At 35.5% G+C, this 72,089-nt stretch overlaps 1 protein-coding gene across 1 annotated transcript; it reads left to right on the plus strand.

Moving 5' to 3' along the window:
- The first annotated feature begins 8,036 nt into the window (after positions 1-8,036).
- LOC148835753 (interleukin-1 receptor accessory protein-like 1) lies at positions 8,037-56,721 on the plus strand. The gene is made up of 5 exons (XM_088913947.1): positions 8,037-8,163; positions 18,384-18,529; positions 33,642-33,785; positions 49,799-49,969; positions 54,721-56,721. Exons 1-5 carry the CDS (start codon positions 8,102-8,104, stop codon positions 55,443-55,445), a joined length of 1,248 nt encoding a protein of 415 aa, XP_088770073.1. The 5' UTR covers positions 8,037-8,101; the 3' UTR covers positions 55,446-56,721.
- Positions 56,722-72,089: the final 15,368 nt, after the last annotated feature.

Raw genomic sequence — 72,089 nt, forward strand, 5'->3', positions numbered from 1 at the left:
ATATATGAAAGAATCTGTGGTCCTGCTCATGGTCTTTAGTTGGGCTTTCACGTGCACTTGCATATGCAAACCAATGTAACACGTTTTTGGATTCATAGAGAGAAACACACTGGCATGTCCTCTGGGACTTGTGGGTTACAACTGCTCGGTCAAAGCTGCGTTTCTATAGAAATATCAGTTCAAGAGTTCTGCCTGAGTAAGTCTGAAAGGGTCATGCAAAGACCTTTTCTTGATTTCCCCCCACAGGCGTACAAAACACCAACAGTTACCCTAGTTACAAACAGATATTCAGAATGGGGAGTTTCAAGGTGAACCATGATATTTTTGTTCAGTGTTTTAAACAGCACACAGTGTAGGCTAAAAAAAGACAAAGTTACTGTTTACTATGGTATAAAGAGCATTAATTCTAAATAGCACAGCTGTCTAAAATTAGCACACTTAGAGAAAAACAATCAAGCAGATAATGTACATTAATTTTCAACTACAAAATCAAAGTTTTTGGACATTGATTTCCAGAATCTTAATATTCAATTAGTTAGTTTAATACGTGACTAAAGAGAACTTTTTGTATCACTGCACATTCTGTAGACTGTCTATTTTCTTGCTTTACTTTCATTGAATGCCTTAGGAAGGTCTTAGGTATCTCCTGATGTGGCTTCTGATTTGGTAACGTTTGCATAAACAGTCTCTAAAAGCACTTCAGAAGGTTTAAAGAGAGGAAATACACTATGCAGTATATCATTGTGATTTCATAATGTTTTCCCAATACCAGCTACTTTCCATGTAATCTTCTTTTCCATTTCAGTGGGGCTACTTAGTTAAGATGGGCAGTAATGCTCCACACATAACACAGACAATGAGGTGGATGTCTTCAAAGAGAACTGAATGTGAAAAAAGCCAACTCTGGCTCATTTCTTAAGTTTTATATTGAGCTTGGCACAAACAAGCATCATTAATCATTGCCACTTTCATTCATTTCATTATTTTATGTTTGTATAAGTAACATCGTCAGTAAATTTAATCAATCTTTAATGTGAGAGGTTTCTTGAAACCAGATGATGCACTTAAGGTAATCTAAATCATAAAGTAGCTGGACATTTATAAAGATAATATAAAAATAAATAAATGAAATGGTCTCTAGGAACTAAAGCTTTGAAGACATGTACGTGCCAGTGATGAGCACTACCTTAAAATGTATAATTTTTTCTGTTCTTGGAATTGTTTGAGCTGTTCAGTTCTTTAAATGGATATTTTACATCAGTTTCGTCAACATCCAAAACACCCACTTTATATGTACAGTAAACACCCATTTTATATGTATAGTATGTACAGACTGTTACAGTCTCTGTCCTCAGATTTAAAATATACCTTTTTTAGCAAATTAAGCCCATGGGTGAATTGGAGTGAAAAAATGCCATTATCCCATTCTGTATTACTTAAGGTACTATATATGATAAGATATTGATTTTATCAAATGTCTCCATACATACAGTATAGGTTAACTAACATACACTGTAAATTGAATTTTCCAAATGTTCTCTACAACTTAATTAAATCTGTTCAATTTTGCAGAAAGAAAATTAAAAAATGGCTGGATATCATAAGAGATTTCCTTTTAAACAATGTTTTATGTGTACTTAGCTCTCAAATGGAAAAAAAGCTGTATGGGTTCATTAAAAGCTACAGTATACTTCTGTTGCAACAGCTAAATATCAGCACAAATAAGAATTCCAGTGTACCTGTACATATGGCAACACACTCCTCTACGATATACATATACATCAGGATGGTGCATATGCATATTATAGTGGTGAATTCTTCAGGTGACTCATTCACTTACCTCTGTATAGGCATGTTGATTGCTTTGGCCTGGGAGTTCTGTAATTATGTCAAGACAGCTGCACACGCTATAGTATTAATCAGATAATGGAAGGACAGTGTTGTAGGCAGTAGTAGGCATTTTTAGATATTGGGTTTACCTTACAATATCAAAAATGTGACCAGAGTCCATAAAGCAATAAAGAATACTGCAGGTGCCATTTAATTTCACATTTACAGTAAGTGTGCAGCCAGTCACCTATAATACGAATTAGTTACTGTATGTACAGGCAGAGGGCAGCATGCATATTAAAGTCAAAATGTTTTAAATATTAACAAAGGATTTAGCTAAAGTTCCTCTCTGCTCCCAAGCAAGTAACCTGTTTGAAAGGGTGATGTTTCAGCCCTCTTTCACATGCTACACAGTGTGGTTCACTACTGTATAAGATGTGTGTAAGCAATAAATGTTTTAGCCTATATGCACTTAATATGATTTCTTTTTTTCTTAATGCATTCATAGTAAAGTAAATATTATAAAAGACAGCATAAATATCAAGTACTTTTTGTTTCATACCTTAGGAATTAAATCAAAAAAGGTGTTAAGATTTCATATTGAGGGCTGATTGTGCAGAATCAAATTGATTAGAAATTGATAGTTTCTTGTGGAATTTTAGTATTTTATGTTGCACATATTCCTGGTAAAACTGACTCTATACAAACATTTTCAGTCATTCATCAGTATGAGAAGAAGATGACTTCCTGGACATTTAGATTGAACCAATTGTTTTTAAAAATCACGAGTTTATCTCTTACTGTTATCGGGAGAGCTCTATTTCTGTGTTCTGTACTTTGTTTCTCCATTCATCCTGCAATGCCTATAAAAAGTAACTGATGCTCCTGAGGATTTTAGCAAGTTGGAACTTATACAGGAGGCACAGGGTGTTAGAAAAGGCTGAGGGCTCATGGCAGCTCTACCTCGGCATGGGACATCAGTTCATTGCATGGACCCAGAAAGAGAAAGGGATCATTTAGAATCCCCAGTGAAACACAGTCAATTTATCTTTGGGAGGTAAAAGGAAACTGGAACACCTAGAAAAATCCTGCATGAGCACAAATGATACCCAAAGCCAGAAGCGAACCAAGGATCTGTTTGGGAGCAGTTAGGCAGCAGTAATAAACATCCCTTCATCACGCTAATTTGAATCCTGCTTTTCAAAAATTAAATTCCATGTTTCTTCAGGTATTATTTTATGATTACTTCTTAACTACTGTTTGAGTTTTTTTTCCCCAAAATTCCCAGAGAAGAGTTTCTGTCTGCCATGTTTCTACCTGGAAACATATTGTTTGCTTTTTTCCCCTCCTTTTAACAGACCTTAATTAATAATGCCTACAGCCACAGATAACAGGAGATAGTGTGTGGGGAATTGATTTAATTTTAATCTTCTTTCTATGCAACAGTCACACCATTTTATCATTCATTCTGTTCTCCCTTTAGCGAGTAAACAAGCACCTATCTACCGCTCTTCTCTGAAGGCAAAATTGCCAAGGCTACAGCCTTTTTCTGTTGCTGAAATATCAGCTGTGATGGGGAAAGGTTTGAGGGAGTGGTTAAAAAGTGTGAAGAACCAAAGGGGACAACACATAATCAATATGACCCAACACATAGAACGATGGTATCCAATGGTCTGTTCTGCTTTTGAATTGCTTGATTCACAACATGATCTGTGTCAGAGAAAATAAAGTTTGTAGTGGATTATGGTCCAAATCTAATGCAATTTTGTCACAGAAGACCAGAAGTCTGCATTATAATGGGTAAAGATTTTACAGACAGCAAGCCATACGTCTGACCTTGGCTTATATTGCTTTAATCCCATTTTTAAAAAAAGACACCAGATGATAACTTTTAAGTTGAGTGGAATGACATTATAGATCATGTCCTACCGAGACAAACTTTTCTGCACGGCACAGAGATGTAAAATTTAACAGAGGCATTATGACATTTCTATTAACCCCAAAAGAACCTGTTAGGGCACAACATATGTTGAAAACAAATTTACATCTGGGATTTTCTTCATTTTTCAAAGGGCTTCTTGAAGCCCATTAGTGGCCCCTTGTGGAGTTTCACAGTATTGGTTTGTATGGATAGCATCTCCATCTGTGACATTTCACCTGTTTTGATCAATACTTTACAAAATGATTAAAAACTGATAATAAAAAACTTGCTTCACAGGCATTTATTTTGATCAGTACTTTCGTAGCTCAGTGTCACTGATAATAGTCTGAAATTAATTTTTAAGTGTTTATAAAGAATGGGGTCAATTTGATTCACCTACTGTATGTGTTTTTTTTATATTATTTTGCTTCCTTTCAGATCAGTTGACATATTTCCAATAGAGTTCCAATAGAATGGCACGTTTCCATTTCACTGGATAAATCAATGGGCAGTGTTTTTCTGACTAAACTGTGTAATTTATTTCCAGAAATATACTGAATTACTAGAGTATACTGGAATTTTATTTTAACAATAGTATTATATAGAGTGATCCTCATATTTCCATCTTAAACTAGTCTCTTTTTTTCAGTGAAAACTGCATCCGACCCTGTCACAACATGATTTATTGCGTACTCTCATAAACTATTCCAGTGTGACGGCTGTGTATCTGTGATTGCCCGGCTTTCAGATCGTAATCCACTTGTTTAGTACAGTAATCTTGACAGACACACAATCATGAACATCGTCCTACTGTATACCTTGTTAATGTAACAGTGTTCAAAATGTTAGTGTACTCACTAGGTTGGTATGGTGGGCACAATGGTCTAATACACAGTATAAAAATTTAGTTCAACTAAAAAGTACATATATCCAATTAGTCTAGCTACTCCCAAAATAGCATGCTTTTAGGATTTTAAGATGTAAATGGTTTGTAGTTAGCATTTAAAATCTTCAGCGTATCAAATATGGACTTATTTACTGACTGTTCAATCTGCACCCACAAAGCATACACAACCTCTGTCATCAGGCACTCAAAATCTATAAATCAATTTGGAAATAAAATGTGATAGTTATCAAGAATATTACCAAGTCCTGATAAGGACCATTCCAAATGACAAGTATGTAGCTGGTACTGCACAGATAATCTCCTTATTCACTATAACCCCAAGTGTGACTTCCATTACACAGCTCCGCCATACTTGGTTGTTTGTACCTTAGGAGGTTATTGCAACTCGTACCTCAACAAGCTGAAGTCACTGTGCAACGAAATCTTCCACACTGGAGCTCGGCCACTGCTCCATGGGGAGCACAATGCTGGACCAAGAGAAAAAGAAAAAGAAAGGAAAAAGTGCCATATTAGAACAAGATCTAATCTACATCAAAAGGATGAAGAAAAAAGACAAACGTGTTTTGTTTCACAGCCTGTATCAGATTAGCCAGTCTCAGCTGCAGTATACTTGTCATCCCATTCACCATATTAATCACACTACAACATATTACTCTTATCGTGTTAGCTCCTCAAACAGCACAGAGGGCAACTCCTCTTCTAAAATAATCTACTGTGTTATCTGTGTATCACTGACTGTTTGTCTGAAGCACTGTGGAGGGAATTTTGTTTTCTGGTGCCAGCCAAAGTAATTCTCATTATCTGTCGGCAAACCTTGAGGTTTTGGAGGAGCACTCAGAGTTGGTCTGAATAAAACTGGACGGTGATAGAGTAGGAGTATGGATTTGAGGGTTGATATCAATATTGCATTTTACATTTTTGCATTTGTGAGAGTAACTGCTTTTCTTTTTCCAAACACCTGCAAAGCGCATTGATCCATTATTTACATCACTGCTAACGTCATGCTTGTCATGAATAGATTCCTGTGCAAAGGCTGGCAGTGCTTTCATTCACTTTCTCAAATCTGCAGAAACCAAGAGGACTTTTTAAGATGACTGGATTTTAAAGCATGTCCTGTAGTGATAAGAATGATTAAAGAAGAACTTATGTGTAAATGTGCATGTCTGCAGGACCAAAGGAAATCCTGTATTTTCCAAAATTCATAACATTTACAAAATATATGCACTGTATTGTATTATTGTATATTGTTCCATGTAATATTCTTTCTTTTCCCTGAAAAACCAATAAACAAATTGAACATAAAAAGATATGCACTGTTACAACAAGCTGATGACACAATCTATTTCATAAACACTACACTGTGTAGTTAAGGGGTGCATCTTTCATTACATAAAATGTAGTTTAAGTACTCTTTGAGTACTTACTGCACATACTATACAAACTATCTTACTCTCTAGATTATTTGTCCATTCATTGAAATTTTAATTTATTTTTTCCAATGTGTTTCTCATTTGAAAGATTAATTAATTGTATTATAATTAATTAAAAATAAAAAGTATAAATTCTATAAAAAAGTAAAAAAGTGTATACTAGGAAATGTTTAGGATCTGTGAAATGTAATTAAGTGTAAACTCTAATCTTAATTCATGTTGATGTACAGAGATACCTATACAGTGTGTTAAAAATATATAAGTATTTGATAAGCCATACTTTTTTGAAAGGAGGGTTCTTCCGTGACTGCAGAACATCATGTACCTTCCTTATAGTATACTATAGATTAGTTTATGGTTGAGTAGTCCAGTCTCATTGCAATAATCTTCATATAATTCCCCATTTGACAGAAAAGACAGAGGTTGGATTAAAGAATTATGTCCTGTTCGGGAAGTGATTTAATATGTATTGCAATAAATAAACATCCAGCCTACAAAGTCATTTATTCAGTAAAATACAATATGTTAAAGAAAAAATGTTTAGAATGGAGTATAAGTACAGTATCTGTTTGTGCCTTGTGATGGAATGGCATCCCACCCTGTATCCTTCCTTGCTCCTGCTGCTTGCTGGGATAGACTTAGGCTCCACTGTAACCCTGAATTCCATCAGAAAATGGAATTGATGGTTTAGAATGTTTATGAAAAGAAATATCTTTAGAAATATTAGTTTCTGACAAATTATTAACAGTCAAAATAAGTCAGAATGTGTTGGATACAAAATGTTGGTCAAACCAATAATGAATTAAATTTGCTCTGAACTTAATAAAATTGTTTCTTTGTTTCCAAGTAATTATGTGAATATTTCCTAATTTAAGGTTAAGCTTAATTGTATTGCAGTTATACAATGTATTTCATAAAAGCCTTTAAAGATAATAAAGATGAAAATAAATAATGTTTTGGGTTATTCCATACTGATTTCACAAATGAAACTGACAAGAACCTTTTAAAATACACTTTAATGTCACTTTTATCTCAGCATTCATAACAAGATAGTCAAGGATTTTTTTTCTTCTGTCAGATAGAATCAGTAAAGCCATTAGCATTGTTAGTTTGGATACAATCTGGAGTCGCATAATAGTGCCAAGGTATTGGAGACATTCTTGCAACACTAAGAACTTTCAGATATACCTGCATGTAAATGTGAGTTTTTTCATTGGCTGCCAGTGGGATTTGCCTACCCACAACTAAATGACCTGATGGTTGGAGATTATAGTCTTGCAACACCCTGTATTTAGAGCTGTCCATGGGGCTGGTTTCTTTACAAATTATAATCTAGGACTGTGAGTAGTCAAGTCATAAAATATCACAAAAGACTTGAAAAAAGTGCTGTACTCTTGCCACATATACTGTACTAGTGTCAATAAAAGAGTTAGATTATAACTGTTATACTGCAGTATTGAATATTTATTGTTATGCTGTTTGACAGTTTATTTCTTTGTACAACCCAGAATTTGCATGCATGTCTATACTGAATGGAAAACACACTCCAGGCGTATCTATCTTCTGCCTCTGATCTTAATAGTGGCGCAAACTGCTGCTTTGTAAATCAGATTGTTTTCAAAAGCTATATTTCTACCCATGGTTACGGAGAGTAATGACACATAGATGGGCTGCAAAGAGGCTGCAACCTTTTGAAAAGATGGATGCTTTGTGCTAAAATCATTTTACTGCTTGGATTTGAGAGGAATTAACTTTGAGTGTGATTGTACAAGGCTGATTTATTCTCCAGGCTTTGTAGGAATTACAGGTTCGCCTCTCCCTACAGCGGATGTTAATGTTATATTTCACCTCTTAACAATTCTTTTCTATTTCCTAGAGAAAATTAAAAATAAAAATTATTTTTTCAAATGAATCAGTAAATTGTTTTCATTTTCTCTTACAGGTAGCCCTGCTAATCTCACCTGTCGGGCCTTTTTTGGCTACAGTGGAGATGTAAGCCCCTTAATATACTGGATGAAAGGTGAGAAGTTCATTGAAGACCTGGATGAAAGCAGAGTCAGAGAGAGTGATATCAGGTAGGTTAAATATAAAATCCATTCTTTCATATATTATAGCCTTACCTGATATGTAGTATAGAGTCCGCTTACTTCGAGACTTTATTTTGTTTCATTAGTGATTGAGATATATTAATCTTGTTGCTTTTCTTTTAAATGTTTGGATATGTACAGTAATTCTCAGTAATTTTGTGATGTGCAGAAAAAATATATGACAGAAAAACAAAAGTCTCTTACACATTTTTGGTTCATTTGGATAATAGATATTTATATAGACGGCAAACAAGGAAGCAACTTCTGATCTTGAAGTTTACAATGTTCCAGCTTTTCTTCGGATTATTACAAGTCTAGTCTTTAAACAGTATTTCATTTGTGACTGATGGCAGGGTGCCATAAACTGTTTGAAAGCCATGAAATATGATACTGTAAAACCTAACCCTATAAATATTGGATTGAGGAGTGACACTCAATAAATAAAAAAGGATATTTAAGAAGTAAAAGATACAGTATACAACCACACATTATGTGTGTGTGTGCATGTGTGGGTTTAAGGGTCTCAGGAAGAATGCTTATTTTGAACAATGAAAGGAAAAAGAAGAATGATTGTCATTTTTTATGTTGCTTAATAAAATCTCGATATTAAAATTATTCACGATTAAGAGAAAGAAAAAGAAGAACACAGCTGAATAAGAACTTACTCTCTGAATTTTTATTACTTGATGGTGAATCTTGCTTTCATTGTTATGCAATATGAAGTGTTTATTTAGACAGTGTTTCGATGACTAAATTACAAACAATATTTGCAGTTTTATTAACACTTTTTAATGCCTATTTTAAATAATCTGAGGCAGCTCAGGGTTCATTTTCAGATACAGTACAATGTACAATATAACATTTTTGCCCAAATATACTAATAATTCAATGGAGCTGCTAAAGCAAAATAATGTTTGACTGTTTCATTCAAAGAAAGATACCCACCCAAAGTTTGTAGCTCATTTTCTCTCCGTCTCCACCTCATCATATGTATATCTGCATGTCATAAGACAAGTGTTAGAAAATTCCCCTGGAAATCAACAGCTTTTGAGCGCATCAAGAATCAACCTTGAGCAATGGCTGTTCTTATTCTGAGCGAAGACATGAGAAATTCCAACAGCCTACACGTGCAAGGTCCACAAGATTAATTTTGTTAGACACCTACAGCGCACACAGCTGCAGATGCCGTTCATGGTGTTAATTTTATACAGAGGAGAAAGGCAAATTCCCGCTTCCTCGCTATGATCTTGGTGATTGCAATTGTAATCATTAATGCAGCTTACATTGGACTAGCAAATGCCCCTGGAATCTGCACAGCTGTTTCTTTGCTGTGCTTTTTTTTCCCATGCTGTAATCTGTATAAAGCTTACTTGAATGTCATATTGTCTTCCATTTCACTTCCTTTAGTGACGCTGTTGGGGGTGTTTATGCTGTATTTTTGCTCTGGAAGCTCAAAAAAGTATAGTGTTCATTGCCAGCATTGCTGTAACCTACCTTCTATCTCAGTCAACATTCATCAAGAAATGAATGTTGGTTTGCATAAGCTACAGTATGTAAATGTTCAGAAGTGGCACTTTCAGTTTACACCAAATTTAATCGACCATTAGAAACAAACAACATTCAGCAAATAATGTTGAAAGAACAACACCCTAAAATCTACAAAGTAGTGGGGCATCATGCACCTAGAGTATGCTTTCTTGTTAAACCCCTTTATTTATACTTGTGTAACAGTTTGAAGTTTCAAACTTTATTATTGTTTTGTGTTGAGTGACTTTGAATCAACGCATTTTTAACATACGAAAGTCAAACTGGTTAAAACATATGTTACACGGAGTTCATATGAAGACATCGTTAAACATTTTCCTATGTATGACATTTATTTAGGAAACATTTTCTTTTTCACACTTTTGCCTAGAGTACAGTATTAGCAAGGTAACTGAAATTTCGTGGTATCCTTCTATTCAGCTTTTGTCCCTGGATGTCTTTCTCATTGCACTCTGCTTCACACAGTACAAAATATTACCATCATAAAAGATGGAGTTTTTTACCTGTTTTCTGTACGAATGATGAAGTCTGTTTGGCAGCAGAAGGTGAAATTTGGGTTTATATCTAGTGTCTGCTAGATTTATATTGCTTCTGATGTTATTGCTGCATTGATGCCGCATCTCAGATCTACAGATTTGAATGGAGTTTTTTTTTTAAATTGCTTTTTAAAAAGTCTGATTAAAAAATACTTGGGCGTGTTATGACACATTTCAAGATGTACTGCTTCAGAATGATGTCAATCCTGATCAAGAAGACGACATCATCCCCTTCTGTAGACTGCAATGAGGGGTGTACAGTACATGCAAAGCACCATATGTCATGCTGCTAGACACTGGATTTCACTCATACTTAGCTCAGATTACTTTGTACTCAGTTTTCTCTGTTATATTTCCTATCAAGAAATAACTGCACATACTGTAATATAGATGTTAATATAGAAACATTATTTGTATCACATATGGATTATAATCAGATTGTTCCATTTTAGTTTCAATTGCAATGTGTATGTATCATGCAGTACAAGAAAACATTGATAAATAACATCACGTTAAACTAACATCTAAATAGTATACAGTTAATCTATTATATATTGAAATTAAAATGTATAGTGGAATTGCTCAGTTCTTGCTCCACAATTCAAAATCTTCAAAATCAGCCTCCATGTCAATTTGTTTGTCATACAGTAGCTCAAGGCTAAGCTGTCAAAATTCGGCTGAGTGTTTGTCTGCTCCATTTTGAGTTTGGTGTTGTGCTTCACACAGATATCCTTTGTGTCAGGGTTGTAATGTATCATCAGAGTAACAGAAAGTGTCCGCCTACTTTAGAACGGTGTAAAATAGTTGTTGGTATCACAGCACTCATCTTTTCTTCAAAGTAGACTAAGATGTACTTGGATCCTGGTGTACAAATGAGTCATTTGGCTTCCAGTCGTCAGCTCTAATTCTCTGAGACAAACAGTAACTAATGATGCATTAATTTCATAAGATTTAGAATATGAACCCCCACCCCCATAGCAGCCACACACAATGAATTAAAGTTCTTTTACAGGTTAATGTGAACAAGAGAGCAGCGAACATAAAAATTAGTGACATTTAAAACAACTTTATTAGCTGTGTGAGTTTAGGTCACTGAAGCATTCAAATTGCAGACACCCAATGGAGAATAAAATGAAGAAAAGCAATTAGAAAAATAATAGGAAAAGCAAAAACTGTTCTAAAAACGTTTGCTATTGTGCATGTTGTGTTTTTCTATGTGGTAATAGGAAGATCTTAGAGCTGGTTGCCTTTTTCAAAATTGATAATGAAGAAGCTCACAATACCCTTGAGTATAGATCGATGAAAAGGTAGAATAAGGGCAGCTGATGATACGAGCACTTTGAGGAATCAAAGACTTAGCACAAGATCATGATGAGATGTGTTTTCAAAGGTATGGAAGCAGCTTTGCCACTTCAGATTTACATTGAGCCAAAATGCTTTAAGACAGTCCTTTCAGCTTTAGCCATGCAGATATTTTTCTTTTAACTCTCAGAGTATATGGGCCAAGACTTTTGCAATATTTTTTTTTCTGTAATGCATAATATGGAACAAACCAAACAATGAACTTAAATTTCTCTTTTTATTCAAGTTAATTACATATGCATCCATGGTTACGTAGGTCTATATGTGCTCTGCTAAGTGTCTCTGACTGAAGATCCATTAAAACTAGTTAACTGTATTGACTGTACAGTTAAACTCATATTTAAATAAACTGTATTTCTTAAACTCATTGCTTAAGAAAGCTAAGGCCATCAATCCTAATTTCTATTACGAAAACAGTGGGGCATCATTAGCAGTGGGTTCTGAGTTGGAAATGACCTTAGTAAAAATAAATAAATTAATGAAAAAATATCATTCAGTATAAAATGAATTAGAGTAACGTAGGCTTAATTTAATGTATGCTTTTTCCCTCTGGCTGTAGTAATTAAGACAATTGCAATCCTACATTTATTTCTAACCTACATTTTTTGCCCAGACTGAGCTCAATGTATACTGCAGTCAATTTTGAGTTTTAGACTACCATAACTTGTTGAACATCAATTTTGGAATTATAATAACTGAGTTTTTTCATCCTTTTCAACTTAATAAGATAATAAAGTCAAATAAAATGAAATTGTATTTGGGCATCTTGAAAGTGTGAAAACAATTATTAAATATTATTACATACTATATTACATGTATTAACTAGAAATTATTGAAGTCCCCACAATTATAGCAAAAAAATCATTATTTCTGTTGATGTTCCAATGGACAAATGTTGAAATTAGGTGAAACATTACCCATTATCAAGAGTATGTTAACCTTTCAATCTTTCATGGAAACTGATATTCAGCCCATTTACCTGGGCTTTACAAGTGGGAAGACTTGTTGTTGCACATGAAAGCTCCCCAGAAGAATTCTAAACAAACTGAGGAGAGATGTTTTCAGTACCTGCAGACATTCAAGTGTATTGGGTGAATCTCTTGAATCATTCATCTGACTCTGTTAAAGGGCTCAGGATTATGCAATTTGGCTAATTAATACAGCAAACAACTAATAATGGAAGACTAGACTGGGGGACACTACTGTCTTGCAGTGCTGGGACCCTGGGTTCAATCCTGGGATGCTATCTGTGTGGAGTTTCATTTTCTCCCTGTGTTTGCTTGGGTTTCCACTGGGCTCTTCATTTTCCTCCCACAGTCCAAAGATATGCCGGTAGATTAATCGACTCTGGTGTGAATGTATTCACGTCTGTGTCTGTGTGCACCCTGCAATGGACTGGTGTCTCATTCAGGGGTACCCCGCCTTGCGTCCATTGCTCCTCCTTCACCCTGTAGAGGATAATGGTAAGAAAATGGACAGACAAATGGAAAAACACTTTGGCAGGAAGAATCCAGTCACAGTGCAGATTTTCTGTCTGTTCATACCTGCTGATGATAATTCTGGGTCAAAAGAAAGGAACTTTCTTAATTAATCAAATGTGATTTCATATTTTTTTGCCTTACAAAACGGAGAAAAAAAGTTAGATACACCAAATGGATTTCGCAATAGGTAAAAAATATTTTCAGAGTCTGTTTCAAAATCCACAGAGACGACATTTCGAATGTCGTCGCTTTGAAATCTTATCTAGAAGTAAGTCTTTTGCTGGTGAAAAAAGTATGCATATGGATTTTGAGAGCTTGAATAGGATTCAAGATTTGCAATCCATTACTATGATATTACAATAATATAACTTGGTAGGAAAAAGACTGATTATTTTATTTGTTCCCAAGTGCTAGAGTAGGCTCTGGCTCCCCTGTGACCCTGAAATGGATGAAACAATTAGAAAATGGATGGATAGATTAGGCTCCAAATTGCTCAACCAGCAGATGATTTAATTTAGATTGCACTAAAGCTAAGCTGTGACCCAAACATCATAGTTTGAGCTGGGTCATATCAATGACTGACTATGACCAGAATTTCCCAAGCAGCAGCAGAGAGCTGCCTCAGCAAAAGGGTGTCATCAGCTCTGAATTATGTTAGTAAGAGAGTACTACTCTTCCAATCCATGCTAACTCTCCTGCCAGGTGCTTTTGTACTTGCAAACATATGAAATGATGAATGAACTTTCAAGTTCAGGCTGCATATTAAATAGATAAACATACAGTATTTGATATTTTAGCATACAGGCACATTGAAACTGAACCTTGTCCTCTCTGTTTTAGTTAACATGAAAATGTACTCATTAGTGAGAAAAGCACAATAAAAGAAAACAACCCTTTAGTCAGCAATCCTCAGAAGTACTGAATGTCATTTAAAAGAATAGCTCACTAAGAGAATTCACTTTAACAAATCTCATAAACTTACAAAGGGAGATAGCACTTAACTAGATTGAATACTTAAAGGTCTCTATATTGATAGTTTTTTGTAGTTTATTTTCTGAGGTTTTTATAACATTACAGTATTTTTGGTTAATGCAAGTTTTGCAAAACTGAATTGGCTCATCTACTGTACCTTTCTTATTCAATGGGCTATACTGCATTCTTGCAGTTAACATAAGATGTCCATAGTCCTTGAAGGCTTCTTAAAGTCATCCTGAAAGCCTGCACCCAGTAAATGTCAAGAAGCTCATTCAAAACCATTCCTAGGCAATCAACTCTATTTGATGTAGATTGGAACATCAAAGGGAAAACTGGCCCCAGGAGAAACAATGTTTTTTACAAAACTCTCAATCATTATTCCTACAGCTCCAAAGGCTGATGGAAGCTTAGATTTCAACCAACAATCAAAAAACCTTCAATTTAAATCCTGCCTGCTTTCAGGGTGGTACTGTATATGATATTTTTATAATGGCTCAGCTGGTTATGATTATAACGTGATATCTAATTTTTTTTTGCACAACTCACATTTTTTGTGTTTAAAAATTATTTTCTTTGCCTTTTTAGCAGTCTGTTGAATCATCTTTAAAGCGCATGCACACACATGCACACGTAATTGTTCTGTGTATTTTGTAAATATTTAAGTATAATACATTGCTAAGACATATCAAGGCAAAGAGAAGTGGATAATAGAAGTATTGTTAAACCAATTCCCATACTTTTTGATTAATAAATTGTAACAACTTTGCAGATATGCAAATTAAGGTATTTATATAATTTATTCAAGAAATAGATTGAAGTCAAAATAACTCAATTTTTAGTGCCATGGCAAATGAACAACTTTTAAATTAATGGATATGGGAGAAGCATTATGAGGGCTTCAGTTCCTTGGCTCTTCAGAATTAAGATACTCTGTCTAGATCTGCGACATTTTTTAGAAAGACAAAATCTTATTCTTGTCGAAATGTCCTGAATGATTTTCATTTTTGTCCAAATGAGATTTGATGTGATGCATTTTTTATACATTGGAAATATACAGTGTGCATGACGTTGATAGAAAAAACATAAAATAATGTAATAGTTAATAGATTCCAAAATATGATATAAATATAATTTAACCTATGATATTCAATTGTCCTGCTTTCACCTTCACATTTTACTCCAGTCATAAAATACATGTTAAGACACACATGGCTAGGCCTAGTCTTTAAAAAGCTATAAGTGGAGATTTATCCTTTTTCTTTAAGGCCTTTGTATCTGCCTGACTACCCAGAAGATGGAGAAGTATGGCACTAAGATAATGCTAAGAAAGTAAAAAAGGGGTAAAACTGTGCACTGTTTTTTTTCCTTAAGAGAATAAAGATTAGATTATATCTGACTACTTTTTAAACCTGTCTAATCAAGAAAAAATGTTACAGAATTTAAATCAAATGTGTGACAGACAGAAAGTGACATATTTAACACAAAGTACTTAGTGGCACTTCAGTTTTTTTTTTTTAAATTAGAATGAAACACACATGAATTCTAATTATCTAGTATGACATCCCCTTCACAGTCTTTTTCTCCTGCAATGATATTCAACTTGTCGAATGTGGATGACCTTATAGCACTTGTGCAAGACTGTAGCCCTTAAGGGTCACCATCCAACTTATTTTATTGACATCTTTAAACAGCAAGCTGCTCGTTGTTTAAAAGGAAGGGAAGGGTGTTTCAATGGTTCAATTACGCAATTAATTAGTTCAGAGCAATAATGTACGGAATAGAGATAGAATGAACACAAGGAAGCTCTTCAGTCCCTTGAGAGATAGACATAGATAGATGTGCACCACTGGTATTTGGCGTTGAGAAAAAGATACCTTAAGGGAAAAAATGATAGAAGGGGTTTTTGTGGAGAGGTTTTGTTATTCATTTGTTATTGATGGCATTTAAATTGTGGCACTTCAGAGTCTGAGATGTGCAGTGTTGTCTTTCAAAAGATCACTCGTCTTTTCAAGGATCCATTCCAATTCTTCTGAATGCATGTCTTCCTCTTTTCCTGTCATTAACTAAATAAAGTGAACGAAGACAGTTGTTTTTGGCAAAGCATTTGACTGACTTCCCCCCAGGGCCTTTTCCAGTATGATTGTTCTTACATTAGAGAGCAATGAATTTGCAAAGCAAACAAGCCACATACAGTACAGGTCACATTTTCGGTTTTCTGTACATGGAAATATCAGAATGTTTACCAACTGTGATATACAGTAAGTAATACTTTGTGCTATAACAACCCAAAAAGTCAAAGCGATGACTGTTTTGATGTAAAAAAAAAGAATTCTGCTCTTTCACGTTCCATATTTTTAGTAATTAAGCCTTAAAATATCTACTTCTCTAAGTTTTAATTTCCGTTTTACAGTTGATCCCCTTGCATTATTAAAAACTGATACAAAATAATGTTCAGTCAGGCTTTAGAGTGAGCTGCAGGTATGTGTCTTTCCAATGGTGAAAGAATCTAAAATAACACATACAGGTTAGTCCTGGTGAGTAGGAGTTGCAAAAAGCACTTCAGCTGGCTTCGTGAATACCTTCTCTGATATTTTACATCTATTAAGCTCGAGCAGTCAGTTAAACCTTGTGCTTTGTCTACTTTATGTAAGTGTGTGTGATTCCCCTAATTACTGTGAAAACACTAATTGCTCCTTGAGCAGAGAATACAAGGATGGATTCTCTTACTGAGTCTCAAAAATGCATGTATTTGTTTCTGCCTTCACCTCTGAAGAGTCTGAAAATTGGTTTTCTCAATTGTCACCTAAGGAATTCTCTGATGTTTCTAATTTTCTTAATCTGCTCTGCCGCCTTTATAGCTTATGGATGTTTAATCAGTGAAACAGCAATTATTAGACATACATCCAGTTTCTTATTTGGGGCGGAGCATTGGCACTGTGGGTAAGGATCTGCACCTGTGGCTGGAACGTTGCTGGTGTGTATCCCGTGGCTGGCAGAGGAATCCTACTCCGTTGGGCCCCTGAGAAAGTCCCTTAACCCCAACTAACCCAGGGGTGCCGTATAAATGGCTGACCCTGTGCTCTGACCACAAGCTTCTGTCCCTGTCTGTGTGTCTCATGGAGAGCAAGTTGGGGTATGCGAAATTACAAATTCTTAATACAAGAAATTGTATATGGCCAATAAAGTTATCTTATCTTATCTCTTATCTTATATACACATAAGTTTGACTATTTGTTCATTTTGTAATGTGTCAGTTACAGTACTAGCCATGATCAACCATTATTAATCACATTCTGATCCTTAAGGAACATGATTATCTTTACAAAAAAGCAAACTATTCACTTTATTAGTGACTCTTCCATTATATCGGCATTTGTGATTTACAACACTGAAAATATTGCTAAATGAAAAGGGAAGATAATCATGCAATGTATTTTTATTTCTTTGCTGCATTTTTTGATGGAGACATTGTTTACTTTATTGAGAATAATCTTTCCACTGCTACTTTGTTACCATGGCAGCAACTATAAAAAGAGTGAGTGCTGTTGCTATGAAGTGTGTACTTTTTGTTTCAGAAGGTGCAGGAAAAACATTCTTATAAATAATTAAGTTTGAATATCTATACTGCCTAATGTCTATTATCTATTAACAAGTCATCAAATAACAATTTTGGTTTGCTTTAGAAATGCTGTAATGATATTCAGTTTGTTTCTCTGCCTGCTTCACTCTGTAGGTTGACTTTTTATTGAGTTACATATTACAGGCTGTTGATATAAAATATGTAAGCGCACATTTTTATTATCTTTTTCATTAAAAAAATAATTTGTGTGAGTGTTCCTGTTCAGAAATATTAAAAATACCAGTGGATATTAGGGATGGTACTGTACTAAACTAAGGGATTACAGTGAAGAAAATTGAACAGTATGATTCTCTCCCAGTCTCTCCGTACATATAAATTATACAGAGAGATGTAATCAAATTATTGGTTTGATGAATGATGAAATATTTATTTTTAGAATTTCATAAACTGCATGAGATCCCTGATCTAACGGACATCTATGGGTGTAATGTTCTCCATAGCGGTTTTACTGTTTTATTTCAATCAGATCAGTCACCTGCTCCCTCTCTCCCCCAGATGTTGTTTTCTGTTCTCTTCATAGAACAATTTCCTTAAAAGAGCAAAATCATCTTTGAAGAATCCCTCAGATTTTTTTCTAAAACTCCAGCTAATTTCCAGTATACATTTTGTAAATATTTAAACAATTGTACAGCACATGTAAAACTTCTGTTTTTCTCCTGTCTTTTACAGGATTATTAGGGAACATCTTGGAGAGCAAGAAGTGTCAATTTCACTCACAATCGACTCTGTAGAAGAAAGCGATCTAGGAAACTATTCTTGTTATGTGGAAAATGGGAATGGAAGACGTCAAGCCAGCATTCTCTTACACAAAAGGGGTAAAGGAAAATCTGCTGCTTTTCTTCGCTGCCAAGCTGTTGTTACATTTTTTCATGTGTTCTTTGACTTTTCACTTTTCTTGTGTTTGTCAGACGTTTTTTTTTAAGGTTATGGGATAGATATCAATGTGTTACAACACTTTAGCTAAGGTGCTTCACAATTTGAAGTAGATGGTAGTGATGCAAGAGGTTTTTCTGGACATTGTGAAACACAAACATCTTTTACTTATATGTGTTTTAACAAACAGTCTAGTTTTACAAAAATAGGAATATTACAGTACTAGAAGCACACTAATGAACAGCTTCATTTCTCACATTTATATTTTAATATATGCAAATATATGCATACAGTATATTAAAACTCTATGATCTTACAGTTAATTTTTAGTGCATGTTACTTCTAGGAGCAGTTGTATTATATAACAGTTTTGGGAGTAAGCACTGTAGGTTTATTTGTTAGAAATAAAATAAAAACATTCTTTTTGGCATCCTCTTTACCTCTTCATCTAATATTTCAGACATTTCATCTTGATGACAATATATTTTCTACCTAAATAAGGAGGAGCTGTGTTTAGCACACAGGATACAATAATAACAGTTTTAGTAGTATTTTCACACTACTTGTTAATAAAATAAATCAGATGCATTTTTGCAATGAAGTCAGAAGAGAATAAATCACATGCCCTGCCTTTGTAACTATAAAAGGGTTATTAGTTAATCAAAAGACTTGATAACTATCAAGAAATGATAAAAGTTACAATTGTTACAATTGTAATGAGTTTTTCTAACTACCCCTCATGGAGGTCACCAAACAGACAGCAGCTGCCAAATGAAACCTTAATTCAGAAGAAATAAAATGGCGTTTCATTTTGATTACAGCTTCACAGAAAATGGTAGTAACACCTTTCCTAATCATTTTTATTAATTAGTATTGATATGTTCATGAATTCTCTTGCAGAAGATTTAATCCAAAAAAAAACTGCCTTTCCTAGCCTCTGTTTCCCATTCTCCCTGGTCTTTTTTTCTGGTTCCCTGGACTCTCTGGCTTCTGGTTCCCTGGCCTACCCGGCTTCTGGTTTCCTGTCTCACTGGTCTTTTTATGTGTCAATTTGTCCCCATGGATTCCAAGATTTTATTAGTTGTGGATTATTTTTTACGTGGTGTTTGTTCCCCTGTTCCGTCAGGGATTATTTATGCTGTGGGTAATTTTTTTCATTTGCTGGTTGCTTCGGATTCCCGGGTTATTTCTGTTGTACGTTATTTTTTACGTGTTTTGTCTGATTTTTGTCTCTGGCCTCAGAAGCCCTGCCCGGCTCCCTCTTCCTTTACTTAATAAAGGTTTTCCCCGGAGGAGGGGGTTAGCTCTCAGCTGTGGACTCCTGGAGGTTTCCTTTCAGTTAAATGAGGTTTTTCCTCCCCCCAGTCCTGTGCAGCTTATTATTTTTGAGACATCCGGAGCCACCCTTGAAGGGGGGGGGGTACTGTCACGACACTCTTCCTACCTCTAGAGGGCACTCCACCTTTCTGTCCTATTCCTAGCTTCCCTTTGCCTTTTCATGGTCTTCCGGTGCGTCTGGTGGTGGTATGCTATTAATATCCGGTCTGTCCAGTGTTCCTCGCTCGGCATTGGGATCGGATATCGTGAGACTTGTCTCTCCAGGTCGCCCCACGTCCGCTGCCTGAGGGCCCTTGTCTTTTCCCCGACTCCGCCCGATACCTTGAGCCCGGAGCGAACCCCCGTGTTTGCTCTGTTCCTGCTGCTACGCATAGGGTCATCCCATCCCGCCGGTCTCTCCATGGCTAGCCACTGGCTTCCATGACAGTTTCCATGTAATAGAAGCCTGAGATATTTCTCTAAAATTACTCAGGTTATTTTTCTCATACATCATATGGATCCATATTGCATTACCAACTGACTTGTCCTTGAATTACTACCTCTGTCTTGTGTGACTGTTGAAAGAGTTGCATTAATTCTTTTTGAATAACTTTTGTTTGTCCTTGAGTATAATTGGTAAGGTGCCATCAGGCACAAGAAATTTATTTATCCTGCTAGTACCTGAAATACTTTTGCCTCTTCTATGCTAATACTGTTTATAAAGAACTTTTGCCTTCTGCTGCCTGAGGCATGTTGTTGACTTCTTCCTGTATGAATATCTGAGTGAAACATTTGTTCTGTTCATCTGCCATTTCCATTTCATCATCTGCAAGCTTACTATCATTGTCTCTGATACATTTTACTTCATCCTTAAAAGAACATAAGAACATGAAATTCTCCCTAAAGCCACTTCATATGTTCAGATTTCATTGGATTGATGTCATATTTGTCACAAAGCACAGGGCAGATGTAGTGAGATTAATATACAGGCACATCATGGAGATCACTATTTTTTTCCCCAAAACTCATGTTAATTACAGGGAAGCTCCAAAACACTGTACAAGGAGAATAACAAATAAATTAGGACATGTCATGATCTTTTCTCTTACTCTAATAGTTTATAGTTAATAGGGGAGATGACTGCATTACATTCTCATTAAATAAGGGAAAGGTTTCAGGGTGCTCTGCAACATACTGTATCCTGCACAATGTCAAGATTCCCAAATGTATCATGGAGTTTGTTGGTCTTCTCCCTAAAGCTACTTCATATGTTCAGATTTCATTGGATTAATGTCATATTTGTCACAAATACAATATTTGTCATTGAATGTCACATGGCACAAAAGACTATTGCCCCTAGTGTCCTGATGAAAATCTGTCGATCGTAAAATCTTCACTTCTTTTAATTGGTGAATAATTTTCCACCTCCCCCATCTGATCTGCTGCATAACATAGTGTAGAAGCAGCTTGTCACCCAGGTGGGTGAGGCACATCAGTGGTGGGTGAAGTGAATTCCCTCTAATTGCTAAGGACTCTGAGATCCTTGAAAAACTCTGGCATTAAAAACTCTATATACAGTAAATGCAAGGAATTATATCTACAAATTATTATTCTGTCAAAATAATTACAGTGTTTCAATTTACTGGCTTAGCTGTACAGTATATGATTTTATAGCTTGTTTTAACATCTCTAGACGGCAAGTACATTTTCTGTTTGACATTAGGTGTAGGTTTCAGCATTAAAATGTTTCTCACAAAATTGAGTATGTACCCATTTGTTGCATGAAATCTCTGAACCTAATGCTTCCTTTACTGTTAAAAAACATATTCCTCCTTTACGAGTGAGGTATTGTAGTTGTTTGAAGTTGTTTCTAACAGTTATGATGAGCATTGTTAATTGTTATTGTGGTATTTTCCTGTGCAATATTTCCTAGGCTTGTGTTTTTGTTGGTTACTGGTTATCTAAGGAAGGAGGCTTTTTGGCAGAAAAAGAGCTGGCAGTTGTGCATACATTTGCATAGTAAGTTATTTCTCTTTTTAAACTTCAGCTTTTGAGAAAGCTTTGAAGACAGCCCATTTCCATTTAATTTAGTATATGAAAGGATTTATTCTGAGCAGCGTATCTTGGACTAAACTTTTGGAGATTATTCCAGCCTCTAGAATCGAAACAGTTTTTCCTGGGCTTAGCCTCAGAGACCACCATATTTGTGATGTGATGTTTATTTTATGGGGTTATAATTCAATATGCATGACTCCAACAGAAGTGGAGCACAGTTGCTTCATAATGTGAGCTGCTTTGTTTTCTGTTCTTGGTTTAGGAACATATAAACCAGTATGAAATTATGCATTAGACCTTTTCTTTGCCTGTATTTTGACATCTCTCTACACAGCAGTGCGCTCCATTATGTTTTTAACTAAGGACATCTAATATTCCATCAAATGTCTACAACTGAACCCTCATGCATCAAGGCCTTGACTGTGTCCCCAGCAGCTGTCTGAGCCTGTACCAGTCCCTCATCTGCGCATGGATCCCAGCAGTTGAAAAGCTCATACAGTAGAAATAATTACAGCCAAGAGAGGCCAGTATCCAGTGATGCCAAGAGAGGGGATGTGGAGGCTCCCAGCACAGTGCCAGCAACTTTTTCACTGCAGTCCAGTCAGCTATCCATTGCTGCTACAACAAGAGGTCCAGATTAGTGGGATCATCTCACAAGAGTATCAAGCGCAAACAGTAATATTTCTTAATTAGTATAATATACAAACAATGAGAGGTCAGAACTGTACAAATAAAACGTATTTTGATATGATTATGTTTTTCTAGATCTATACATATACACAATAGATGCAGAAAATATAGAGAGATTTACTATTGTGCTTATTGACGTTTATGTTAAAAATATGTATTCGTGGAAGTGGGAGCACAGCTTGAAATAGTATAAACTCGAATTCAGATAACAAATGCCAGAAAATATGCATCAGTATTTTTTTATGCTTGATGTGACTTCTAACACTTTTGTATACTTCATTGCATTTAAATTGAATTGTTAATGATCTCCAGCTGTTGTAGGTTAAAAATATTTAGATTCCATTCTAACTGTATTTTGAATTTAAAGCCACAAATATGTTTTAGATGTTAAACCATGGAATATTAGGTTTTTATTGAAAATAAAGAACAGAATAATTAATACAATTAGATAACTAATTAGAAACAGATGCTTCTGATAGCTCAAAACACTAGAATTCAGTACTCTTTACTTATCTTTTGTTAGGTTTGTTCATTACCTTATAAAAGTACTATTTACCATACTGCTTTTACTAATTCTATTATATAGGCACTATTAAGAAGTTACCATGTTTTTGTCTATTATGCTTATCAGTTACTATAAAACATAGTATTTTTTATAGCTAGAAGGTGAGCCTTCCAAAAAATATTTTGTCTTTATTCTTTAAACAGAACAGATTTCTACTGCAGACAAAAAGACAGTTATTTTTACAGATAAAATATAAAAGTGAAGAAAATAAAATTATATAATAAACATACCTGTACTGCAATACTGGAATTGCTCCTTCAAACACAAAGTGTCACAAATTGCTCTTCCCCCCTGAGTTATCCAATTATGCACTCAGAACCAGTCTTTTATCAAGTACCAGTTTCATTTAACTGTAGTAAACAACTGAATTAAAGTGGAATTTTTAAAAATGCAAAATTACTTGTTAATTTACATTACTGTTATATCTGGTAAGGTCTATTTCAAAGATTCAAAGACTCTTCTTGACAACATAAGAGAAGAATAATTTCCTAAAATCTCACAAAGATCTTTTTGTTTCTATAAATATAATTATCATGATACAAGGGGTATTAGTGAAAGAATTTCATACAAACAGTTTTTCTTTGACGTTTCTAGTTTGCCTAAAACAATCTGATACTTCTTGTAAATCTTACTGAGGAAAATGTGGATGTCAATTAATATTCTTCAATTGTAATATGCATATGCTTATGTATAGATAAATTGCATAAATGCTGAGTAATGACTACCTTCTTCTGTTGCTGTATCAAGCCACACTAAGGCAAGCAGGTGTGGGAACCATTAAAAAACTGTTACTGTAATATAGTATCATTTTGAGACAGAGTTTAAAATGAACAGCATTTCAAAAAATAGATATGAAATCAACAGAGGATAGCAATATTTTAAAGATATTCTGGCGGAAGAAAAGAAGAGAGTCATCCCAAAAGTAAATCAAATTCTAAAATGTAGTGTCCTAAATAATTTTTAAAAATCAAAGAGAATATAAGGAGAAAGAAAGCACTTTGTAGAATGATTAAAAAATAACAGCTTCCAATTAAAGAAAATAAGTGTGGTGAATCACAAGCATAGGTTAAGAAAGTCTATCAAAAAGTAAAAGAGAGAGAAAAAGATATTGCAATAGGATCCATATATTTTCTATCTACTTTATCCAGTATAGGGTGACTGGAGAGCCGGAGCATAATGGCAAAAGGCAGGATAAACCCTGAATGGGACAGCAGTCCATCTCAAGGCACTCACAGACACAAACACAATTAATCTACACATATGTCTTTGGACTGTGAGAGGAAACCAGAGCACCCAGAGGAAACCCACATAATTATAGGGAGAACATACAAACTCTAGGCAGATAGCACTCTGGGAATTTAACCCAAGGCCCCAGACCTGTGAGGCAACAAAGCTTCTACAACAGCATGAAAACAAAAGGATAAAGTGTAGTGGAGCTAATAATTAGACTACTCATAACTAATAATCATTTAGATATTTTTAGATATTAAAATTGACTTAACGAGTGTATTAAATGAATATTTTGACTCAGGTGTTTACCAGTGAATAAACTGACAAGATACCTCAGGCTTACTGAAGGCACTTTTCTGCAGTAAGTAAAATTACAATGATAAAGTGATTAGTGCTATATATACAGTATGCTACAAGCACTCAAGACAAACAAATCTCCAGGGCCTGATTCTATTATTTGTATTCTACCAGTTGTACTTCAGGAAATTAGATTATATTTATAGATGAATAAAAAACAACTTTTCAATGGTCCTTTAAGGCAGGGATAATACCTGTTCCTAGACAAATTGCTAATGTAGCCATCAATAAAAATGGTGACAAAACTGAACCAAGTTCATTACAAATAATTAAGTTTTATATTACCTGCCAGGAAGAGGTAACAATTCTAACTTAATTAAAAGATTGTCTCTATGGCTAAAGAATATAGGAAAATTGAAAATCAATTTAGAAAAGGTTGGTCTTGATAAACAAATGGACTTCATTAAACAAGCAACATCAGTGATGGATACTAATAGAGCATATACATTTTCAAAAGGCTTTTGATAAATGTTATTTTTGGATAACATTATTACCTGTTAATGCAGGCGTTCACAGTCCTAGTGGTAGAGGCCCACGCAAATGCTGTTTTGTGTTCCAGCTGAGCTCTTTACCGATTGAACTTTTTTTTTCCTATTTGAAAGCTGGGAAATGTCCCTGTCTCAACAATTACTGCCGTTCAAAGGCAACAATCGAAATGGTTAAGAGCTAAAAACAATTAAACAAGTCAATCTACTTTTCTTATTAAATAAATTAACAGTTCAATTTTGCAACAGATAGAACAAAAAACAACTGATGTCTGGGCCTTCAGGCTCAGAATTGGGAACATTAATGGATAGAAAACCAATAAGGGGTGAATGTTCAAACTGGGGTGATGTCATTAATGGTGTGCCACAAGGATCTATATTAGGAATGCTGTGCTTCTTCATTTATATTAATCAAAGATTCTGTTATTGTTAATAAAGAAGTCACATTGACAGATCATGCCTAAACAGGAGGATTAGCAAACACTGTAGAAACCACAAAGGAAATTGAACTGTAGAAGAGAAGAGATGTTTAGTTAAAATTGTACAATGCATTGATATGACCACATTTTGAATATTGTGTACAATTATGCCATGTTCCAAAAAAATATATTGTTGCTGACACACCAGTTCAGAGTGTGACCAGTTACTTTTTGGGATTTAAAGTCCTATACTGAAAAGCTAAGTGCTAATTTGTTTTAGAATTTGTTTCAAATAAAGTGTCAAGGGATTTTGGAACAACATATCCCACATTTCCTACAATGTTGTTGAAGCAGGAAACCCTGTTTTCTTTCAAAAAACCTCTGAATGAGATTCTTGGATCAATTACCTACCAGCAAGATTAATGAACAAATGTTCTCCTCTCATTTGTAATTTATGCTCCATGTCTTTATATTATTTCAACAAAGTTACAAAATATGCCACATAAGAATAATTTATGCAATCAATATTTTTATGGCAAGACCTAGAGGCATTTTAAGTGCTTCCCCATCTGCTCTAATGAGCCTTTGTAGAATTACCTAAAAGGCATGTTATCCGATAAATGTATGCATATACAGTACAGTACCTTTATATTATTATACAGATAGAAATACTGTAATTCTTATGCAATACTTAATCAGTAATTTGTTGTTAATATGGAAGCATACATTTGTCCTGTTGGTGAGATGTCCTATTTATTTAGGAACCAGCCTTCTTTTACAGCAGTAATCAATGTGTTTCCCTGATGGAATGATTGACAGTGGCTAATCTCCTTTAAAAACGTGGCTGCGGGGTTCTCTTTCATAGGTAACCATTTGGTGCCTGATCCTTAGCTTTCTACTACAGGCTTCACAGTTTCTCCTGTTATTGTTCTTTTATTAAAACTTGCTGCCACATTTACTATATTTACTTATCAGCTTTCAATGACACCTTAGCATGAAGTTAATTTTGGTTCAATGCCTGAAAGGACACTTCATCAGTTTTTTTGGTATTGGAGCACACTGGCAGAAAAATCTTTGTGACGGCACATGCTGTTTAAAATGTAACAAAATTAATCAGTTGCATAATACTTTGTACAATTTTAAACTCTAAACATTGAGTGTAATATGTTTTTGAAGGGTTTGGATTTAGACTTCTCAGGGTTATGTAATGCAAATAAACTTATCTTCATTATTTTTAATCCTTGGGGTTATTGTGCATCACTTAAACATGGGGATTTTAGGACGCATTTGCTCAAAGCCCATGTTATTTACTTCTTTCAAAGGCAGTACAGAAAAGTATATTTCAGTGGATGTTTAATAGCTAAAGTGGAATTCTATGCATTTGTTTTTCTTCCCATGGACATTATGCATTATTGAAAGTTAATTCAGTTAATTAAGTTCCAGTTTTGAAAAAATATTATAACACAGGAATGAAAACCAAGTGAAAAAGTACCTCATTTGAGAAACATCTACAGTATGTAGCTGTATCAATTCTCACTCAGATACTTTAGGTTCAAGTGGGAAATATGGATATGTGTATTAAAATATATCATTCTACTAATTGTATCAAGGAGTTCATTAACTTAAGAATACAGTATAGCTATATGAAACATAGGTTTTGTGCAATGATTCAGGCCAGGAAGCATGCTCACTGAAATACATTAGAAAAAAAATCAATATCACATTAACATGTATCTATTTGTAAGGTAGTGGATTATGGATTAAAAAATTACAGAGCTAACAATGTAGCTCCTGTATTCTTCTACTGGAGAGAAAAGCCTTTCGGGCTGATTAGAGTGAATGTGCTGCATGAGTAGACCTAGAAATGGATATAAAGAAATCTATAAAGTGTAGAGGATTTGAAGTATAGCATTTTGTCATTATAGGATTGCTCCTCACTAGACAGCTCTGACTTGGACAATTTACTCGTCTCAGTGCACTGCTGCATAGCTCATCCACTGTTGTACAGTATTTACTTTACATGGGTATTAGGTACATAAGCAATTCCCAACTTAACTTCTTAGAGAAATGTATCACAGTAATAACTTATAATGATTTTTACATGACTTTTTATAATGAATCAGTGGCTTAAATATTTCCTTGCAACCAAGGAAAAATGTGCCATATGACATATAGATAAACAATAAGATAAAGCCATTCACAGGAGGTATGAAAGAAAAAATAGGGAGCAATAAGTGTTGTGTGTATAGAACATTTAAGGTTATGGCTATTAAAATACTGGTGTATAATAGGTTTTTAGTAGACAAGAATGCAATGATACACCCCCTGTCCCCATGTAAGGAGTTGGTTCTTATTTTGTTTTAAATGATCTTCCACTGATTTTGTACTTTTGATTTGTGTGTGTTTCTATGTTGATTAAGGGTACGGTATATACAGCAAGCAACGCAGTCGTGTGGTTGAAACTCTTACCTTGCCTGCTTTCAAGAAAAGCATGAATGAGATCTTTAGGTCAATCTGATGTGAACTGCCAAATTAACTATAGTAATTGGGCCTAAAGGCCTCCTATAATTTGTAACCTTACTTGTGTTCTTACTGTATGTTCCTAAAACATCTGTTAGATATTATGTCTGACTTTATTTATACCTTCGTGGAATACTTGTATCAGTATTAAGTATCAGGTCCCTTTGTAATCTTCTTTGTTCAAGTTATTTTAGACTGTCAATGTAAGACACTTCTTTGAACAACATCTTTTTGGTTAACACACTGACCAAAAATGTACATGATATTCTCTGGAAGGTCCTACTAATGCATTGTACTATTTTAACATAACATAGATTCAATTTCTATAGTATTAACTATATATCTCAACATCGTTTATTTGTTTTATGAATAAAATGAAATACATAGTCTGTATCATAAGTAATCTATATTTAAATTTGGTATTTATCATTTTGTAATTATATTTTATGATTCTGTTACCTTGCAAGCAACATCCTGCTCTTTTCTACATTATCTATCAGGTATTTGACCAGTTCTGAAATTTGATCTTTTTTTAGGACTTCACAGTTTTTGGCTGACTAGATCAGAATCCAGTTCATTGAGTGTATCAGGAACTGCAGTGTTTTTCAATGTAGACTCCTGTGGCTCTTCACGAGGACTTTATCAAAATATATATCAAAAATATAGCATAACAAAAATCAATTGTTGATATTACAGATATCTATAAAAAGTGCTTAAGAAGTTATTTAGGCAAGATCTAAATCCATGTTGCTACCCCTTAGAATCCTATTACCACAGTCATGTAAAAGTATGCAGACCCTTTCTAAGGTGTCTCATTTTGTGAATTCCAAAATAATGCATACATTTTCAAACTTAATATTCAATTCAAAACCACAATGCTCTAACTAAAGAAGGTCATATAAGTTCCAATAAATCAGCAAAAACTAAAAAGAAAAAATGAAATACACTGATTGCAAAAGAATTCTGACCTTGTGATCAATGTTTGGTGGAAGCACCTTTGGCAGAAATTATAGCCACACGTCTTTTAGGATAAGTCTCTACTAATTTTGTGCATTGACTTGGTGAAATTTTTGCATATCATCTAGGCAGATTCAGAAAAACTCTCAAATTGCTTAGAATAGAATACTAGTCTGACCTGACTTGCTTGTTTAAAAAAATAAAAGATTCAGGATCAGCTAAATCTTTGAATAAGATTCAAATTTGTCTGGGCCATTCAAAGATATTTACTTCTTAATTCTTAGGTCAGTGCAGTGAAGCTTTGGCCTTGTGCTTCCCATCATTATCCTGCTGAAAGATTATTTTTTGTCCCAGTTTTAGGTTTCCTCTAAGGGTTACCAGTACTTTACTTAATAATATAATGCTGCCACCACCATGATTGACAGTAGGGATGGTGTTGACTGAGTGATGTACTATGGTGTGTTTATGTCAGATGTAATGATTTCAATTTTGACATCGGAAAGGTTCCAATTTTATTTCATCTGACCACAAAATCTTTTTGCCATAGGGCTTCAGTATCACTTAGATCCCAAGTGCAAACCCCGTGTGGGGTTTTTCTAAACATGCCTCCTTTGTAGAGTAACCAGGATATTGTTGACCCATAGACATTTTCTCCCATCTCAGCCATTGATCTCTTTCAAAATCACCTTTGACTTCACAGTTGCATCCCTAATCAGTTTCTTCTTTGCCTGGCTGCTCATTTTGTAGAGACAGCCTGATATAAGTGTCTGGGTGCTTTCCAGCTCCTAATCATCAAGTTTAACATGCTCAAAGGTCTTTGATATGTTTTTATACACTTCTCTTCATCTGTGCTTTCCTACAGCTTTATCCTCTAGTTGTTTTTAAACCTCATTGGTCTTCATGGTTGAATCTTTCCTTGAAATTCACTGCCTGACTGAGGAACATTACAATATGTGTATTCTGCAGTCACAAGAACTACTATTATTGTTCACAGAGGCACCTCAGATAATTGTGTGGCTTGTTGAGGTAATTTTGTGCACCTACATTAATTTAGGTTTGCCACAGCAAAGGATTTGAATACTTATGTAATCGTGACTTTTAAATTTTGCTTTTAAACTTTGAATTTTAAAATCCTGCTACTCAAGGATGTCACGACTGCAAGCTTTAAAGCAGTAAAAACTGAAAACTGTGTAAAGGATGTGAATACTTTTACAAAGTTCTGTACCACGATAAGCCGTAGGTTTAAATTCTTAGTTTTCACATTCTATCAAAACCAAGCAGATGAATATAAGTATCAAATCATTAGAGTGAAAAGGGGGCAGATTTAAAGTAATATATTTTCAGATCGTTCACTGAACTGCACTACTTCAGCACAGTAATGATAATACTTGAAAGAGGCGTGCAGATTCTTTTGATGGAGGGAGCACAGAGTCAGGGAAGATGGAGATGCCTTATCTTCTACAATAAGATAAAATGACAACACGTAAGGTACATTGGTTGTCAGGCAGATAGATTTGGCTACATTTGTTTGGATTACCTATGCTCTGGCATTGAGCTCCAAGGGAATGAATCCGATCCATCATTTCCTTCTCCCCTGTGGTGCACGGTGGCAGATGAGACTTGTAAGACGCCTGAATCAAAATGTCATGGCTGACAAATGGTGATGATCTGGCACATCTAAACTGAAATTTGCACTAGTTAAAAAAAAATGATGAATCGCAAATCGGCAAGGAGCTTTGTCTAAAATATTGGCATATAAGTGAGGCACACTTTCTAGTGTTCATAGATAATTTGTCTTAATCTCCCATAAGCCCTTGTATTTAGATGGTGAAGGAAGAAAAATAGTGCTCTTTAGTCTAATCTTATGAGACTGACAGAAACTCATCAGGAAACAAGTCTTTATCTGATCTTTTTTGGAGTGTGGCATGTTGTGAGGCTCCTAAAGAAACAAAGCTCTGAAATTCAGAGTGGTAACTGCGATAATACTCCTTTGCATTGTAATGATAACAAATCGTATTTTTAAAGCTTAGTTTATCATTAGTTTTTAACTTTAAATATTTCACAATTCAGCCGAAAATGTTTCTCCTTTGTTTTCGTGCTGCACCAGTGAAAAATAGATAACATCATAAATTAATTTTATGTACATTTGTTTTAATATATAACAAACTACTTTATTCATTGAAACAAATTTTAACTAATCATTTAAGCTTTAAAGAAATCTTTCCCTTTCTTTTTTAGTTATGTATTTTTACATACATTTCAACAATGTATGTAATTCAACAATTCAACCTGCACTAGACAAAAAATAATATATACAGTATATATATATCACATATACAGTACTGTATTTATCTAATTTATTATATGTAATATATTATTTAAGAAATATAACATATAATACTGATGTATTTATAAATAGGTTAAACTGCAGTAGATCTACAGTAAAGTAAGTTTACTAAAGTAAATTTGCAACAGTTAAGGACAAAGAGTCAAATTATTTGTTACCCAACATCATTCAACCTGTGTACCTAAACAATCTTGCCTTGGAGGGACTCATTTCTTAATTGATTTTTTCTGTATTTACATCTGTCCGATTTTGGCTTCTTAGTTTACCTCCTGGCTGAATCAAAAGGTGTCCACATTTGTAATGAACTGATGTACTTAGCTGTATGGTAAATTACATGACATGATGTGCTTAGTAAGCTAGACGACATCCACTGCCTTTGTCTCGCCTATGGATAAGTGGGGATGGGAAACTACAGTAGATCACAAGTAACAAAGAGTAATGAATCATACACTTAAACCCTGTCCCCACCAAAGATGACCTGTTCATAACGCAGGGACAGGCAACTCAAACATCAGTCCTCCAGTGAGGATTTTCTGCAAGGTACTGTACCTCTCAGTTAAGATAGAACTGATTTAAAATCTTTTAGTTACTATGCATAATCACATTTGTAGAGGATGCCAAAAGTCACGGCACAATTCAGCGAAGGTTTCAAATGAGTTTTAATTTGTTGCGAAAAAGGCAATTTTCAAGAGAACACCCAAGAAGACACACACAGATAGTGTATACCCCTTGGTGCTCCCCAAAATATGAAATAGTGACAATTTAGGCACAATTTAGAGCCCTTTTAGTAACAAATTAAAACCCATTTTAAACCTTAGCTGAACTGTGCTGTGACTTCTTGCATTTTAGCATCGCAAACAGGATGAGGTGATCAGATGAGGAGAGAGAAATTCTCTGTTGGTCTGATACTGGGAGAATAAACTTTTTTTCAGACCTTCACTGAACCGCACTGTGACTCCTTGCATCCCTACCAATCCATTTAATTAGTTAAATTAAGTCACTACAGTTTGGAATGAAAACCAAAAACACACAGGGCACTTCAGGCCTGAAGTTACCTAAGCCAGCAATAAGGTACAGTATGTGATGCACACAACATTCATGATGTCGGCATTAATTAGTTTGGAAATTTAGGTCTTGTTAAAAGGATCTGCAGTTAGTTTGGGAAGTTCCTTTGTATTAGACAATGTCTATTCCTATAGAAACTTACCACAATTATAAGATGACACATCAAAACCAAGGGCATGCTTTCAACGTTTTGGTTGAAGAAAGCAACAAATGCTGAGTTGTATCAGCATCAATCATTCATAGGCCTTGGCTTCAGGTGTTCAGTACTTTTGAGTACATCAGTGCATTTTGATGTACTGTCTAGAACAGAAACTACAGTCTCTCATTGATCCAGCCATAGACCAGAAGACCATTGTGCCAGTATCACAGTACTGAAATTGTTTTCCCTTTTCCCTCATAAATTCATTAAAGAACTCATTGACATTTTACTAAAACTTTAAAATTCATTTTCGTCCCAGCTACCTGTACCACAGCAAGTACAAGATTTTATGTTTTTGTGTACTGCTCCACATTTGAAAATATATAAATCTGGATGGTTATAAATGTTTTGTCAAAGTACATCATTGCCATAAACCTCAAGCCCCTTTCTCAGAGAATCCACCTCCTCTATCAACCACAAACAGAAGACAGAGAGTATCTGATGCAACATGGTCTGTGTGCAATCCATTTTGCAGTGGTCCTGCAATGTATACTCTGTTGACATATGCCTTTTGTATTATTTATTCATTTATTATTTGTAAATAAAACCGGGGTTTAGGTGACATATCAATTTGAACACGAGATTGTGGAAAGTTTTGAATAAATGCTTGTCATCAGGCTTAATGAAGCTTCACTGTCACAGCAGCAGGAAAGGCATTCAGAATGAGCTACATTTATACAGTACAGCAGCAGTCGTTATCTTACCTGTTTAAGCTCTTTTCAGCCTTCAGGTTGTTTTCATTTTCTGCAAAGTGCTTCTCTAAGTTCCAGTGAGGTGAACCAGATAACATGTTTTCGAACACATGTTTGGAAAAGGATGAATGCATCTGTTTTTCCCCTCTTTTTCAGAGCTGATGTACACGGTTGAACTGGCCGGCGGTCTTGGAGCTATTCTGCTGCTGCTTGTGTGTTTAGTGACACTCTATAAGTGCTATAAAATAGAGCTTATGCTGTTTTACCGGAATCACTTTGGAGCTGATGAAGTTGATGGAGGTAAGATCGTAGTAACACTTAAACAGCACACCCTGACCCTTATTACAACTTAGCTTTGTATACCATAATATACTGTGAAACATGAGTAGGTAAAATGAAAATGTGATGATAAAGGTTCTGCTATTGTTTATAATAGTTTTTTTTTATTTTTTGTTTATGTTTTGTGTCTGTGTTCATATTATTATGGCTAATAAACTCAGGACTTGCCAGTACCCTGTAGAACTAATGTTTACCATAAGACTAAAGCTCATATACTGTATCCATGTGAAATACTGTATGTGAATAATAGTTTCAGGGAGTGAGATTGAAATAATGTTTGTTTTTCTGCAGTAAATTAAATAGTTCTCAAAGTTCATCAATCAACTTTTCCCTCATGAGATCTTAAGAAATGTTTCAAAATGAGAGGAGGTTATTTGGCCCCATCCTGCTCATTTGATAGCTAGTAGCTACAGTAAGTGATTCAAGGATTGTATCCATCTCTTGTCTTCTTCAAGATGTTATCTTCAACAATATGACTGGGTGGCTTATCCCTATTATATTTATAATACAGTATTTCAATAAGTGTCTCCTGATCTTTTGTGTTTTAAACGCACATCAGTTTTCATGTGCGATTTCCATGTTTCCAATTTGTTTCAATTTGATGAGTGTGGCTCTTAAAACCTTACAGTAGAAATACTGTACAATTAGGTTGCATTGAGGTTTTCTTCAAACTTGCAAAATCCTTAAACATACTGTACACTTAAATTAAATGCAAAATGTAAGAGAAAGAGAAAGTAATAGAATATATATTGAAGAACATTAAGTAAATAATATTTAACAAAAAGTCATTCTTACCAAGTGCAATTGTAACATTAGAGCAGCGTTTTGAATATTCAGTCTGTCACTGTTTACCAGTCAACAGTCTGTCTTTAACAGTACTTGTATGTTTTTATTGGGTGATTCAGCAATAGTGTTCGAAATGTACTGAAGAACATTCCAGTTCATCCTTTTATCTAGGCTTTCTCTAATTCCACGTAGTCTCAAGCTGCTTTGATTAGATTGACATGTGACCTCCACAGAACCCATAACATTAAATCCAAAAATCCCCAGCTTGATTTTTGTTTAGCTAAGTAGTTCTTTGCTATTATGACAGCACGCTCAATATCTTTGTCATGCTAACAAGTGAAGCATCAACAAATGCTAATCTCTCTCTACTTGATATTGTGCAGTGCTGGATAATCAACTTGAATTTTAACTTTGTTGTGGATCTTTCAGTTTTTAATATTTTTTTCCACGCCTTGGAAGATACAGTATACAGCCTAGAATAGTTACACAAGGTTTCACTGCAGAGTGTAAATATCTATCTTCTAATATCCACTTCCTTTTCTTTATCATATGTTTTAGCATACAGTATGTTTCTTTGCAGCAGCTCAATGATATTATAAAAGTTAATCACCCATGGCAGTTGCTGACATGCATTGCTTTACTTTCTTGATTACACTTCAGAATATTCAAATCACCTGGACAGCTATAAATCGTAGGCTATTCTTATGGAGTGGTTATCAAGGTTTGGTAGACTCCATTGATTTCCTGGCTTTCTTGCTATTCTGCCTCAGTATCCAGTATTTTTTAGATCCCCTTGATCACCCAAGACAAAGTTTATTTGATACCAGTTTCTGAATATTCCTCAGCTGAACAAGCTTTCAGGTATTGCAGCTATTCCTGAGCAGTTCCTGTGGCTGCTGCTCCATTAAGGGGTAAACTGCATTACCAATTTCTCAAACCCATTCATCCATTTTGGTAATCAAATAAATTCATTGATGCTACAGAAAAAAAAAATTACAAATTTTAAATCAAGCACTGCGGCAGCAGGGAAAATTTACTTTTGTTCTTTTAATACTGCTAGAGGTCACCACTAGAGGAATATTTGCATTTCTGACAGACGGCTGTCCTTCCACAGTGAATGCACTCTTGTTTTAACACCATGGGGGGCTTTAACTGAGAGCCCTATATCAAATGCTCACGTGGCTGGTGTGGTGGTCCATTGCTTAACCTCACTGAAAGCTACAGTATATAGCTTAGGTGCTAAAACCCTCTTATCTTTTCTCCTCTTTCATTGAGCTGACCTCACCCCTCAATCAACACTTGAATACTTTCCACGGCTCGATTCCACACCGGCACTCTAGTTCCTGAAGAGGGAAGAAACTGTAAGCCGGTGGAAAAACGCACGGTCACACCCTGCGCAGCACGAAATTGTGAACTTTGTGGAAGTACTTCAGAGTCGCCATGTTGTTGAAAACCCCTGGTCTCGCCACGAGAGAAATCGAGAGTTGGCACGAATTGCAATGGGTAGCGGCCTTTAATGCTCCTGAAGTCGAGAGCAATATTTATATTTGATTTAAAGAGATGTGCTCACAAACCTGCTTGTTTACAATGTCACAGGGCGTTTCACCACACCAGAAGTTTTGCTGGCTCGATATGAATTGCAGAATATGGTACAGCACATACCTGGAAATTTTGTCTTGTAGCAGCCAAGGCGTTCGTGTAGGGAAATAAAGCACTGGGACAAAAACGCTTTCTTCATTCTCGGGACTTGATCCGATTTCGATTTTTAAGAACTTTATTTTCTTTTCACGACAAGGAAATTGCAACCATATTGACTCTACACAACAAAATGTTGAGTTCACGCGGGCAGCAATAGGGACAAGTACACAGGGTCAGGGTGGACACAACTCTCGGGAGAAAACAGGGCTAACAACAACACACTATTTACATGCCCTCGGCCCTTCCCCTGGCGGCGACTTCCAGCATGCACAGCGGCGCATTCATTATCCGGGTGTGCTTCCACTACTGCACCCGGCGAGGGCGCTACACTGCCCCCGCCTGAGGCGCCCAGCGTCCCGCCGACGTCAAACAGACCGTCTCCTCCGGCGTTGGCGCTACAGTATATTTTGTGGTGTAAACGGGAGGTTTTACAAGTTACGGTGTACATCTTGTGGTTGAAATTGCGGTTTGAAATGCATTCATCAATGCTGATCCTTTCTAAGCTCGAAATATCAAACTAGCATTGCAGATCCCTTTAAATGCTCTAGAAAAGCAGTTGTCTTATCCAGTTATGGAGAATCAATGTGTTTCTTAGCTGGTGAAGAATTGAGAGCAGAGATTTACTCCTCCTGCATCCCCACCATTTTAGAGAAATCACATGCACAAATTAAATAAATAGCATAAGACAAGTTACTGAACATACAGCCATTTAGACCATCTATCCCTTTTCAATAGAAAAATGAATAAAGGAGCCATTCCATCTGTTTCTTGAATCCAGAGTAGCAGCTTCTGCAATGTGGCTGGGTAGCTTGTTTCACACTCCCACAGCTGTTTATATCAAGAGTGTATCCTCTTCTTGGCTTTAAATATACTTCTATGTAGTTCCCACTTGTGTATCTGGTTTGAGTTTCACAGTTTAATTAATCATAGATGAGGAGAACAACGAAAATAAGAAAAGAGACAAGTGGACAACATGATCTTTAACTAAGATATCAACCTTGTATATGGGTCACATAATCTCTATCCATTTCAACTTTTTTTTTTACCATGGAAATTTGGAGTGGTTAATGTATGTATTTGTTATCTGGAGTATATCAAACCAGCCTTTTCCAATTATGTTTGTTGTGTCTTTTCCAATAACTCCACATTTACAGTATAGTGTTCCGCACAACAGAAGATATACAAACGTTTTAGATGTTTCTGCATCTTTTGTTAAGACGTAAAAATAAAAGGAATTCTGTGTCATGCAAACCCTTTGAACAGCCTGACATTTTAAAGAGATTTAGATTTTTTTAATTCCCAGTGCAACCAATGTTTGCAAATTTAGTTGAAGCAATGGTTTTTTTCCCATTATTTTTTCAATATAGTCCTCCATGAACAAGGGTAAAGTTTACTCAAAGGCTAAATTACTTTTAAGAGTCTTGAGGCAACTGCTCAGCAGATGTCACTGATTGTGAAATCTCTTTCATTTTTTTGTGTTGCTTTACCCTGCAATGTAGATAAAAAATAATAAACCCTAATCCAACGTGATGGTTTGAGAAAATATGCATTAAACATTTCTGTGAAAGTCATTACCAGATGTCTTGCAGTAGACCAAAGCCGGGAGAATTCAACCTGAAAATAATAGATTGGGCGAAGTCTGATAAAAAGGCAATGTTAAGGCCAATGTTAGAGGCTCATGCCTAATGATAAGCAGCAATTGTCTCCTTTAATTGTGCTACCTGGATAGATGGTGTTAGAAGGAAACAGATTTTCAATTTGCTCCCTGTTTAAGGAGATCGGTTTCAATAAGATAGAGAGCGTTACTGAATCATCCCAGTAGGCTATTTACTTTTCTCTGTGTTTAGAGTATTATTCTTTACGGTTTCCATCCATTACCCGTGTTGTGCACTGAGCTGGTTACAGATTCAAGGGAAGGTCTATCAATTTATCATGATTACGCTTTCTTACATGTGAAGGCATTTTTAATAAAGGTACATTCTCCTGTCAGTTTTAGTTAAAGCAAAAATGAGTTCATAAACTAGCTGCCTCCACTTTTAGAATCATTGGGTTTATGTATGCAGGCTGTAGATACCACTCAATGGTTTTTAAATGACAGTGAAGTGATAAGACAAGGACAATTATTGTATTATGAAAGGACTGAACAATTTTACAAGTTACATAAAAGAACAGAAAACTGGATTTTGAACTTACATCAGGTTACATCATATAATTATTACGAATTTCATACATTGTTTTTTTACTTATACGTACCACATCAGTGTGTACTTAATAGTACAGTACAGTAATTAAAGTACAGTAATATAGCATTGCTAATATCTATCAAATCAGAGCCAACATCACAAAGAACTGGACTTTAGCCAAAGGGGGGAGATGGAGCACAGTCATTAACTGGGGCAGTCAGTTAATGACACTATTACTGTAATACATTTTAACAGACAGATGACTTAGGGTGCTGTAGAGAAAAAGAAAATAAATTACTGAGCTCTTTTGCTGAATCAGTTACTTTTTTTTTAATCAAGTTCACGTCTGGTCTCTCATTTTGTCCCACTAAGGAAGTTTGTAAAGCCTAAAAATAGTTGAATTAAAGGTAAAATTGAACATACATATTAATTAATACAGTATCACAGCAGTTAAACCGAGTTCAAAATATAACAAACCTTTAAATACACCCTTAAAAAAGGTTTGTTAACTGTAACTTAATTGCTTTTACTGCATTTTAACAAAGAACAAATATATTGCCAAAATACATACCTAGCCTGAAGTGTTCTAGTTTACTGTTGCCTCTGGGGTATTTCCACATAGCCACAATTTTCATCCCTGTAATTAAATATTATTATTAGCATACTTTTATTAATTATATTATTATTAAATAATAGGTGCAATGAGAGGTCAGCTCTCCTAAAAAGCTCAGTTGGTAGTTATTCCATTTCTTTTTTATTTAAATATTCTGAACTCGCAAAAAGTTAGTTAACAGAAGCCTATACTTGCTACATGGCTTTTGATATGTAGGTTCCTATACTGCTTTTTTTAGGCAGATAGTCCATTTCAGTCCTCAAAATAAAATAAATGCACTGTATAGAGTAGAAAAATGAAAAGACGTATAGTTTGAAATGTAGTATGAATTCCATCAACACAGAATAGTGATATTCCCCTCAAGGAGTTATTTGGCAATTTCATTAAAATCGGGAAACTGAGATGATCTTAATCTTACAGTAGCTGAAATTCTTGGTAATGGCAGTGGCTCCAAGTAAGTGCTGACTCAGCAGAATCCATAATGTGTTTGTATTCACACACTCTTCAGAAATGTACATTCATATAGACATATAGTGTGCTTTTTTGTGCATTGCAACTCCGGGACATAAACAAATCATGGGGTGCATGAATAGCACAGCTCCCCCTAACTGTTTGCTGCCTCAGGTATCTGATTTGCAACTACCAAAAGGAAATCCCCTACCTTATTCAACTGTTTGCTTCTGCAATATTCTGACCATTATCTATTACTAGATGAACTATTGGGTAGCCAATCAATTTAATTAGTCATAGTAAGTGGCCTTAATTACAAAGTTTATACACTGTAAATCATCAAGACTAGAAATGCATAAAAGAAAACATAAGAATGTAGAATAAACCACACATATATTGTATAAGAGTGCTACAAGAATGATACCCCCCCCCATACAAAAATTGTTTTTTTTTTTACTTACTCTGTTGCATCATTTTAAGTCCCATGCTTTTATTAGAACCCCTTGTTTCTTCCTGTTCTAATCAAGCGAGGGAAAAAAAACATTCATACCATTTACATTACTCACATGTTACATAAACCACAATTTAAAGTAATTCAATAAAGTGCATTTCTAAAACTGCAAAGAACTGTCACTCAGCAGGTTTTGTTAATGGCTTCCACGGCAACAAATTTCTTGAAATCTTTCCAAGAAGACCATTGTCTACATCTTGAATCGAATATTATAGGTTACGTCCTTAGATTTTTAGATGAAAGCAAGCCATCCTTTTCTGCAAGTAATAAGTTATGATACTTAGCTTATCTTTATTATTTAACTCCCAGTAGAATAGAACAGATGTCATTAAGATAAGATTTAATTATATCATAACAGTAACAGAATTCAATTCAGGTGCTAGTTTACACAATACTTAAATTCAAAATGCAATTTAACAAACTCCTTAAAATCTGAAACAGACAAAGAGCACAAGCAAATCTTTTGATTAACTGTAATACAACACAATGTTGGCTGTCAATCAATATACATGGATAGAAATAGGGAATTTACTTCATGTCAAATATTTGTGCTGTTATAGAAAGTATAGTAGAAATGACATACAGTACATGCAGTTGCATAATCTAGAAGACAGTTGAGCCAAACGCAGTTGCTACCCTATTGAAATTTGCATTCCATTGGTGTTATAAACTTGCTGTCAGGATATTCTACGTACAGGTATTTGAAATGTTGTCAAGAAAAGCCTTAGGATTGCCTTGAAATAAAGTAATCTTGTGATTAAAGTGATTACTACAGTAGTTCTCAGTCTTGGTCCTAGAATTTTCCTGTGTCTGCTAGTTTTTGTTCCAACTGAGCACTTAATCACTTTTGCTGATTACTGCCTTTAAGTGATCTGTCTGTTGGATTTGACATTTTTTCTGCACTCATTCCTTGGTTTAAAAAAAAAACATCATTTAGGCACAATATTTCCAATTACTTCAGCACAAGAATTTACTCAACTATTTCTGACCAAAGAGCTTTTAATAGGTGTTGAGCAGTCAGCTGGTGATGAGAAGACACAGGTGGGAATGGCAATGTATCCCACAGTGAGTCTGCATTTGTTCAGTCTGATTAAGAAAAAGTGGTTATATTTCACCTGGCACACCTGAATGAGGACAGTCCTTAAAAATCACTGATTAGCACAGGGGTCATCAACTCACATATTAGCATAGGGTTCACAATTTCAAGTCTCATTTCAAGAGAAAATTTTTAAACAAAGGCTGCAAATACAAAACGGAAACAAATTAGTTTGAGATTAAGACCCCAACAGGAACAAAACCCCGCAGGGCTACTCCAGGACCACTGACACAAAGAATTGGAAGAAAACTGATTTATTTTTCTCAGAATGCATCTGTGGGCCAGCAGCCACAGTTGCTTCTACGCAATACATGACTGTTTTCAGTGGTTACATGTCCTGAGTGTAGTCTCTAATTTTTCCAAGCCATTCACAATCACCTGACTTACAGTACATTAGGTGGGTAGCTGCGTCAGCATGCGTAGGCTGCAAAGGAACAAGTAATAGGTTTATTCCATGCTGAAAAAAAGAAGAAAGAGAACACAACGTTTCGGCCGTGGAGCCTTCTTCAGGTGTGAGAGAGACAGGGCAGTAGGCAAAGGTAAAGTAGCCACTTTACCTACTTTACCTTTGCCTACTGCCCTGTCTCTCTCACACCTGAAGAAGGCTCCACGGCCGAAACGTTGTGTTCTCTTTCTTCTTTTTTTCAGCATGGAATAAACCTATTACTTGTTCCATTTACAGTACATTATATGTGCATATTTTATTGCTCTGCAGACAGGTGTACTTGTGCATCTATCTTCCTTTGCTCAAGTATCTCTCACGTTTTTCTTCTGTTCTTCAGTGATTTTACCCACAATACACAGTAAACCTTCTCTGGAGATTTTGCTAAAAAATATGTAGGCCGTTTGTGCTGTTGTCATGTAAAAAAATACTGTACTGATGGATTCCCAAATCATCCATTTGCATGGTGCACCCATTTCCTTTTCCTGTTATTTTCCAATATGCCAGTGTTAGATCAATGTAGGTGTTGGTTCTGTACTTACTTTTGTGTTGTGACACAATCATCATAAGTTTGAATTCAAACGCAACTCAGTGACAGTAAATCTCTTTTATCTTGCATTTGGTTTGAAATCTCGATTCGGGTGCTATTGTTTTCTTTAATTGTTCTTTTCTGACTTAGTGTTACTTGGATGACTTTTGATCATTGGAAACATTATAAAATATTCACATGATGAGTTCTCAAGTGTGTTTTGGTGCAACTATGAAAAACTTATGAAAGACTGAACATAAACCATGCTTTATGTTTTTGTGCTTATTTCCAGTGCTGATTGTTGCATTTTGAGCAAACAATGAAGAATTTGTCAGTGATCATAGTTTAGCAATACATTCAGGCATGTGTCTTATTTATATTAAGAGCAGCAAGGTAATATAAGTAATTATTGTGACTTTTTTTCTTACTGCTGAATGAAAGTATTTTTTTTTAATTGACCTCTTTATACCATACAGTATCTATAGATATCTATGAATATTTTGCTGATCATGTCTAACAATGTACTGTATGAGAGATTCTTTGCAGGCTAATGCGCAAGTTGATGCTTTTATTCTCTTTTGTTTAAATAATGTTTCAATTCTCTCTTTCTCTTGCATTATGCATATAAAGTAGATAAGGAGGAAGCAACTGCATGTTGTGAGACACTACTTGCTATCATTTTATAAGATTCAGTTCACTTCAGAAAGAGTAGGCAGAACTTCTGGAATTGATAATTCCACCTCCAAATTTCACCCTTCACCTGCTTTCCGTCTGTTACCTAATAACTTTGTGATTCATTTCAATTGGATTGTTTTCATTTTGCATACATTTCTTCTTAAAGAAACTAGCTTGGATTTTGAGCAGAACACATTATTAAACCATAAATCAATGCTGGGGCCAATGTTGTACAGTATATTTATATAGCATTGTAATTTAGATTGAACCTGTGTTACCTCATGATGGATCACAGTTCTATTATTCTCTTATTAGTCACTATAAGTGGTAGATATAGGCTCTATTTTTTAATTTACTCTTACTGCTATTAGTCTCTCCTTCATATAGGGTGATGGAAGAACCATTATGCCATGAAATATTGTGGTTTTACCCTTTGCAATTGTAGTGATAGACCCCATTTAATAAGGTTGCTCTGGGAAACTGAGCACATAAAAACTCATGTGGACTGTAGAAGTGAAGTGAGGTTCAGGAGACTTTATTACTGCATTTCTTTTCATGTCTAACAAATGAAAGACTCTACAAAAGAATCATCTCCTTCTATTACTAAGCTCAGCATCATCTCCTTAACTGCATCCATCACAAGCACTACTAACACCATGCAAGGCAAGTCCTTTATACACAATAACACACCTACAGTAATTACCCCCTTAGACCTTAATGCTACAGCCACAGAGTCTTTTTATAAGAAATAATAAAAATCATCCAGCTCTTTTATGGATATTCCGAGTGTGACCTTGACCGGGGAGTTCATTTCAGATAGGTACTAATGTTTGTGAATTGCCAGGTATTAGCAGACCCATATTTAACACATCTGAATTTTTAAATGTAATCTCAAATAGTTTTGTTGTTGAGCTTGAAGTACTCCTTAAGGTCCATATAATCAATACCTTGGAGGAGTTGGAATGCTTGAATTAATTCTGCTCACAATCTTCGTTGTTCGTTGCTAAAGATTCCTTTCAAGTCAGGAGTTATTCTGGTTCCTCTTTTATAAAGTCTTTCCTGAACTGCAACATCCTTTTTCTAACATGACAAGAAACCAACACACTGTTCTAAAGGAGATCTTACGGGTGTATTGTATTTAATCATTGCTTCCTTCTAATTATAGTCTACTATTCACTAAAAAGTCTGATTTTTAGGAGCACCTAAATGTATTCCCTGCATTTGGTTCTTGTCAATGTTGAAGAACCAGGAGCACTACTGGTGCTATCTAACAGTGATTGAATCATTGCTCTCCTGCTTATTCTCACACGCAGAGACAGCATTTGTTTATCTCTGTTCTGTCATAGTCCCTTCTACCACAAAAATTCTCTATTGGCAGACATCTTCTGTGTTTGGAGCTACAGTATATCCTATACATCTCAGAGGCAGTGGCCTTTGCTCTTCCTGACAGTTCTAATGTCTTTCCTAATGATGTTCCTGCTAGTCAGGCACACAGAATGATAACTATCTCAAAGTCACTTCGATCATTAGTCTTTAACATCCTGAAATCATTCAGTAACTGTTTACTGTGTGCTACATATTTACATCATAGGTCACTTACTATAGCCGTATGTCTCATTTTATTTGCATTGCCTCTAGACAGAGGTGGAAGAATCAATTCTGTTTGAGAGGGGTGCCTAATACTATGGCCAGACAATGTATTCTGTTGACCTTTTGTGAACCTGGCCTCATTGTCTAATTAAGGACATTGACATTGATCTTAAAGTCCTGAAAAAGAACAGGTTAGAATAGACATATTATAAGTGCAATTATTTGAAGAGCCTCAATTTAAGCTCTCACATTACCAATTAATGAACAAGCTCTATTTAGTACGTAAAGTCTTGTGCAACAACAGCAAATCAATAGCAAAGATCCATTTATTAATTTATGTGAAAACCCAAGAACAGGATATTGTTTCTACATTTAATGTGTTTCAAAATATGAATAGTACTAAGGCATCACCAAAAAAGTTCTTAAGGAATGGTTGAAAAATCTTGTAATATTCATGTTCTTAGCAAAAAGCATATTATGAATGTAAGACAGCTAATTAAACCCATGATAAAGCACAGTACATTTCACACTGCTGGAAGTCAGAAATATGTTTACAATATTATTGTTCTTCAGCTCTATTCAGCAGGGTGCATACCTATCAATTTGTGGTGCATTGGACTGTTTGGTTGAAAGCAGCTTCTAAACTGTTTATAAACATCTTGAAAATAGGTTTTCTTCATTTTAAGGTTGATTAGACGGTGTTCCCCCTTTTATTCTCTGTGTTCCTATGTTCAATGTGTGCATCAGAGTGTTACCTGCTTGTCATAATCAATAAACTAAAAAACAGAAACAAAAAGTCACGGAAATGTCCTTATTACAAAACTGCAGGCTGTGCTCACACTCTGTTCTACATAGTGTTCTTCACAATCATGTTTTTTCATTAGAAAAACACAATTGGAGTATTTTGATGGGGTTTTCTTGTTGTAACCACATGAAAGAATGACAGTATCATCTTAATTCTTTAAGATATGTCCCACAAACTAAAGATATTAAATACTTGACTATTAGTAGGTTTTAATTTTATGGTGCAATTGAGTAGAGTTTTTAGTATGTGCAGAAAACTATAAATCTATCTATAAAAGTCCATGTAGAGTGGTTTCATATCCTCCTAGGATCTAGAGTAAATCAGGAAGCTTTAAAATAACCTTGTGACTGTTATTGGCTCATTAAAAGTTTTTGCACAATATTTTTTATATCCACAATATAGGATAAAAAGCCTCCTCTTTTATCTGCAGAAATCTGCAGAGATACTGTATATAAATGTAGTTAAAATGTCTTTTTCCCACTTCAAAAATGGATCTTGCTTCCTTGAGTTTGCACCAGTGGCTTACATAACTCTTGGCAAAATTATTTTTGATATTTTAGTAGATCTTTGCTGTAATATTAATGCAGACATGGTAATATTTGTATCTTTTTTTAATACTGTTATTTAAATGCAATGTCAGTAGCACATTGTAAGAGAACACAAAGGGGCTTCTTTTCCACATCTTAGGATGTTTTCCATGTTTTCCACAACACTTTCCCCTTCTTCCACTCCTTTTTCTGTATCTCCACTGCTGTTCTGTTGTACCGTACAGTATATAACATCACTTTATCAGGCTCACTGATCTCGATGTGTAGCTAAACCCAAGCCTGTCAGTGGTGATGCCTTCAAAACTGTACTGCTCTGAGCTATTCTCTGCTTTTTCAAAAATTCCTATAATCATCTCTGTATCCCTTTGGGGCCATACTGTATATGGAAGCAAAATGACTAAATCCCCTCTCGACTCTTTTGAGCAGCTTTTTGCCTTCATAATGACAGAGACACCTCTACAGCTTGTGGAACAAGTCTTGTTGTGGAGGATAAAGGACATTTCAGGATTATACATTCGTTAGAATAATGAGAACACCAGCACTGCTCAAAACCTTTGTGTTCTTAATTAGTTTTCCTAGGGGAAGGGGACTGTAAGCTTTAGGTATCTGGAGGTTTCTTCTTTTTAGTCATCTTTTTTATTATTTCATTTCTTTTGCACCTCACGTTTTTGAATATATTTTTAAATTTTGTGGGTTGCTGCTTTTATATCTCTTTCCAGAGGTCGATAAACATGTCTGTGCTTTGCCTACAATATTATATTTTTTTTATCTCAGGATTAATCCTATTAAGTGCTGCCTTAGCCATTTTATTTTGTGTTTTAGACAGAAAGATACAGGTTGCTATTCCTTGTATGTACAACGTGTTTCGAATTTTATTTAGTCTGTTTCAGGTGGCATAGGTTGGAAACTAATGTACAGTATGAATAGTAATAAAATTTAACCAGTAGCACATACTGTACAGTCAGGTCAGGGCTTTGCTTTTAGTTATACTAATTGATATACTCCTCAATAGGGCTTTGCTTGACATTAACAGGGAATAAGTACAGGGATGGAAGAAGTCACAATGGAGTTTGGTGTACTTTTTGAATAAGTTTATTATGGAACACCCCCCAGAGAATAAAACAAACAAATAAACTAATTCTGCCTAATTCTGAAGAACATATTGTCAGGTATCCTTTTATACATACAGTTAATGTAGAAGTAGTATACCTGTTGTCTTACCTTATAGGGCTGGGCAGGGAACGATGCATCAGGAAGAATCAGTTGTTTTGGACACCAAAATGATAAGTTCAACAAAGTGAATGTCCAGTTGTCAGACATTACCCAGGCACCCTGGTCAGTCTAAATAAAGATCCATACCTGACCAACCAAACATGTGGATTTCCTGCCTTCTTAAACATGAATGGAAGAAGATGAAGTCTAATCTAATACATAAGTATCACCAACGTCAGGACTTGGGAGTTGTGTTGTTACTTTTGTGGGTTAATCTTCTTATATTCCATTCAGTGGTTACCAATGGTATACCAAGTATAACAGACACAATTAGCCATGGAATACATACAGTAGATACTTACATACAGTATATAATATATATGATCGTGTATAATTGAATGAGCCTTTAATAGATCAAATGTAACCGCCCAGACATATCTGAAATACAGTACATTGCAGACTAACCTTTAATATACTTTTCCGTATGTTTACAAATTTTGCATTAATTTAGTTTAATAATTTGATAGAGAACAAAAAATCCGTGAACCTTCCTTGCCTTTGGTATCAATGGTTGTCATCTATCTATGAGTTTGGCTGCCATAATTTTAAAGTTGAGTTAAAGTTTAAACCGTTACGTTATGAATGATGTGTTCTGCTTTGTATTTTTTGTGTGTACTCTGTGTTGAATGTCACATTTAAGAGAAAGAAATAGAAAAGTATATTAATAAAAAAGTGGAATTAAGCAGTTTAATTTAAGATTTTTCTAGTGTTTACACATTTACATTGGCAGAAGGAAACAATCTCCTAGATCATTCACACAGTTGAGGTTCTAAAGAGCATCTTTTTAAAAAAAGATAAATCTTGTTGCTTGACCCTTGGAAAAATCTAATCTCAGTACAAGTAGAATACTTTTTTTATTAAAAGCATCACATAACTACAGATTTCCCTCAGCAGCTGAAGACTGTAAGCTAATACTTCATTAAATACTTCATTTATACTTCATACAGGTATTATAAGCACTTAACAAAACAAGTCTTCAGGGCTTCATGGCATTCTAACTTTTGTAGTTAAGGAAACAAAAGATATTATTCATACACTTATAAAGCAGTTGTATTGCAAAACTCACTCAAGGCAAGGCTAATACCTGCTGTCTGAGAAATTTCCAACATCCATCCATAAACAGGGGTGGCAGTACTGAATGAAATAATTATAGACCAATAACTCTTAATTCAATTACATGCAAGGTCATGGAAAAGATAATTAGAACTTCAACAGAGGATCATCTTTTATGGTAGTAAGATTCTACAGGATAAGGAAAAGACAGGTCTTGCTTAACTAAGACATTAGTGTACTTTGAGCAATCCACAGCAGTGGCAAACGCACTGGATATCAAAATGTCCCAAAACTAAAATGTTTAGAAAATGATGCACCAAGCATGCCAAAAGACATTAACATTTTTCAAAAATGACAATTACACTTTAATAGTAGTTTGGTTTCCTATATACAAGCATCATTGTTGGAGACAATTTTGAAAACAATCTTTGATGAAATACAATTAAATACATTAAACACTGGCACTGCTCTTCTATCAGAGCAGTGTAAGTTCAAAATGTGAAATCCAGCCCACCCCCTCTAGATCCCAGATGGATAGTGTTCTCAAATCAAAAGTTCCCAAGTAAAGGAAGACATTTTAACAAAAAGCTGTCATTTTGATACTTCTACTGTATGTTTCAGATAACCATAAAAAATGGAGACCATTTTCTAAATCAACAAATAAAGCTTCTTTAACTGCATTTTCCCAGAGATCGTGTTATTTCATTATTCCATGGCACAACATTAGGAAGACTGTGTAAGCCTCTTAAATCAATACCAGGGAGCTGAGGTAGACTGGGATGCCTCTGTGGCCAAAAGGAGATGATGTTACTGTTTACCTATCTGCTGTTAAAAATGTTGCAACCAGAGCCCCTGTGCAGGTACTGTGTGTGGGCCTGTATACTATGTAAAACCTACAAATACCATTATTTTCTTCAGCAGATACAGTCCATTGAAAATGCTACAGTTGACGATGAGTACAGTATCTCAAAGACAACACAAAGTCAAAATACATGATCATAATGTATCTCAGATGTACAGGAATAAATCACCAGTAAACCAACAAGCGACCACATGATACAGTTGTTGAAGTTACAGTAATTACCATAATCACAACAGCCATCTGAATAAATATTCGTTTTTATTCAGTATTAAAAGGAAAGTCCCTTGGGCTTTCAAAATTGTGCTTTCACCCTGCATAATCTTGTGAAGATTTCCAGTGCTTATTCTGAAAAACTTACATGAATATATACTTGCCCAAGTAAGAAATAAAACGGATGTGTACCAAAGGCACAATTTAATTCCAGCTTTTTGCAGCTCTCCCTTGGTGGGAGTCTAAACCTTTTGAAAATGCCAAAGATCAATGCCACACTCTGACTCCGTTCAATAGCACCACTGGGAGCATCAGCAACCTTTTGAAAAATCCCACCCCATCAAAGTGTTAATGTGCTTCATGGGGTAAAACCATTGAAACAAGCCATTTGCGTTATATTCCATTTGGGCATATATTCCATTGAAAAACATTATCAGTGTTCAGTATCAACCAATTCCTCCTCCTTATTTCAGTTTTTTTTCTTTGACCTATCAGCATGAGCTGTATACCCCAGTGCTCCAAGCACTGGTTTTTCACAAGCATCATTCATAAAAATAAACCAGACAATCAATGCAAAGGTGATTGCCTGTTTTCTTTCAATTTATTCAAATAAATGGAATTGTTTTTTTGTTATTGTTTTGGTATCACCAGAAAACAAAGACTATGATGCATACCTGTCTTACACCAAAGTGGACCCTGAACAATGGGGTCAAGAAACTAGAGAAGAGGAACGCTTTGCTCTTGAAATCTTGCCTGATGTCCTGGAAAAGCACTATGGGTATAAACTCTTCATTCCTGAAAGGGATTTGATTCCAACTGGAAGTAAGTACACTATGTGTTTGTGTGGGTATGATGTGTTGAGATTCATTCCTCTTTAATGTTTCTTTAATGTTGCCACCAACTCATGCAGCATATTTAAAAGCTAAACAGAACTTTGTTTTATTTTTGGAGAAAAGTGTAACTCAAAGAGCCTTGAAATTAAATAAACAATTTTAATGTACTATTCTATAGAATTAATGTAGAACACCAAAGCAGCTTGCTTTTTATGCCTTATACAGTATACTATGCTAAAAATGCTCATTTGTAGCCAAGCAATGTTCCAGTCAAATGGGAAATGTCCAACCCTTTGCATTCCTACAGAAATTTCAATTATTTTGAATACTAAAACAGTATGCATATTATTTTGTGTAATTTCTACTTAAAGTTGCTCAAAAGCAATTCTGTACACGTTTGATTGTTGATATTGATTTTCTTAAAGGGCCTTTGAGTATAAGAACCATTCTATTTTTTTCAAAAATAAAATGTAAGCTTACTTGCTCAGAATTCACTTTGTAAATTGCCATCACTACATCATTATATTGTCTCTGTCCTTAAATGTGGTTTATATTGTGTAAAAGATGCCTTTTTTCCACAGTATTGGCATTTTGAATATTGGTATCCATGAATTTTACAAATAAAGCATGTATAATTCATTGCAAGTCAAACTGTCCATGTCTTCACCTGACAACATCAGATCCTTTTTTAAGTTTACCTACAAAGTGCCTTTGTGCAGTTCAGATTCTTTTTATTACCATAATGGGCTTAAAGCAGGTAAGAGCATGCAATCTTAGGAAAACCATGTACAGTAACATGTTACAATATAGGTACAACTGTTATTTTTTAAAGAAAACTGAGATATATATTTCAAAAACAAATGCATAGCATACGTCTTACATGTGGAAGAATGTGTTATCCTACAGTATGTGCTTCAGATGATGAGTAAACCATTATCATAACCTATTGTACATATAGTAGTCAGACCAGCAGTTTTTATGTTGAGTAGCAGTTAATAAAATATAAAGAGTTTTGTCTCTTGTGTTTATATACTGTACCTTAGTACTTGCCTAGCCTAAAATATATGTGTTTATGTATTATGAAGTTTATGAACCGTAAACAAATCTCATATGTGAGTATACTGGTTTATGTTGCCATCTTCAGGAAAATTCTCTTTGTAACACCCCCCATGGAAAACTATGAGACTTGATGAAACACTAATTCCATTCACAACTGGATTCTGTTGCATTTTATCCAACAATAATAAAACCCTGTATGAATTTTAGTTATTTCAGAATTCACATTAGAGAATTCACATTAGAGAGCCAATTAGACTTGATCCCAAATCTTCTATGAAGAGATCCAGCACTGCATCATCTTTTCTGTAACAACTATGCTTTAACTGCAGCTGAAGCTTCGCTATCTTGTCTGCATTGTCTTATATTATGTTAACAAGGATGCCCATTGCAGGGTAGCTGCTTAGCTCTCCTTTCTCACAGTTATCTCGTGATTGTTTTTGTTATCATCCTTGCCTGTGTGTAACCTTGCCTGTCTCTGCTTTATCATGCTTTGTCATGTTCTACACTGCTTTGCCTTTATGCAAGTGAGTCACAGTACTTGCTACGTGACTTATTTGTGTGGTTTTCTGGGGACAGTTATTCTTAATGCGGGATGTGTGGTTGCAACACCCCAGGTGGGAATAGTGTGTGAAGTCTTTATTCTAATAATGGGAAGAATGATTGGTTTACTTTTACAAACATTCTAATTAGAATCCTTTCAAGAAATTTGTTTGTCGGAAATTTGATTTGGACTTTGAATGATATTGTTAGGATTCAGTTTACTTACTGTATATTCATTAAGTCTTCTGTGTATTCATGTCTCACTTCCAGAGACAGCTAAACGTACAAAGTGGTGCTTACACTAAAATAACGGTAATCAGATATTGATTATATTATGCATTGATCTCAATCTTCCAATAATCTATCACATGAACTTGAGGTAAGCTATACACAATCAGCCAGTATGAAGAGTCATAAGAGCTAGTCCGTCACATTTACCCATCAAATCTAATTTACTCATTGTCATCATTGACTTTTCTCTTTCCTCTCTACACATCACTAAGGCTACTTTTTGTAGTACAAAGTTCAGATCTATCAAAATAAAATATCAGAACTGTCAAGAGCTAAATAAAACAAATGACCTTCTCTCATCTGAATACTTTAACCATTATAACCATTAGCTTAAAACAAAATGACTAAGGCTGCCTTAGAACTGTGTTTCTGCATAAAGAAGAAGAAACACTGAGTAGGAGAGTAGGAGAATACAAAATGTCTAAAACATTTGCAATGGGGTGAGTATTGAATCATAAAATATATTACTCATTATTTAGAACTTATCAGAATCACTTGCATAACCAACCTAAGCATGATGGAGCTGAGTTTTTCACGTCACTGAGACATACTGTATTGAGGGTGTTAGTTCAGCAGGTAAACAAATTTACTAGCATGCATGATAAGACGTGATAGAAGACACATGAAATAAGTATGAACCTGACATTTCGATGTTTAATAAATGAATAGCTTCAACATTGTCCTTTTCGGAGTTTCAGAAAAGAATGTGAAATAGATATGCTCAGACAAAGGGAAGAATGAAGGTAGATTTTATTTAATATATTTTATACACTACATTTATACAGATTCTAATTTCATTCATTTTGAATTCCAAAAATACAGCACGGTAGTTTAGAATACAATTGGATATTAAAACCGTATATTTATCTTTAGAACAGTTGTTGCAAATCATCCCACATTAAGCAATAAATTGGCATGGCTGTGTGCTTGAGAAAGAGAAAAAGGAACAAGAAAAAGCATAGTTTATTTCAGTGTTATGTAAGTCCCCTTGCTATTTCTCTGATGCACTTCTGCAATCTTCTGATCATAGTTTGAATGTTAAAATATTTATGTTTAGGTTTCACCAATGATCATTACGAGGATCCAAGACTGCTTAGAGGTATTTTTTCCCCAGCCTTTCTGACTGCCTGTGATAAAATTTTCACTTGTGTCAGCAACCGTAATGTGCTTTCCCAATAAACAGATAATTTGGGACCAATGTTCCCCACTGAGTTTAAAGCTGAACAGGGTCCTGAATTACGTGTTTGTAAACATAAGGTTCAATTACACGAACCAGAGATATTTGACTTATTGTTTCAAAGTGATTCCTTTGTTGTTGGCATTCATATTCATCAGTTTTCTTTGTACAAAACCAAACAGCTCAGTAGTCTGCAGGGATGAAAAATAAGAAATCAAAAATTTGCTGCTTGAGAGTGCCCCCAAACTATGTAGTACAAGCTGCTGAAAAAGCTATGATTTCCGAGAACAAGGCATCTCATTTGAAGTATTCTTTGATTGAACAAAACAAAACAGAAGTGCTTTTAACCTGTTAAGGAACAGGCATTTGCCTCTGTTCTCTATATTCCCGAAATGAAACAATCTCTAGAAGCCAATTTCTCAGGGCAGACAGCTGGAAATAAAGCTGTGTTTGATGGTTGAACTCTCTTTTACCATCTCCACTAACATTGCTGTGATTAGTCTAGAAGCAAAACCAATTATAGCAATTTCAAGCAGAGGGCTTAAATAACTAAATGTTCAGCATTTTTGTATTGCTGGAGAAATAAAAATATATATATTTATCATTTTATTGTAGCTTATAAATACTTAAAGTATTTAGTTTTGTAAAACTGACAAGGTAGCAATTAAACAATAAAGAATGATTTCATCTGAAGGCATATATATATATGGTATTCAGTGCAAAAAATGTTTTTACATTGGAGCTCTGATCAACTAGCTTAAAGTAGCTTTTTATTCTATTTAAACTTTATTTCAGTTAGAATATTTGGGGTTGGAATCTATCATTTCTTTGGCTACGTGTTACTGTATATGTCTGTTTTTTCGGAATTATCTGTACCTCAGAATGAGCTTGTGACATAAAAGACACAGCTGCACAAAACCATTGGTCACTAGAAACCACTACTAATTTAACTAGTTAGACTGTATTTCCTATGAAGAGTAACTGTTGAGAATATGTTGTTTTTTATTAGTATTTCACCAGGCTAGTATCTAAATAGCATGTGTAGTTGCTCTTACTGTTGCTGTTATACAGTATATTTTAAGAATCAATGCATCATCTCTGATTTCAAACACCACAATAATATATTTTCTTGAAACACATTACTATTATATGGTATTGAATAGGGTGTTACAGAATGCAACTGACAGAAGTAACGTTTCATTTTTATCACATACTGTAGTTCCTTCACTCTGCTTATCAGGGGCACACATTAGGTAGCTGTCTTACTCAGGTAAGCTTGGCTGTCTTTAGAAGTCTTTATAAGGTTTGGGACAAGGTATTAAAATATTAAAATACAAATTTTTCACAGCCTTGAGACATGTTCCAGGTACTAAGAAAAAAAACAGAAATTCTCCGTATATCCAAGCTATTGTGGGTATGTTTACGATAGTTGAAAAAATGAAACAGGCTGTATTCTGTACCACTTTATTCTGCTAAGTACTGCATTTGTGAGTGCATGTCCACCTTGTCTTGTGTGACTTTAACCTTCGAGCCTTACCGTTAAGTTATCTGCTTGAAAAATTATAAAGAAAAGCTTCAAGCTTTTCGTTCTTCCACATTCTCCAAGACAATTTGAGCCAGCTTGAAGAGGTCAGGCGTTATTTCATCTTTTTTTATTTCCCATTTCTTCACAGCGTACATCGAAGACGTGGCCAGGTGCGTGGACCAGAGCAAGAGATTAATAATAGTGATGACCCCCAGCTATGTGGTGAGGAGAGGCTGGAGCATCTTCGAGCTGGAGACACGACTCCGCAACATGCTGGTCACGGGGGAAATCAAGGTCATTCTGATCGAATGCACTGAGCTCCGAGGGATAATGAACTACCAGGAGGTGGAGGCCCTCAAGCATACCATCAAGCTACTGACTGTTATCAAGTGGCATGGACCGAAGTGCAACAAGCTCAATTCCAAGTTCTGGAAACACTTACAGTATGAAATGCCCTTTAAGAGAATAGAGCCCATCCTTGCACACGAGCAAGTGCTGGACGTGAGTGAGCAAGGGCCCTTCGGCGAACTCCAGACGGTGTCCGCCATCTCCATGGCAGCTGCCACCTCCACCGCTCTTGCCACAGCCCATCCAGACCTGCGCTCCACCTTCCACAACACCTACCACACTCAAATGCGGCAGAAACATTACTACCGCAGCTACGAATATGACGTACCTCCCACTGGCACCTTGCCCCCCCTTACCACATTGGGAAACCAGCATACCTACTGCAACATCCCTATGACACTCATTAACGGGCAGAGACCACAGTCCAAATCGCCCAGGGAACAGAATCTGGAGGAGGCTCATACAAACAGTGCAGTGCTGCCCCTGCTGCCGCGAGAGACCAGTATATCCAGCGTCATTTGGTGACAGCAAAGATACTGTAGGCGATCGCTTGGTTTTCCCTGACGTTCATGGAAACTTGCAGCCTGGTGCTCAGAACTGGGACCTTGACTGCTGCTGTTGTACTTGCACCACAATCCACAGGAAAAAAAATAAAAATATTAAAATAAAAAAACACCCAAACACATGCACAGATCCACACACAGATAAAACACACACAAGGAAAACAGGGTCTTGTACATATATTTGCAATTTCTTTGTAGCATCGGTGTCTTCCTGTTTTTTTTCACATTTGTTGCCTCTATTATGCATTATTACTTTGTTTTACATATCATCCAAATCTAAATATTCCTAGTTTCGTTTGTTTTGTTTTATAATATGGAGATTGAACAGCAGGTTTGTAAGGTAGTAGAATGGACTGTTGTATTTTTATTTCCTGACTTACTGTAGTTTAGAGCCAGTTTGATTTTTTTTGTTAACATCTTTTTGATTGCCTGGACGAAGCTGTGTTTTACTCGAAGGAGCAACATCCTTTTTTGTTGGCGTATGTAGGGTGTGTATATCTAGTTTTAAGTGACTACTTTAAAAAATAGATTATGCAAAAGGTAAAGCAGCTTGAAAGTAATATTTCTTCCCGTATGAAAGAGCTTGAAAATGTGCTGGGGAGTGGTGCTAGAATTCATCTCCCTCCAGCTTGTTTTAACTGACGGTATATTTGAGCAACAACTGTCTCAAAATCTTAAAATTTTGTATTAAAAACAGCATTGCTGTTTAGGTTGATAGTAAAACTTCTCACCTAAAACTTCTGTAGATTATTTTAAAAAAAGTATATTTTTATAACAAATGCATTTGCTTGGAGAGTCATAATTATTCACACTTCATACAACACAAGTGAAATGAAAGATGATACATGCATTATACCAGTTTTGTGCATTTACTACTTTGCAACATGATTGCGAGATCGTTAAGCCAACAAAGTGGATTTTGAGTCCTTCACTAAATGTCCTCGTTCTAATTTAAGATAAAAAGTAAATATGTTTTGATGTTTTGGTCAAGTCCTTGAAATATCATTTCCTAAGAATGATTTTCACATGTTAAATCATGGTAGGGAAAAAGTAAATTTGTGTTTGAAAGACTTTTTTTAATCACCTATTGAGGTGTAATTTATGAGTATGCATAGCAACTAGATATGTGTTCTATATATAAAAAACACAATTCACACTCTGGAAAAAAATGATTATCTCTATAGAAACAGTCATTATTAGTTTCCTTAACCACTTTCACTGCACATTAAAATCCTTGACCTCAATTTAGTGCCTCCCTTTTAATCCACTTACAACTGCTCCTATCTGTACATTTTCAAACTGCCATGACTTTGTGATGTTCTTAGGCAGAGGTTTGCATTATCCAATCTCCCAGCTATGCACACCTGTCTGTTCTCTTTCACGGCTGAGTGTTCTTCATTCAACATTTTCAGGCACGACTGGAGTTAACGTAGATAATTTATCTCTAACTTGAAAAAGATGAGGGTGAATACAGCCCTCTGTTGATTTGGTTAATGCGTCTGTATTGTCAAGGCATGGTAATTGCTGAGTCATGTGTAGGAAACCAATCCCAAGTGAGATTTTGGGTGCTAAAATGCTTTTATCCCACGTAATGTAAGAAAAAAATTAATCATAATGCAAAACTGGCACACCACCTTTAGATACTACATTGGGCTGCAGAAGACACCAGAGGAGCTTCTGAGCTCATCAGGCAAGATGTCAGTGTTTGTCGGTTCTATGCTGTGGTGGTAAGTAACAAAGAGCACTGAAGAGAGTACTGATGCCCATTGCACCTGTGAGACCAAGTCATGGACACATTACGATCAGCATCCTCGGAGTGCTGCAAGTCTTTAAAATTCTTGAAATGCTCATAATAATTCATGTAGCCCTTCTCTGAAGGTGGTGAACCCTTTCTGAACATTTTCCTCTATTTATAGACCACAGTTCAACAAATTTCAACTGGTGTTCTATCCTAGTAATTGATACAATTCAAAATTCTCAACCCAATGAATACACCAGTCAACAGGTTCCTGGAATTAAAACAAGCTTGTTACTCCCAGCTGGGGGTTCTAGGTAGCATAAAGAGGTTATGATTGATGACATTGGGGAAACATAAAACATTTATTATTATTTCTTCTGTTTTTTTCCCAAAATTGCTTTCATGTGTGTTCAGGCTGCTGGGTAAAGTTGATTGTATTTTTCACAGTGGTTGCTAAGATGCACTAAAATATACTAAATTCTATTTTGTATGTACAGGCAGAAAACACTCCTACTGTAGGTGTACTGTACCTGCGTAATACAGAGACACCAATTTTATTTTAACCAATTGTGTAAATATGAGAATGGAAATGATAAGAAGACAATCTAGCCACATTCATAAACCAATGTTTGCATTCTCTAGTTCAGTGGCAAATAGTTTTTTTTGTTATAATATACAGCACAGAATTATCCTAGGCACTTTGACTTTCACAATTCTGCAACTAAAGGATAAGGTTCTGTTTGTCTATCTTGTTTTTGTTTCTTTTTCTGTTCCTGCAATGTTAATTGAAAACAGAACTTAATAATAAAATCAAAAAAATTAATTCTTTTTTACTGGAATATTCATCCCATGTCACACTACTTGGAGCACCCACAGAACATTATATTTTGTGAATTCATCTTTTGAAACGAGAGATTCATGGTTCTAGACAATGCTGCTTAAACCTTATTTAAATTTTGAACAATGTAGCTGAAGGCAATACTTTGAATCCGTTAGTCTGTATATAAAGCAAATAAAAGGTGAAAGGCCATCTCTAGATATAAAGAACATTTTATTAAGAAAATCAACCACTTCATATAAGAAATCATTAATCCATACATTGGAAATTGAGTCACAATTCATTTGGTAAAGGATGTAAACTACTACAAATAGTAAATATACCAAACATTGCTTTTTGAGGTCTAATGGTTTTTGATAAATCTACACTTCTGGAATGGGTCCTGCATGTTCTGATTCTTCCAGCAAGTAGTCTGAAGTGCTGTTCAGGATGCTCTGACTATGTCATATGGCATCAGACAGATGTCATTTTCAACTGGGGTATTTATGCCTTCTATTGCAATACTTTTATTCTTTGATGTCAAAATGTGAAAAAGGGTATACAACAATTATAAAAAGACTAAAGTGATTTTAATTTATTGCTTGTTTTTTTCACTGTACATGACAAGAGTCTCTTCCACTTTTTTCAGAAATTAAACAAAAGGTTTCTTCCCTTTCAGCTTTCCAACTTTTGGGGGGAAAAGAAAGAGGCTTAAGCTACTACAAAAGAAACACACTCACAGGGTAAGCAGTTAATTTATTGGGAGAAACATGACATCACTGGTATGTGACAAGAAATGTGTATTGTACCTTCAGTAGTACACGCTCATGCCCTGAATAATAAAATTGCCTTTCCACCTTTTCTGAACTGAGAAAGTACTGTACATTCCCTTTCAAAATCAGCTGCCATAATGAAGCTGAGAGATGTGGACCTATGCAGAGAGCAGTGTAGTCAGGATCTCCGGAGACAGTGGCATTTCCCTGCAAAGTTGTAGCCCTTGGCAGTACCTTACTGAAACTGTCTTCATAGTCCCAGCTGCATTGCATAATTTTAGGGTAAAAGTACAAGGAGATCTATATAAAAACGAACTGGGTTTCTTTCTCATTGACTACAAAAAAACATTTGTCATTAGCTACTACTACAGCATACCCTTATAATTCTTAAAAAGCCAGGTATGAATGTTATTTTCAGTGTAAGTCTTGTTTGTTTCAGATTTGTTTTCTTCTTCGATTCAGAATTCTGTGCAAATTGTCACCTCACAAAAAAGGTAGCAGAGTGGGAAATAAACTAATTCCTCGGTGTTCAGTTCAGACCGCATGTGTCGAAATTAATTCTACTACATTGCAAAGGAAAAGGCTAATTTGCTTTCCTTGAATAAACTGTTTGTTAAAAAGAGGTTGATTAAATGAAAAGACAATCCCTTTCCACTTACATTTATGAGCATGCGACGGATGTCATGCATATTTGATGCATGTCTCAGACGAAAGCAAGCCGCTTCAAGTGCGTTGTTCTGCTCTCGTTTCCCAGTTGAAAAAAACCTTTGCTTTGCCCGTCTTCTATCCCCACAGAGCAAACACAGTTGGCCTGAATGGAATATGTCTTACCATAAGACAAATGATCATTTTTTTTGATATTTTAAAAATATTAATCATCCCAGACAATGCACTGTATTCTCGGAACTTCCACAGATTTGTTTTGTCTTACTCAGAATTTGGTATGCGGAGAAAAAAAGAGAATTTTTTGTTATAAAGGACTTGTAACATAATTTTAAACTAAAATGTTTTGCCCTGGGTTTTTGTGCCAAAGAAAATCGTGCAAATTCCTGTCACAAATGTAGTACCATTGGCTTTGCATTGGGTACCCCCCTTACAATCTATTAAATAGGTATATCTGTATATCTAATTAAATAACTGTTAAACTACATCAAGCATGGTAAAATCTCACTTCTAAGACCACTTTGCTTCAGTGTTTAAGAACAGAAGTAGGTAATTAAGTTAAATAACAATGGTTTGCCATTAAAATCAACGATATTGAGTCGTTTTTGACAAGCTTGTCTCCATTCTGATCAATAACTAAACCAATCTACAGTATTATGCAAGATGTAATTGTTTCAGATAATATAGATCTTTCGCCTCTAAGGCACCGTTCAAATTTTTTAATCCAGTTGATTACAGGCTGCCAATTTGCGCTGTGTACCTTTCTGAACACTTTTCAACTAGGCGATTCAGTGATTCTCCAACCTCCATCCCCATAATAATAATTCGTTAATTACTTGAACCTAACATTTTCTGCAAGTACACTGAAACACCTCTGAGACTGGCGTGGGCAGTCTCAGGGTCCCACCTCCAGTGAGTATATAATTGGTATTTCTTGTATAGGAGAGGACCACCTGCTGCCTGGTAAATATTTGCCTCAAACTCAGAACAAAGAAATTCATATTATTTGTTTTTCTGAAGCATCTTCATATGATGTGCAGAACTGTTTTTGACCTTTCATGCTCTGAAAAGAAATGAAATATGTAATTGCAGCTTTGCGAGTTGCTTCTTTGTTCTCAAAAACCAGGAGAGAGTTCCATCTTTAAGAACATATATCGAAAATATTGCCCATTTCCCTATACATTTCTCCCAGTTGTTTCCTTTAGGTTGTGGCCTTATTTTGTGTTTTATTTTGACGAAGACAGAAATGCTGTAGATACATCTGAAATGAAGCTACTATAAAAAATGACTTCCAGAAGTTGATATATACAGTACAGTACAGTAGTGGTGTTGGATACTGAGAATAATTTATTTTGATCATTCATGTAAATTATATGAATTTTCTTTTCTTGACAGTTCACATCACGCTCACTGGAATATAAAGGCTGTTTTGAAGCAAACATAAAAATACTTTTGCAAAACTGTCAGAATTCAGTATTCCATATACTGTTCTTCACATTATAGCATAGTACAGGGATGTCAAATGGTCTGGCTCTGGGAAGCCAGTGAGTTGGAGTGTTTTCATTGCACCTCAGCTGTTAACAAAGTAGTCATCTGCTTACTAACTTAAACTGGTATAATTTAACAGCTTCCACAAGTTCTTCAGGTCCTGCTGCTTTAAAGAGACCTTGCAAACCTGCAGCCACGCCAGCAATCCAGGACCAGGATTGGACACACCAGTGTTTAGAGTGTGAAAGGTGAACACATGGTTCAACAATATGGATGGCCTCTGTAGCTACAGTACATACCTTGTCAAGTATGCTAAATAATGTATAAAATCATTTTCTACACTATTTACAGTGCCTTGCGAAAGTATTCGGCCCCCTTGAACTTTTCAACCTTTTGCCACATTTCAGGCTTCAAACATAAAGATATAAATTTTTTATTTTATGTGAAGAATCACCAACAAGTGGGACACAATTGTGAAGTGGAACGAAATCTATTGGATTTTTGAAACTTTTTTAACTAATAAAAAAATGAAAAGTGGGGCGTGCAAAATTATTCGGCCCCTTTACTTTCAGTGCAGCAAACTCACTCCAGAAGTTCAGCGAGGATCTCTGAATGATCCAATGTTGTCCTAAATGACTGATGGTGATAAATAGAATCCACCTGTGTGTAATCAAGTCTCTGTATAAATGCACCTGCTCTGTGATAGTCTCAAGGTTCTGTTGAAAGCGCAGAGAGCATCATGAAGACCAAGGAACACACCAGGCAGGTCCGTAATACTGTTGTGGAGAAGTTTAAAGCCGGATTTGGATACAAAAAGATTTCCCAAGCTTCAAACATCCCAAGGAGCACTGTGCAAGCGATCATCTTGAAATGGAAGGAGTATCAGACCACTGCAAATCTACCAAGACCTGGCCGTCCCTCTAAACTTTCAGCTCAGACAAGGAGAAGACTGATCAGAGATGCAGCCAAGAGGCCCATGATCACTCTGGATGAACTGCAGAGAACTACAGCTGAGGTGGGAGAGTCTGTCCATAGGACAACAATCAGTCTTACACTGTACAAATCTGGCCTTTATGGAAGAGTGGCAAGAAGAAAGCCATTTCTCAAAGATATCCATAAAAAGTCTCGTCTAAAGTTTGCCACAAGCCACCTGGGAGACACCCCAAACATGTGGAAGAAGGTGCTCTGGTCAGATGAAACCAAAATCGAACTTTTTGGCCACAATGCAAAACGATATGTTTGGCGTAAAAGCAACACAGCTCATCACCCTCAACACACCATCCCCACTGTCAAACATGGTGGTGGCAGCATCATGGTTTGGGCCTGCTTTTCTTCAGCAGGGACAGGGAAGATGGTTAAAATTGAGGGGAAGATGGATGCAGCCAAATACAGGACCATTCTGGATGAAAACCTGTTGGAGTCTGCAAAAGACCTGAAACTGGGACGGAGATTTATCTTCCAACAAGACAATGATCCCAAACATACAGCAAAATCTACAAAGGAATGGTTCACAAATAAACGTATCCAGGTGTTTGAATGGCCAAGTCAAAGTCCAGACCTGAATCTAATCGAGAATCTGTGGAAAGAGCTGAAAACTGCTGTTCACAAACGCTCTCCATCCAACCTCACTGAGCTCGAGCTGTTTTGCAAGGAAGAATGGGCAAGAATTTCAGTCTCTCGATGTGCAAAACTGATAGAGACATACCCCAAGCGACTTGCAGCTGTAATCGCAGCAAAAGGTGGCTCTACAAAGTATTAACGCAAGGGGGCCGAATAATTTTGCACGCCCCACTTTTCATTTTTTTATTAGTTAAAAAAGTTTCAAAAATCCAATAGATTTCGTTCCACTTCACAATTGTGTCCCACTTGTTGGTGATTCTTCACATAAAATAAAAAAATTTTATCTTTATGTTTAAAGCCTGAAATGTGGCAAAAGGTTGAAAAGTTCAAGGGGGCCGAATACTTTCGCAAGGCACTGTAGCTACTTCAAATATATGTAACATGCAGGACTGAAAATGCCTTTTGAAATAATTATTTTTTTAGAAAAACAGAAAGAAAAGCAGAACAAATATTTCACCACCATACAATTGCAGCTTTATGAAAGCAACAAGGAGATGTCAGCAAGCATCAATCTGAATGACCAGAGGCCAGAAGCCATTGGAGAGAGATGATGAAGGGGGAAGAGCTTTTGTGTGTCTTGTGAGGCTGATGAATATGTAGTGGGAGTGGTCTGATGGTACAGGCCGGGTATCCCAACAGGAGCTGCAGTTGTCCAGCCACGAGATGAGAAATACCTGGATGAGGAGCTACACTAGAAAGTCACTAGAAAGAGTTCAGTACTGTAGGTCAGGTATGAGTGGAATCTCCGGACGGAAGAAATCTGGAATCACAGATGAGATGTGGTCTGAACATGTGTCAGAAGATTGGAAAGACATATTTGAGTATCATCAGCCTTTTGAAATAATTCTCTTTTTTTATAAAAGAGAGAAATGCAGAAAAAAACACAATACAATTGCAGCTTTGTGAAAGCAACAAGAGATGTCAGATGACAGATGTCATCAATCTGAATTCATATATCACATAATATCACATAACCAGCACATAACCAATATGAATCATCACAAAACAACGTGAGGATATGATGGGACCAAGCTGATATACAGAGAAAAGAGGTGCAGGTTGAGCACAGACATCTCAGGGACCCCAGCTGATCATTTCTGTGACACAAAAAACACTACAGTACCTCTCTGTGACACTTAGCAGTACCTTTCTGAATGGTAAAATGTGCACCAACTTAGGGCAGTGCCATTGAAGCCAAGTTTGGTAAGAGTACCGATGAGGATCTGGTAACTCAGGCACCACAGAGAGATCAACAAGGACCTGATCAGTGGAGAGAGAGGTGGCTCTAATACAGTATAAAAGCCTCTGTAACTGACATGAAAGTAGTCTCTGTTGAGTGTCCAGGCTTGAAGCCTGACTGATTCAGAGCAAGGGCACCATTCTGTGAGAGACGTTTGGACGGTATTGTGGACTGGAAGGATTTGAGAGCGACAGGCCTGTTTTTCTGAAGGACAAGGAGAACTGATGAGGGTTCCTTAAGTAGTGGTGTGACATGTCTGCTTGAAAGATAGGCTGATATGTCCTGTAGATGGGGAGATATTGAGAATGGAGAAAATGAATGGGAGTAGGATGTCCCTCGCTTTGTATTCTGGCTAATGATATGAATAGAGTGGAAAGACTATCAGGGATATTTTAGTTACATGTAAAACAAAATGCAATACTCTCAAGAACTTCTGTCTGGTTGCTGCTAAGACCCTTTGGAAAGTAGTATCCCTAAGGTTTGGTATAAATGATTATATTTTTAAGTGCTGTTTGTTGTTTAAGGCATACAAATCTTGTTTGTAAATATGTACAGCTTGCATGGAATGTCTTCCAGACATAAAAGTCAGGCAGGTGGTACAGTGGTCTGGAGGTGTTTGTCACTAGAAAGAGTTGACAAATAGTTTAAGAAATATTTGTTTTGAAGCCAACCACCAATTTGACTTTTTAATTCAGCATTCAAATTAAAAACATTAAGTGAGCCGTATAGCACATGCAAGGAATTATGTCCAAGATACCAAGTTACCTTGTCAATGTCCTTTCTGACAATTATTTTAATTCAAACCTATTTGAAGTCCTACAGGGCTATTGTATTAAAAATATTTGAAAGTCTAAGTGTTCTTAAAAGGCAAACTAAAATTGGAAGTATCAGCACCATGCAACATGTTAACAGGCTTAGCCCAAAATCAGTCATTAATGAAAAATGGAAGGCCATCATGAAACAAATAAATCTCATTTTTATGTTTTATAATATCCCTAAAAATTGTATTAATTTCTGCCTGTACTGTACTTTAAACTAATTTGCCAGCTGGCAGATATTTCTATCCAAGACAGTACATATTCTGAATGGTTCTCTGAAATTCCTCTCTAGACAGATATTTGTCATGCCAACTAACTATACTTAAATTTCAATAGCTCTTAGAAAGAATTTTCAAAGTGCTATGAAAAGGATGGATAGAGATTTTGTTGCAGCCTAATGCTCCATGGACTTTATGATGCCTCTTCTGTAAGCATCCCAAAAAAAACTCATTTTTTTTAGGAGTGTTCTTTTCTTTAAAGTTTAGTTAACCATACTGATAATAATATGTGTTGACCCCAAATCAATACCAAATAACATTTTCAGAAGAGAACAATGAAAATTAGGACAAAGTTAATTTGATATTAATTTTTCCAATCTTCAGTACTGATGATTTAGAGCCCTGAAGCCATGTTCAAATGAGGGCAACAAGCTCTCTATTCACAGATATAAAGGCCTTTGGTGATCACCTATACACCCAACAGATTCACCATACACAATCAACACATTAACTTGACTACCTGTACTGTTAAAACTAAGAATTTGCTGCATATTTGTGATATAAGAAAACTGAATTTTAGGAAAAACAAATTACATTTTGGGAATTGTCTTTGCTCAGTAAAGCTGGGCTCTACAAGATTTTCAAGACATTATCTGATGTGATAATGTGTTTTTTCCTTCTCACCTCACTTAAATAAGAGAAATCCAATACATACAGCGAAACTAACCAGAGTTATGTTGTGCTATGTTGTAATAAAGTTAACACCTCATTTCCTGAGGCATGCAAATTTCTCAAAATGTAAGCTAGTGTTTATGAACCCCACTAAAAATAATTTTTATGTATCCAATGGGTCCTTGAAGTTTTATGTTTTGATGAACTTTAATAGAAGCAATGAAAAAATAATAATAAAAATGAACAAATTTAACTTTTATATGCTACAGTCACACGTAGAGCAAGAAATACAATATTTTTATAGGATAAGAAAAGGTTACATCCTCTGTAACTAAATTATCGCCATTGGCTTTTCGTCTGCTCCTTAAATTTTAGAGAATAATTAAATGTGTTCGTAGCACTTCAACGGAAAATGCCTATTTTTAAAAATAATAAAAATGAACATGCTCATAGAAGGGTTAGAAAATTTAGAATAGGCTTTAATTTAAGTTGATACCAAACTTCAATCACCAGGTTATCATCTGCACTTGGTTTTTTTTTTTTATTTGACTTTATTCACAAGGGGAAAATACCAATATCTGAATAAAAATGCTGCATGGTAGCAATATACATTAGATATATAGTGTTTTGTATTTGCAATGCTTACTGTAAACCCTAACTAAAAAAAGGAAAAGAAGGCCTTATTCCTAAAAGGATTAAAGGGATATAAAAGGCAAGTTATACTAGAAAGGTTGGTTCAAGTTTTTTTAAAAAACAACTATTGACTCTCCACTTACAATGGAATTTCTTTAAAATTTATAAGAGTTCATGATCCAATGAATACAGTAGGTCAAAGCACAATGTGTACCTTGTATAGAACTTGTATAATAATCGCAAAAATTATAATATTTGGTGTGAGTTTTCTTTAGATTGGATGTTTGAATAAACAAAATGTGATCCTTTAATACATTTGAATATTTATATAAAAAACTCTTACTCTAAATGCAAAATAGTTAAATTTTTTTAAATTATTTTTTTCTGTGAAATGCATAAAATAGAACACTATAATAAAACTAAATACATAAAGGTGTATGCACATCAGTTGCGTTTTATATAGTATGGTGATATTTTGCTTAGGTAACAAGTTTACTTTTAGTAAAGTTTACATTTTTTTGTGGCTTTGTTAAGCCATTGCATAATGATTGCCGAAAAAGTCACAAAGGTTGATCCATTTTCACGGAACAGACAAAACAAAGATAAAAGGATGAGAAATAGATTGCACAGTTGCACAGACAGGTCTTTTTAACTTTTTCTGGACCACTCCACTGGCAGAACTAATCCACAGCCAGGTCTTTGATTATTTTAGTTGATCAGTTTAACAAATAAATTGTTAGTTGGATTAAACTGCACTGTTTGCTTTCATTTCATTTTTTTTTAATAATGTGTTCCAAATATATGAAAGAAGTCATGGGTGTCACAGAGGTGTTGTTGACTTCTAGGTCCTAGGACACCCTCTGTGTGAAATCTGCATGCTCTCCCTACATATGCATGTTTTTTTAGATTTCTTGTTTCCTCCAGCCTTCAAAAGAACCGGTAGCTAGGATAACTTGTGTCCCATTCAGGAAGTAGTTCCTCCTTGCCCACTGTGTCTGTCAGGATAAATTCCCTCTGACTCACTGTAACCCTTTATGTGGATAGTCGACAAATGGATGATAGTCATTTTACAGCTTTAATTTTAACATGGCCAAAACTTTAAAGCTCTACAGCACACCAGTTTACTAGATGAAATACATGCAGCCTCTTGGATAAGTTTCTACACCTCAGTGTGATGGTGGCATTGTTGGTTAAAATAAATACACGTTATGTCCCACAGTGACTGAAAACAGTTGTGATCAGAACCTTGGAGTTTGTTTTGCAAGTAATTTTGTTATTCTACTGTAGCTGTGGTTTAAATCAAGAAATAATGTCATGTCATGAGTACCACTAGTTTTATTACTGCGTGAGTGTACTGTGGAATATTAAAGGAACTCATAACATCATTATTAACTGTTAAACTAAACAGGCATGAGTCTTATTCCTTCAGGTTTTGCTCATGTACAGTAAGGAGGCTTTGGATTTTTGAGACAATTACACAGAGGATCAAACTGATTTCATTAGGTTCATCAAACCCCAACACAATAACATGAAATACAAATAACCAGCTATTTATTGAGCTTCCATTCTACCCTGCAGTCACTACCTCTCAAAATGAGACTGAAACAGCGAGAGAAAGAGAATGATGCCATTCTCAGAGAATGATGATTCTGTTTTGAATTATTATGCTTATTACATTGGAGGGACTGATTTTGCAATTTCAGAGCAGCCCAAATTGCTCAGTGAAAAAGCCTCCTGCTTCATTTACATTTTGCATAATTACAATATTATGTGAGATTTGTTTATGATTTTATAATGAGAAATTGCTAAGAATGTTTGCCTTAATATGGCAATCCACTTGCCTCAAATATCTGACATGGATGTTTCATACTCGTACAGTAAATATTTTGCAAGTCATAAACAAATAGTATGATGACTAAACATTGGCAATTAAACAAGCATCAGCTCTTTTCTACTACATCTGTTTGTGTACATCAATTTGTCACAGCTCACTAACATTAAAAATGGCTAGCCTTTTCATATAGAACAATAACATGACCGCTTTTTCAAATACAATAGGCAAGACAATTCAATATGCATCATCCTGATAAACGAGATTGTGTTGCAACTTGCAGCTGTCCTGTATATTCATTTAGTAATGTGTGTAGTAACTACATGTCTGTTGACCATTTTAGATCAGTTTGGTTTGAAGGCAGATCTAATGAAACAACAATTATTAATGGCAAAAACATTTTTTATAACTGTCTAATTCTTTTTTAGAAAAGTACAACTGCTTAATTAAGTATTCTGTTGGACTTTGCATTGGGCTGTGAAATTATTAGTTATTGCTTTGAAATAACTGCCTCCCTTACAGATCCACACAAAAAAAAATAACATAGCGTGCCTGTGTAGAGAGAAAGCAATCAAAGTTATGTCCCAATCACACAACGGAATCAAAAAATATCAGTGGCTGCCAGTGAAAAGATTGGAACAATTTAGTTTTTTAAATTGATTAAAACAAGCAATTGTTGTGTTCAAAAAGTTATTTTTGATTATTTTTGCTGTTTTGTTTCATGTATTATATGTAGCATATAATTAGAAATATTATAAAAAAATATATTGGGTACACCATTCGGGTCCTGCACAAGAACCTCTCCTGTCAACCCGATAAAGTCAACTCACAGGACTTCTACAGGATCAACAGTGAAATGTGAACTAGACACACACACAAAAGGTAATGAGAATACCAAATAAGATACCCAGTTATGTTACTGAAACTGACTTCGTTCTTTCAAGAAACAGCTTAACAACATCCACAGATCAGCTAGTAGCAACCATATGGGTTATAGAACATTGGACAAATGGCCTCCTCTCATTTTTAACCTGTCTTTATGTTCTTAGGTCTAAAAGTTTCTAGTTTATCTGGGGCTAAGTGGTAACCATGGGGACAAATACAGTTACACTGGCAGCAAACTAAAGAAGCCCAGCGTGGGCTGAAGTGAAAAGGAAATGTTCATTCCAAGGAAATAATTTAGCTAAGTTAAAAACACACGTTTCCAAAACACACCCGTTGGAGTGTTTTGGTCTTACTTTAATTAGCTACCACCCTGGAAGCTTGCAGGAAAGTTTGGCAGGCCTCTTTCTTTCTTTGTTCATATGAATTAAATATTTAAAGTTATTTTCACCCGTCGAGCTGAAAAGCACCACCACAGCTGGACAGGTTAGAAGTCAACAAGAATTTCTTCAGCTTTCCACACTACAGTAAATCCTGTGGTTTACAATGCCATCAGCATGCACAGTGCCTCTTTACATTTGCTCTGTCAGCTTGCACTCTAAATCTCTCCTGTGCCGGTACTGTATGTGGGTCGAGGCAGTGACCTTACTTGATATGTGATCCAAGTGGTGATTCCAAAAACACAAGAGAGGATTGTCAGGTACATTTCATTGGATTCTATCGGTATACAGTATGTCCTGTCTTCAAAATCATGGACATTTTATACAGATGTACAGTATGCTGAGCATGATTATCTTTTATCGATTTTCAATTAATCATTTAATAAGATGCAATAATGGTGTAATGGTGGATCACTGATTAAGAATGTCCTTTCCAATTTTGATATAAACTCAGTCTTATACCACTGACAGTTTAACTGAATCTTTTGTATTATCAATAACTTTGTTCTTCATTCATTTATTTTTGCCAAAGCCCTGTGTGCGTCACCTCTTAAGTAAAAGCATCAAGTACTATAAGAAATTGTCTATTTGTAGACTTTTTCTTACTTCACTTACCATGCTTTAAATGCATCCTCTAAATGTGTACACTAAAAAAACACTTCGCTAGTCGTGCCAGTTCACATTCATTTCATTAGAGTTCATAAATCATTGGTGCTACACAAAAATCCTCATTTACTGTATAATGTGAAATCACTGCACAATTATCTTCTATTTCTCTTACTCCATTGGTGGATTTTGTGCAGCAAGTCCCATTCTAAATCTTTGTCTCAAGCACTTGAATGGTAGCAATGAGGATTGCTCTGTGTTCCCTGGTGAGCTGTTCTGCAGAAATAAAAGATACATGAAACCCTAATTACTCGCATCACTTCTGTCCTATTTTAGAAATAATAACTGTTGAAGAGTTGCATGTCAAATGCTATACCCTGTGGTTTAAAAGTGACCCTATCTGTTGCAAAAAAACAATGATTGTCTGTGAAATCCTGCCATCTGTTGGCCATGGATGGCACATCTCACGCAGAAAGTTACTGTTCAAACTGGGCACTGCAGTCACTACCAGAAACCTGCTTGACTAGCTGCAAAAGCAGTATGTGAGCTAAATTTCAGGTTTCTAAAAGTAAAACAGAAAGGTCTGTCCCTCTAACAGTGAAAAGATTAAGTGTTTTTGGCATTTTAAATAAAAAAAAAATAAATCTTTCCTAATCCTCACATTTCTTATAGGCCATAAGGAGTTATGAGAAAGGAAATCTATGAAAAAGATAGATAGAAGCTCACACTTCCTCAGTAGGCCTCTTCCAATGAGTCTGTAGAATGAGTTGGGATTTTGCAGGCCATGTAGCGCAGTTAATTTGAATCGGTTTGTTAGAACAGGCACCCTCCTTCTCTGTAAGGCATCTCTCTTTTTTTAATCCTATAAAGTGTGCCATCTTCTAGAACTAAGCTGTTAATCAGAGAACACTTGAAAGGAAGGAAAAAACAAACACTGATTTTAGGATGACAGCTCTGTGGGACAGTTCTCCTGCACATTAGGATTTGGGCCCGACTGTCGTTAAAACTGCTGATCTGATGCCAAGCTCAATAGGCGGGATTCAATGTGGTGAACGACCACATTTAAAACGTGTGCTGGTGGTATGAAGTTTGTGACGTCACCTACAGTGTTAGTCCTCTGTCAAGACAGGCTTCTGCTGCACTGCTTTCCTGTACACTTGAAGCAGATTTCCCATCATACTATCAATTAAGCCAGCAGCCTGGCATGAACTTTTCTTCATGGAGTCTTGAATTACTTGACCAGAAGAAGTTTAGGACTTCCACATTTTTTCCCATGCAGGATAATTATTAATACAATACTAAAAGTTTATCACCCCCCCCCCCCCACTGAATGTGTGAATCTAGAACATTATACATCGGCATGGTTATCCTCTAGACCTTTTTTTTTTAAATATCAAGATTTTTTTTGTGATCCTGGCAAGAGAGAGTAGGTTGACAAGCTGTTTAATTGTGTTAACTTGTGAGCTAAAACCTTTCAATTGACAGTTCTATCTAATGAGCAGTAGTCATTAATAATTGAAGATGACCAGTGATTAAAATGTTATCCTCTCGGCACTGATGCATCTGTGTAGAAATAGTAGTCCCTGGGAACTGATGTAACAGAATATACTGTAAAGTGAAAATACTAGGTGAGTAACATGACAAAATCCACTGAATTCTTTTACATCCAGTATTCTTTATTTCATTAATATTACAATGCTGCAACGCTCTTGTATAAGAGAATGTTTTGTTTCAGAAAACTGTTGTCATATAGTTCAGGAACAATATAGAAATAAATAATTGATGCTCTGTGGTAATGCTAATAATTTCTTATGGAGTCTGAGCTTAAGATTCTCTTATTATAAAATGAGCAAGAATCACTCCCCTTTATTGAGGTCTTACTTGTACATTTTTATGCTTGGCATAAACAGCTGGTGTCAGAGTGCTACATTTTGCTTTCTTACTTTGTTCTAAACCTTTACCACATTACAACGTGGGTGTGCAGTATGTATCATCATTTCCACCATGATACTGATATGCTAAAGAGGCAGCAATTTACAGCTTCAAAAGCTAACTTTATTGCACCATGACATCTGCACTTTTATTAGCAGGACAGAAGTAAGTGATGTTATTTTCATAAGTAGGTAAGGGCTTAAATTTGAAAGACAATTCAGCCCAATAAGGCAAC

The sequence above is a fragment of the Atractosteus spatula genome, chromosome 4, assembly GCF_055471065.1.
Source record: "Atractosteus spatula isolate fAtrSpa1 chromosome 4, fAtrSpa1.hap1, whole genome shotgun sequence".
NCBI classification, from domain to species: Eukaryota; Metazoa; Chordata; class Actinopteri; order Semionotiformes; family Lepisosteidae; genus Atractosteus; species Atractosteus spatula.

Coding starts and splice junctions, on each gene's coding strand:
- LOC148835753 (XM_088913947.1), top strand. CDS start 8,102: ATGAAAGGTGAGAAGTTCATTGAAGACCTGGATGAAAGCAGAGTCAGA. Junction 33,786..49,798: donor AGCTGATGAAGTTGATGGAG/GTAAGATCGTAG, acceptor TGGTATCACCAG/AAAACAAAGACTATGATGCA. Junction 49,970..54,720: donor GGATTTGATTCCAACTGGAA/GTAAGTACACTA, acceptor ATTTCTTCACAG/CGTACATCGAAGACGTGGCC.